Source organism: Platalea leucorodia (assembly GCF_965183815.1).
Source record: "Platalea leucorodia genome assembly, chromosome: 8".
In the NCBI taxonomy this organism is placed as follows: domain Eukaryota; kingdom Metazoa; phylum Chordata; class Aves; order Pelecaniformes; family Threskiornithidae; genus Platalea; species Platalea leucorodia.
Window position 1 is genome coordinate 7,305,599 of NC_138830.1, and position 72,089 is coordinate 7,377,687.

Below are 72,089 nucleotides of genomic sequence, written 5' to 3' on the forward strand. Positions count from 1 at the left end.
TTTTCTGAGAAAAGAGAGGAAAACGAAAAGAAAAAGTGAAAAAAAGACAAGAAAAATTAAATGCAAAGCATATAAAATAAAATTTGAACCACCAGGAAAAATAATAAGAAGCCTCCTGCAAAGATAGTGTCCTGCTGCCATTATGGCTAAACCACCACTATCAACATAAGGCCATCTTCTCTACAATGTCCCTAATTTAAAATAATACACACCTGAGAAGAACAAAGAATGGGGAAAATTCATTTGCTTATTTTATGCTTTCTGTGCAACACTCCTCTGCATTTATTATACAGCAATACACAGGTATAATTCCATAACTTCAAAATTATTTCTAACACAACTATTTCTATATTATACTGTGAATTACAGAAATATCTGGAGGGGAACTGCGAGCGGCCTGCACTTCTCAAACAGAATAAGGACTGATTCCTGCCACAAAGAGCTTATTTATACAGTTTGTTATAAACTAGCCTATAAACGGGCCCACTCTCATCAACTTACCTCATTAATCCTGGCTTGTTAATTAATTCCCCTGTTCCTCGGAGCATAGTTACCCAATGTATTGGCTTTGGGAGATGGTTTTCCTTCTAGCACCAGCCCTCATTCTTGGTTTGGGTCCCTCCCCGGCTTCAGGGGCTGCACAAGGGAGCAGGCAGCATCCAGCCTCGCAGGACCAGCAGCCCCTCACCGCAGCCAGGGCTCCCCGGCCTCGTTTTCTCCCTTATAAAAAAGAAAGCTGTATTTATTAGTGAGAAAAGGCATCTAAACACCTCAACTCTGCATACACGCATGTGCTTATGTCCGTAAGGTATCAACACAGCATCAAGACTTGCACACTTATATTTAAATATACATGGTTGTCTTTGTGGAATCAGGGTCTAAACTGAATAGCAAATTCCATACACAAACCTGAGGCCTTCATATGAAATCCAAACCCATAGAAGAATCCCATGAGTCAGGATTTTCATCATGCATTCAAAACTTAACGCAACCTCAGGCTTTAGCAAAATGGTGAGGAACAATATTGCTACTGTTTAAAAAACATCACTTTCTACTAGTGAAGCATTAGTATGAAGAAAAGTCATTAGTATGTTTGGGATGCTGTAGTCAAAACTAAGACAAAGCCTGGTAAAAGGGACTGGAGGAAAGACTAAAAAGTAAAGCAAAAAAAGAAGTTTTCCACTTGTGTGTTTGCAAAAGCCAGCAAAATATAACTAGGTATCTTTGAGCATCTTGTACAAAATAAAACACCCCAACAAAAATGCTTTTGTGCTGTAGTTTCATTGGAAAAATCTTCAGCAAACTTTGCTAACGCCAGCTCAGCTGCCAGCTGCTGCCCTCCCAGCGTGCCTGTGCTGGTGATGCAGGCAGGAGACACCCACGCCCTGGGGTGGCCAAATCCCCCCCGAAAAGCCCTCACCCAAGAAAACAAACAGCCCAGGACAGGTGTTAATTACAGTCCCTACAGCACATTTCAGGTACTACGGTGATTACCACAGTATAAAATCTAGAAACAGCCGACGCTGCAGCTGAAACACGAGCCTCGGAGGCGAGCTGATTTCACTGTCAGCATGAAGCCAAGCAAATAGCAGTGCCCAAGAGGGATGAGGTAGGTTCAAAACTCAAGCACCAAAGATAAAGCAGGGGTGAAAGTCCCTGGAGGTTGAAAAATCAAGGTGTATGCGACCTTTGGCAAAGAGAAGGCAGCCAGTCCCACCTACCTCTAGGAAGAAGGTCTGCTTCCAAGCATTTAAATTACTTTAATGATAATCCTAACACATATTCACCTACTGCTAAACTATTGTACGCCAGGCATTGAAGAAACATTTGGTTAAAACTAACCTGTAGTTTATTTCTCAGAGTTACAGAAATTTACTAAGTCATTGGTCTGGTATATCTTAAAATAAAAATAAAAAAGCAGATTGCAATTTATCAGTAAAGTTGCAGTAAAATTCAGATAGCGTATCAGACCATAGGGGCTGTTAAAAGACTTTCATCTCCAGGGCATATCAAGCCTGATTATACATTAAAAGAAGTGACTAGAAAAGTTAGAAGAAGGTAAACAATTTTTACAAAAACAGATGTTTTATCTTTTCTATCAGTCTTTGGTAAACACAAGAGCTGAATCACTAGGTGCCAAACACCAGTGCTGAGCAGGCTGCGAGCGTGCGGCAGATTGCAAGTACCGAACTATTTGCTTTTTCTGCACCATTGCCACCTAAGCTGATCAAGAAAAAGAATTAATAATTAAGGGTAATTATCTGACTGAACACTTTCTAATATGCTGAACTCAGGCCTGTGTTGTTTATGAATAGCTTATGGCTCTTCCTCTCCGGAGCGTGCTGCTTCCCCACGCGGGAAGGCGGGGGGAGGGGGATGGCAGGCGGGGGGGAGGAAGGAATGGCATATGCTAACCTTATCATTTTGACTTGTTTTGACTGGACACTTAATCTTACCTCTCGTGAATGCCACATTCTTCTTCTCCATATGCCACTTTCCCTTGGCTGCTCACCAGCCCTGAATGCCAGAGGTTACAGGAATGGAAAAAACACTTACTTCCTAATTAAAGAGTCATTTGGCAATGTGTGCTGTAATTTTACTGCCTTGGTCCTTTTCTTCCTATATACAGCTAGATTGGCAATGACTTTTGCTAAATAAAATCTCAACAAAGGAATGACAAACCTGTTAAAATAAAACTTTGATTTGTGACCTTTATACTAAAAAGATCCCCTCTCTTTCCAGCTTTGTTATTAAAAAAACATGTGCTGTGAAAGGTTAAGAGATTGGAAATAGACACCTTGAATAGAGCTCCTCAGAGAAATACCTTAGGACATGCCAGCGAGGATCAAGCAGTATTGACTGGGGTCCAGGTGGAGAGTTTCTCACAAAGCCTCAGCATCCTGGCAAACAGGTTTGTCTAAAGCATTCTGCTGACTTTTCCAGCCTGGGGCTCCAGCCACCACTGCAGAAGTGCGAGGAAGATGAAAAATTCAGGAAAACAAGTTTGAGCTAGGTTATTTCAGTCGGTGTGCCAGCTGATGGATCCTGATGTGGACGCACAGAGAGATGCGCAGCACATGACTGCACTCATACCCTTGCTTGTAGAGTGATGGCATTTTGAGAAAGCACATTGGAAAGAGTCTGACCAGCTGAATATCTGACTGGCTAAGGCTGCTGGCTTTGTACAGTATTGACCAAACATTACTGCGTTCACCAATACAGTAAGCACCAAAGTATAGCAATCCTACACATAATTTGATACAGAAGTCAGGTAGAGATGTATTGGTTTTGTGAGACCCAACAATCACACAAGGTGAACTTGCACAGCCAGGCCTGCAGTATATGCAGATCAACACATCTCTGCAGTCTAGGAAACCAACACCGATCCCTAATTTCTGACATTATTTCTCAGACCAATTGTCCGAAGAGGACTCCCGGGTATTTCAGCTATGAGCTGCTACAATTTTGCGTGCATCATTGTCAAAATTTCAACCTTCCATTTTGCACCAGTTTTTACATGACTTTGGCAGCCTAAGTGACTTTTCCACTGCCTTTTCAGATGGCCTCACTTTTCTCATCACAAACCACAAAAGCCACATGAAATACATGAGTGCACAGTTTCTGTAAGCCAGCTCTAATACAAATTATTTGTCACAGAAACAACTAGCTGCAGCTGCACATTTGTAGGCAAATCTTTCTGTGCGTTAAATAGGATAACAGGCTGGGATGTATGTACGTTTCATATCTGAATTCTTACAAAACATTTACCATCAATCGACGTGCAGTCTAGATCTCTTCTGTCACCTTCCACTGCCTTTCCACTATTTTTTCTTTCCATCTCTGTGTCCTGTAGGTAGGTGTAATCAGTTTAAAAGTGATACTTCTATGTCTTGCCCAGCAGTCTGGATTTTGCTATCTGTTAAAGGATTTGTACAATTCACAATAAACTCAATTATTATTTCAAAAGTACCTTTTATGACATATAATTATGACATATGATAAAAGGTATTATATTGCTATCCCAAGTCACAAAACACTATAACCCAGTTTTACTTCCATTTTCTTTACTTACACATATCATGTATGCCCTCTATTAAACGAAAAACATTTTCAGATAAGGGAGAAAAAAACAAGAACTGAACAAAACCCAAGTAACTTCTGCTGCTTATGCCATTGTACATTGCTTCCTTGTACAGAGAATTTCCAATATTGGACCAATAATTTCAGACCAAATTGGACTAGTGGGGTCACCAATCCTGTTTAAGAGGCACCATTTCCCAGGAGGGGGACAGCAGGTTTTATTATACTCAGTCTCTGGTTAAGCGTTGTGTAAATTATGTGATAAAAGCAGATGGTAGTACTCTTTCTAGATATGGCTGAAAAAATTGGACTTGCTTAAAATAGTCCCTGGGGCCTTTTCTTGGAGCATTCCTCTACAAGGAGAAACAATTATTTTACTTTTGGCTGCTATTGTCTCCTGCTGAGGGAATACATGTACAATAATGATGAACTCTGTGAAGGGTGAAATGAATGTTGCTGCTGTTTCAGTATATTCAGTGCTGAAGAGTTTTGGCTCCCATGGACCTGGCAGGACTCTGCCAGCTGTAATCACACACTGGCTCGAGTCTGCTTAAAAGCGATGCTTTATGCTGTCACCTGGCTGGAAGGAACCGGGGCAAAGAGCTGCTCGGCAATGAAACCCTGCACAACAGGGCATGCCCAACACATTGCTTTACACTACCTCCAGTGACATTAACAATTTATTTTCTACCCTTAATTAGTAAATTGTTCTTACCAGTGCTGAGCACAGTTATGTACCATTAGGCCCTACTAGCTCAGCTTAGCACCACTTTGCATTTGCCTGCATGATTTCCAAGCTTAGCATGTAGCAATCTTGCATCTGTCCACAATATGCATGGAATGCCTTAATAACCCAAAAGCATCCTTTCCATGGTTGAACCCAGCCCCACTGAAAAGAGTAGGAGTCTTTCTCATAGTTCTGGTGGGAGGTAGGTCTGCCCCCAGATTAGTGTATCCATCAAGGAAAGAGTTGCACAGAGATGTTCCTTGGTTTTGTGTAAGATCACAGACTAAAGCCCCAGACTTTAACCAAATGAAGCCAAAAGTTAATAATGGAAGCCCACCAACCACAAAGGAGAGGAGGACCTGGCAGCAGCTGTACTTGCAATAATAACCATGGCTCTGAGTCCAGAAGAAGGACGACTCACGTTCAACTCGGACTTACCAAACCTTCAGTTTAGTCAAGCAAGATCAAGAGACTGCTTGTAGCCACCAAAATGTCAGCGGCTAAAGGCCAGGACTTTTTCATGGATTTGCTTTTGGAACTGGACCATTGTGTCACTAACCTTACTATTTCAACAAACATTTTTCCTGATATCAGGCTTATTTCTGAGTAACTGCAGTCCATGCCATCTCCTCAACAGTGAGCAGCTTGTCTATTTCCCTGTTAGATAAAAAGCAGCCTTCTTCATATAATTGAAGATTCTTATAATATTCTACCTCAGGCTTCAACATTGTTATAATATTCTGTTTCAGACTTCTTTTCCACCAGCTCCAAGTCACTTAAAATTTTAATCATAGGTGATGTTTTCCAGGGCTTGATCATTCTTGTGCCTCTCTTCTGGACTCTCCAGTTCATTCACTTCTTTATTAAAACAAGATGCTGAAACCTGTTGTACGGTGTCTAACGGTGCTCCAGCTCTCACCTCCCCAGCACCCAGCCAAGCAGTAGGACAGCTTAGCCTCTCTGACAGCCAAGCTCCTCACTAACGCATGCCAGGATGTCAGTCACTTTCTCAAGCCGCTGACACTGTTGATTCCACTGTAAACCCTACACCCCTTTCTGCAAAACTGCTGTCTGGCAAGTTATTCCTTTTTCCTGAATTTGAAGGTATTTGGAAAGCCAGCAGCCTACAGCTTGCAAACAAGGAGTGTTTTTGCAAGAGTGGCTCGTCCTAATAAAGAAAGTCTGTCACAGATTTGAGGGAATTAGCATATTTAAGGAAATTATTATTATTACTATTATATTTGTGGATTGATGCAGGTTAAAACACCACATGAAGAAATCTGACTGGAAACGCAAGAGAGCTTTTCCCACACAGCAGTTATCCTCCACTGTCAGCAGCCTGCCACTGAGACTGTAAACGAGATCTCTGCCCTGGAAGCAAGTAAGGGTCCAGATCCTGTGCACCCAGAAAACACAAGTCCCAGTGGCGGGTGGGAGACACCCCCTAGTCAGCCAACTCTGGCACCCCCAGAGATATGAGGATCTATAAGTGGGACTGCACCAGACAGGTCCTAAACCTACCCAGCAAACCAACCATTCTGCTCAGCTATCTGGGCACCAGAAATGGAACGATTCTGCCAAAGACAGTCAAAAAGTGACTGTTTGACCTGAGGAGCACCAGTGAAGAAGCCAGAGCACAGACAGTGTTACCCTAATCATGCCATATAAGAGCCTGGCCTCATGTGGGAACACATATGTCTTAAAGGTGTAAATTAACCCTAGATCAGAGTCCCTGTGGCTCTTCCAGATGTAGATGATGAAGACACACTGGAAAACAGCACATGAAGAATTTGCCCCAGTACACAATAATCTCATCTGTGCTGCCACCACTGTTTTTTCCATGAGCCCCATCACTCCAAATCATATGCCAGGAGTGGGATAGTGCCTATCTAGTGGTATAGATGGTGATGTCTAATAAACATACATTTGTTGTGCCTGAAAATTCATAGCAAAAGTCATAATTCTGGTCCTGTAAAATGGTTCTCTGGGTGTACTTTGAACAAAAAAAAAAACCAAAACCAAAAAACAACCTTCTCTCCCCAAAGCACTGTTCTTCATTTCACGACTTTTTGAAGAATATGGCATTTCTTTGGGGCTGGGTAACTTTCCTCTTTCCCATATTTACGGTAGAGTGTGGGATTTTTTCATTATATTTTTTGTGATATTCCTCAAAGAGAGGATATCTAAATTAAGTACTTTTTCTAAGCAAATTATCATAGTGCACAGTACTAAAAAGACACATATCACAATCATTAGCTCACTATCTTGATTAGGTACAGAGTTTATAAAAAAAATGCAAAATTCAGCTATATACTTTCTAGAATTCCCAGAAAGCTGCCATCTGGCCAGAATCCCCCTTCAAACTTCATTTATATCAATACACAATGACCTCCTCATCTCAATCAAGCCTATCCTTAAATTTATACTCAAATGACTCATAATAACCCACAATTTCTATTTGCACATGGTTATATCAAATCTCTTCTTTAACTGTACAAACACCGACACTCTGCCAGTTCTCATCTTTTCCCTAGCTCTTTTGGTTTGCAGTCGACACCCCTGTGCATTGATGCTGTTCACGTCCTTTTCTTTTACAGGTGCACTGAATCCCATTAGAATTCTCCATGTAGTAGTTCATCCCTCTTTATCTGTTTTTCATGAAGCTGGGATAGCATTCTTTCATGGAGAATAAGAAAGGAAAGGAGGAGAGCACTATATACCATTTACCACATACTTTTAAAGAAGCTCCCAATATAGACATAAAATAAATACTGACAACAACATTTTTCTACTCAACTTAGAGGTGATCATATTATTTGGTAATCTGTGTGGATAACTTAGCACTTCTTTCTTAGTGCATGCATCTCACCAAAAGAATTCCTTTCAGTATGTTTGACTAATACAAGCATATATGCACAAGGCTGCTCACTTACCCAGTGTAAGCACACAGCTTCTTCATCCCAAATCTCACAATAATTTCCACTGAATGGGACCTCTGGAGATGATCTAGTCCAACTCCATGCTCGGAGCAGCTCCTCTACAGTAAAACCAGGTTTCTCAAATCAGGTAACTTGGTCCTGCCCAAGCAGAGATGAACAGTGCCAAGGGCTTCTGCAGTTGACCTGTACATTGTTCCATGTGTGATACTGCCCTCATTATATTTTAAACTGGACATGCTGTTATCCTCAAATGGATATAGCCACTACTGTATTTTTTTTTTTTTTCCATAGCAGCACCAAGGACTGAGGTATGACCCCATGGTGTTTGTAGGATTTTTAGCTCTGTGTTCTGGACTGGTGTGTTATCAGCTTGTCATAATTTTTACTGAATTATAAATAAATATGGATTCATTAGCTTCATAAAATTAACTTCATAAAAAAACAGTAAAGCTTACCTGGAAACCTGTTCTTCTTTGTTTTTCTGTTATGGCTTATCATGCTTCCCTCATAATAGAGAAGCTTCTCTAGAGCACATACATTTCCATTCCAATGCAATTAATTCTGATCAGTTATGCACCGATTTATGTGCTCCTGGGTGCTGATTAGATAGAAGACTAATCTGTTTTGAATTAAACGTTCAGATTACATTACACTATTTCATACCATTCATCACATTAGGAAATGAAAAGGGTTGCTCTACAAGAAACAGAATCATTGAATGAAACACGCACTGCTATCAAATAATTCCAGCCTATCCAAGATACTGCTAGGACAACCTACCATCTAAACAACTATTCAGTTTATTTTCTTGCCTATATTCCTTTCACTGAGATAGAAGTCATGGCAATTAATAAGGATAAAGTTAAACTAACTTGTAAAAGAGAGACAGTTCCCCAAAACCATTGAAATTAAAGATATTATGCTGTTACACTTGAAAATATCTTTGATTTCTTCATTATTCTCCTTGAAAACTGCTGTTAGCCTCAGGATTTGTTGTACTACCTGCATTAAGCATAGGGGATGCTGCAGCTCTGTGGCTGGGTGCTGTGCTGACTCCCAGGCATCAGAGATAGGACGGCAACAAACCTCAGCTAAAGGCTCAGTCCAGTCCCACTGCCCCAAACAAAACTGGAAACTGCTCTTACAATGCACCACCAGGCACCGTTGGCGTTCACCTCCCAAAGAATAACTCTACTCAGCTTTCTGAGAATGAAAAAAAAAAAAAAAAAAAAAAAATAGGGCTCAAATCTCTAATAACCTTCTTAAGCTTTTGTCATACTTGCCATGACCTAGACTCAGAGGAAAACAAACTCTTTCTGAGCTCATAGCCCTCAGTTACGGTCTCAATGATTTAATTAAAAAGGAAAAGTTTCCTTCTACAGCCAGAAGGCAGCCGAAAGTATTGGACAGTTAGCAAAAGGACGAAAACAGCTCAAGGATATTGTTAAAAACGTCTGGGTAAGAGAAAATGCAAACAATTTAACAAGTTGTGCTAGAAGGAGACCAGACCAAATACTGAATTTTAAACTAGATCCAAACCAGAAGCTACTTTCCTTGAGTTTAACCTGTGTTACAGAGGCTCTTTTTGCCATACTGACGAAGCTACAGCTAGAAGCACCACCTCCAAAATACTAACAGCATTTTCAACATCCGTGTGTGCAAAAGGTGCGTTATTCTTAGGAAAAAGAGTGCATCCTCCTGGGATCCAAACCCAGGTTTTTGGGCTCACACATCTAAAACTTAACATACTTATCAGGAGCAAACAGAACCACCTGAAGCTTGTCCGCCTCTCGCAAGGAGGTAAACAAAATTCAACCATTATATTCCAGAGCCTACCTTCTGCCTTTGTCCTACTCGCTACATGAGGGGGAAAAAATTGAGTTCACAGCTCTCCTGAAGAATACCACAGTGACAGTGAAAGAGAGGTGTCCTGAGCCAAAGTCAACTGCTGAAATACCTCTCTGAGCCACTCGCATGTTTCTTTGTCAAGCAGGGACCTCTTCTCATACAAATAGAGGAGAAAATAAAGGGCATAACTTCAACTTTGATACAGCTGAAGGAATAAATACCCTGTTTCCTCTGGAGCTGAATGAAGAGGGTTGTCTTTGTGTTAGTCTGAACTTGTAACACCAACTGTGACTGGAGTATACTCATTACCCTTCCTAAATGCTGGAAAGCATACAAGAAAATCTGTTTTTTACCTTTTAATACACAACTGATACCAACAGCCTAATTTCACCAGTGATTTCACCAAACCAATTTCCAAAAGCCTAAAGGGCTGAGATATTTATGGTTTCAGGAGAGAGACTAACCACTGGACAGATGCTCTCGCTAGAAGCCCACTTTTTTTTTTTTTTTTTTTTTTTTTTTTTTTTAAGTAAATGAACCTCTCAAATCCTTGTGTGTGCAGGTAGGTTCCAACAGTCTAAGTGCAGCAGTTAGTTACTCAGCTTCTTTAAAAATTAATAAATAAGAAAGTGTATTATTTTTCCATAGGTACAGGCTATATGCTTTGTCTCCTCATGTTTCTAAGGCTGAAGTGGGAGAAGATTGCCTTTGCTTAACCAATATATAGAGATAATTAACGAGAGACTTTTAGCAATTCTTTGTCATTCAGGATAATTAACTAGGCTGACACAGAAACAGTGTTTGCAGAGATTGTCTTTTCTTGAGTGGCTCACTTAGGGGTTTTGTTGTGTGTGCATGTTTTTGTGGGGTTTGGTCCTTTTTTTTAAAAAAAAAATAAAAAAAAAAAAAAAAAGAGATCAGTTTTATCCTGATTTAAAACATAAGAATCTCATCTGATTACCAGAAATTATCAGAAATGCTTTTTATCAGCTCTACGACACCCTGAGTCAGCTCCCTTCGCACATGAGGGTCATACCTTCCAAATAGGTTGATTTATATGTTACTGTCCCTTACAGCCTTTCACCTCTCCCTTAATCATCTCAGTCTCAACCATCTCGATAACCTCTCTTCATTCTTATTAAAGACAGAAAATGTATTAACTAATTACATCAGCCCCCTTGACTTACCTAATTATTCTCCTTCCATATTTGTAGTGAAAAGCTACCAACTCTCTAGGGTTTTCTTCCCAGCCACTTTTTTAGACCTCTTTCACTTTACTTCCTCCTATGACACTAGCGCATTGCACTGTTTCTACACAAGTTTACTTGTGTGCTTTCTTTCAATATCTTCCTTTAAGTCCCCTCTGAGACACTGTATTCAACCCCATGATAAACTCATAATTTCAAAAAAACCAGTTCCTGATATTTTCAGCCTTCAGAGCCATCCAGTGGCACAAAAGCACACAAAATGCCATGACTCAGATACAGTCTGTGGGAGCCAAACACTGAGAACTGGAAGAATTGCGTACAACTGCTGTAAAGTCAGGACAAAGTAGAGAATGGGACCATCTCCAGAAGGACTGGAGATAGCCCAGTCCTGGATGGAGTGTGTTTTTTCTCCTCAGTCACAACTATTGCTATTTGCCTCATATTCTGTACAGCTGCTAGGCACCTAAGCCACACTTACCTTCACAGGCCAATATAGGCTTGGGAGTGTTTCTGATCAATGTGGTCCTTGTCTAAGATGTTCACCAAACTGTGTTTCTTCTGTAAATCAGGACTTCCCAAGGATCAGTCTCCATGGAGATGCCTGAAACAGATTATTTTCTGCTAGCGAGAATTCAGACTTGTTAACATGTATAAGCATTACACAATGGATAGGGACTTGTCCAGAACTGAATGAGGTTTCACAATTACCTTTGGAGGATGAATTCCTCTAGCAGTCCTCACTCGTAAACCCACACACAGCTTCATCTCCCTGTGGTAGGAATACCCATTAGAGAAGGTTGACGTAGGATGGAGCTGGATATGTGGCTGACTAGTAACTGTGATGGCTTGAAAACTGGTACATTCCTGAATTCACTCATTTCTTTTTAACCCCAAATGCTATAAATGCTAGCAAAATAAATTACCTTTATTTTGACTTGTGGCAAGTATCATCTAGAAAGCAGTGGAAGCCCTCTAGCTCCAGAGCATGTTCAAGAAGGACAATGGAAGCAAAGAATGTTTCCTTCAAATAGAGATTTTACAAGGACTGTTTTTTGGTAAAACACCATTCTCCCAAGCACTATTATACTGACACACAGACTGTACAGCAGCTCTTGCTTACACTCGGTTTACACCTCTGTAACTTAAAACGTTTTTAGTGTATTCATTCCTATTTGTACCTCAATGGATGCACCAAGAAGCCTCTTGCTTGCTCATATGAATTCTGCTTTTTATGTCCTGAGAAAAATACCCAAAGTTAGATTATTTTTTAAATGTCATTTTTATTCAGTACTTGACAATGGCAACAAAAACAGAACACTGAAGAATTATACTTTTAAAGAGGAGTTTCTAATCAACAGCTATTCTTGTCCTAGTGTAATATCTCATTTTCTCAGCAGTTGATTAAAATCCATTCTGTTCCACTGGGATACACCCAATGACAAATGACACTCCCCTGATACAGAGATATACAGAGGAGATAAAAGAAAAAAAAGCATATATTCAGTACCTACGTATCTTTTATGTATACAGATATCTGTGGTGACAAATAGCCTGTTATGGTATGTGATTGACTGAAAAGAGAGAGCAGAAACTGAAAAAGAATACTGAATAACCTGATGACCATTTATTGGTCATATTTTACACTATTCCTCTAATTTTATGCACTTTCAGATTACCCACAGGAGAAAGCAAGCAAGGAAAGAAAACAACATAGTTTTAATGTGGCTCCAGCTAAGAACTAGAGCTAGTTATGGATTCCTCCAGTAATTTGGCCAATAAACGATAGGACTTGGGTTTACCACTATATAGAGGTGAATGCTGGCAGCATCTCTAGGTACTTCTCCAGCAGTACCAGGAGACCTTGACACTACAGGGGTCATCAGAACAGAGGGTGAGGACTGCATCAAAACTGGGACCAGAGCCTACACTGGGACAAGATATCTAAAGGCAGGGGAAGAGAAAGCAATTGGGTCTCAAGGTCCTGACTCCTTTGTGACACGATACTGTATCTTCCAAAGGGACAGCAAGAAGAGGCACAGGGAAGAAAGAGGCCATGAAACAAGGAAGGGTTAGTGACCAAGTGGTTTATTCCATTTATTTGCCATTGGCTCACCTCACACAGATTATGACACCAGTCACGTCCTAATACACAAAATTTTGTTTGTGATAAGTTTACAAGGTTAAACTCAACTTTATATTTATTTGTAAAGTATTGTGCCTTCTCCTGACCAGTGCAAGATGGACACTTAGCTAGGTGGACTCGTCGGCATACAACAAATCCATGCAGAGAAGCAGATGTGAGACTAGGAAGAAACAAGCTTATAAATGAGGCTGATTTTAGCAGTCAAGTGCAGAACTAAAAGTGCAGGGACAAAATGACTGCAGTCTTGAAGCAAAACTCCTTTTGACTCCAATACCTTTGTTTCTATGGCTAAAAAACAATAAAAAACCCAAAGCATTTCAAGATCCCAAGCATTTGCATATTGGCATCCAAATAACCAGTGTTGACCTTGCTTGTGCATCAACACTGATGGCTGAACCAGGACAGCAGTTATCAGGACACTGCATGGCCTAACGGCTGCATTGATATGTTGGAGGCTTATCTCTGCTCTTCTGAGCTGAAGGACACTTGTGCACAAAACCTTCAAGAAAATGCTCACAGCTGAGAGTGAAAAATCCTTGAGCTCCTTCTTGGATTTCTGTTCACTTTTCATTTGGGCAAGTTCTCATTCATTTTAAGGGAAATACAAGTCCTCAGTGAAATCACCACGAGTTTTGACATTGACTTCAAAGGATCCAAATGCCACAATTTAATGAGAACCTGCAAAGAAACTGAAAGTTTGGTATCCAAAATCCATTCTGGTACAAATCTCAAGCAATGCTGGGCTAAGGCTATGGTTTGACTTGGAATCATATCGTGTGTCTACTGGACCATTTTACAGCAAATTTTCAGCAGTTGTATTGCAAATATGTTATAGCTGCATACACGGAATCATAAGAGAGAAAATTGAAAAAAAACCCTGTTAGATAGACCTATGCTCCATGCTCCTCAAGAATTAAATAAGGATTCAGTAGCCATACAGATTATCAAGTCTTTTATGGTTTCATTTGACAGTGTCATATAAAAAAATGCACAGTCTTTTAGAATAATACTTTCAGAGCACCTTCCTGCATTAACTCTTTAAGCTCTCAGTAGAAGTTAACCAGAGTTAGTTTTGACCTAAGTACTTTTGACCTTCCTATCCATTTTCTTCATAGACTTAAGGCAACCATATAAACTTTTCTACTTAGACAGATGAATCCATAATTACCCAACTGATATTTCTTTGCAATTTTTTGTGTGAGCATCAGCTACCCCCCACTGCCAAAGATGAGATACTGGTCACATGCTGCTGATCTAATCCAAAATCACTGTTCCTGCTACCCAGCAGGTAATAATTCTTTTCATCTGCTTCATTCATTTCACCTAATCAATCATCAATTCAAGAAAGCTCCTTCAATTTTTTGTATCTATCATTTACATAGGCAAGCAATGCTTATTTAGCTTCCTTAATATTTCTTCATACATCAAGTCATCAACCTCTCTAAGTCCTTTAATCATTTTTGTTGCTCTTCTGTGAATATCTTCTAGCTTTCCCAAGTCCTTCCAGCATTGGAGTGCTCTACTGAGAATGCAGCATTTCAACAGTACTCTCACAAGAGTTTAATAGATAAAAACTCCTCCTTTTTTATCAGGCATGCAAAATCGTAATTATTTTATTTGCCAGCTAAGACAACTTTTGATTCCAAATATTAAATCTGCATTGATAGTACATAAAGAAGCTTGAAATTTACTGAATTAGCTTTACAAGGTTTTTAGTGACTATCTTCTATCATTTTGTTCTCAGTTCATTTCTAAATTTTTACTGGGGAGGTTCAGGTTTGAAAATAACTGAAAACACCAAAGCTCAACACCCTTAAGTTTGCTGCATTTCACCTCAAAAAGATGACAAAAGTAGTTTTATTTCCATGCAAACACCATAAGTCATCCTTTGCTTGCCAACTCTTGTTGCAGACTTTCACTCAGCTCATTGGGCATTGCCTTCTTGAACATAAGCTGAGTTACTACCTCCCAATGATGTCAGAAGCTGGGAGTCTGTTAACTTATTACATATATAGTTTGTGTATGGTGTTCATTGAAAAACAATGCAATATTTCCTCTTCTACTACCTTGGTAAACTTTACTAAACCCTTGATAGACCTGATTTAGATATGGAGCAAGTTACTACCATCGATTAGGCAAGAGCTTACTGTGACTACAACAAAAAACCCATGGCTACAGTCTTGTCTGATATCCCTTTGTATTGCAGGAGGTCTGCTCAGTACAGGGGGACTGTCAACTTCTCCAAAGTCAGCTGTGGAAGACTAGTTAAGCTCTTTCCCTGAGCTCAGGAAGAAGTATCATTTCAGGGCATAAACCAACTGACACCTAGAATTTGATTTTCCTGGTGCTGAGCTCCAAAGCTCTTAGCAATGCCTCCTCCCCAGTCAACAGCAAAAACTTCTTTAACTCCTTCCTTGCACCTCTCCTTTCACCAAAATGAATGGTGCAAGGATCCTCCATGGAAATGTTGCAGACTTCAGGCTATGACTAGATCCACAGCCTGAACAAAGCAGTCTTCTTCGACACAAGTTGACTTAGGCTTATCTGAAGCTGTGAAGAACATCTTTAGAGGGAAACTGTATAGCTCCCCTATCTTTTCTTGATGCTTCTGAATCTTTCTTCTTTTCAGGCATAGGGTTTTATATGGACATGCAGAGTTTTGAGGGGAAAAGTCATCCCTAAATGGGTGGCAAGGGAGGCCAGGTGCATGCATACATGTTAGCTGCTTTTCAAGCTGAGTAAATATCAGCAACCTATATAAGCCCAACTTCAGCTAGCATAAAGAGAGGTTCATGAACCAATACTTTGAACCCTAAGCTCATTTAAAGCTTTTAAAAGTTCCCTTCCACTCAATGAGTTTTCTGATTTATTACAAAAAGGTGAAAGGTCCTCCCTCCCATTACCAATTACCTGAGCCATTCAGTCCTCTCTGATGTATCTTTGCATGAATAAGTTTGTTTCCAGTCTTCCTGGTCCTTACTTCTTTAACTTAAAATATTTGTCAAACAAGAGCAATTTTCTACTTATGCAGGAACCAGCTAATTAGCATGGTAGCCTGTCATTCTGTCACAGTGCCTCGACAAACAATATAGGAGATTAAAAAGTTGCTAATTGGCTGATACTGTTAGCAGCAATTTCACAGCGCTAATATACCAAGAAAACATGAAAAATTTGCTTTGATCAGACTATGGAAAAAATGAACAAAATAAGCTTTTGCAAGATGAAGCGTGTTGTCCCACAGAAAAAATCCCATATACAGGTAGCACTTTCAATATGGGATTAAGGAACGTTACTACTATATATATATTGTAGAAATGCTCTGCCAACAGAAGAAAGTTTCTAGCAAGTCATTCTTGGATTTGGGCACCATTAATGAAAAATAGCAGAAAAAAACAACACAGAAGAGATCATGAAAACACAAATTATGAACATACTTAAGGAATATAGATACAAGAGCTTCTTATAGGAGTAGCAAGATCCAGTAGGAGTAGCAAGGTACTCTAAACGAGTCCATCATGAAAGCTGGAGACCAAAAAATTTGCCAATGATTGCCACAAATCAACTTGAAATATGACCACTCTCTCCTCAGCCACTGAAGATGAGTTGGAAAAGACTGCAGATAGGATATAGCATGCCTTTCAGTTACAATCAATTAAGCAAGAAAAGACAAGATAATAAGGGTAATTAACAACATTTGGACTAAGCTAGGATTATAAAAATTAACAGCATTAATTTTGTTACTTTCAGTTAATGTACCCTTGAATAGATTTTAAATGGACGGGTAGCAGTAAGGTCAGCGATCAGTGTTACATTTCCATACTTGTCAAACCAATGAAAAAGAAGTAAAATGTAAGTAGCAAGAAACACATTAGTGAATTGTTCTGAAAAATACCGGAGCACTCATTTTGTCTTGGGAGAAAAATGAAACAGAAAGACAAACGTTTAGAAACGTACAAACAATACTCACAGCGTGGTAAATATTGGGATACAAAAGCCTAGATGAACTTAAATTTTCTTTCTCATTGCCAAGGCCTTGCTAAATGTCTGTATATCTTAAGAAAGCCTGTAACAAGAAATGGTAAATAACGACACTTGGGAAGATGTTGTCTCCTACCATATCTTGATCAGTTCAGTGAATGAGTCAGAGCTGCTCTTTCACTTCAGCCTCTTTCAACTTGGAGTTTTCTGATTCCTACAGGGAAAACAAGAACGAAATTAAAACAACGTCCATGCAGTCTCCTTGATAACCATAGCACAGATCCTGAGATTGTGCACACTGTCTCCCAGAAACTGAAAAATCAAGAACTAGTTTTTTAGATATCCTAAAGTGCTCAGGTATGGACCTTCTATCCTCTGCAAGAGTACTTTTAATTATGAAAACACGCCATGGCAAAAAGGGCAAGTGAGCATGGATTTGGCAAGTTAGTGTGGTTGTCAAAACGGGAAATCCACCCCGTACTCATATTGCAGGGGATGACATGCGAGAGCTAATTTTTGTCAACAAAAACATCGCAAGTCAAATAAAAGACAAAGACAAAAGGATAAAAATTTCTTTTCTGGCTTTCTGCTGCAAGTTCTCTCCTTCAGGAGCCAACCACACAGTCCACATCAAAAGAAAAGACAGCAGGTGGCTGGAAGTGTGGTAGACCCAGAGTCCCACCTGCTTGGCACTGTGGTACTCACTTTGCATTTTTGGATAGTCAGCAGCAGCTAGGACTCTTTGTCAAGACAAAAGAAGAAATTAGTGAGGTGTCTGCTATCATGGCATTGCTCTTTAACACCTTCAAGTTGAGTCCAAGTCACTGCTTCCCCCCCCCCCCCCCGCAAAAAAAAAGCCCTGAATCTTCTCCTGAGAGGCTCTGGGAAGAAATGAACATTTGTGTGTTTGGAGGGATCCAAATGTTACTACCTGCTGTTCTACAATTTGTCTGTATTTTCCTGATTTAACTTAACACATTAATGATTGACACACTATTCTTACTCGGTAGAGTAACTGATGTCTAAAATGACGAGCAAGGAAAAGAATCATATTGAATGAATTTCAGCTACAGGGAAACCTACTGACTTCTCTTCAGTTACTTCCCAATTTAAAACACTAATTGAAATCAGTCTACTCCTTGCATCAACAAATGAAGGATAATTATGTTGTTCTTTCAACCTTGTGTTCAGAGATTTCATTGATCTTCATTATATTAATAAGTCAAATTATTCCTTCATTTCTGCTAGCTTTATAAGTAGAGAATTATACAGGAAAGAATGAAATAGGGTGCTGTGCATTGAATATATCCACTTTTTTTCTCTTGTTTACCATTAATGGTTATATTTCTTCTGTTGCTTAATGCCATTAGTGCTTAAATGATCTGATATTGGTTCACAGAATTATTATAGACTTAGATGTAGCTTTTTAAGATAAAAATACAGGAATGGCTGCAGAATTTTTCCAGGTTCCCAGAGGAGAAACAATTAATTCCTGTGGGCATCTTCATCTCATCAAAATATAGGTAGCTATGCTTATCTAGGCCCATACGTAGTCCATATAGGAGAAGACTCAGTGTTCAATGAATTTGCAGTAAAAAGGTTAATTAAAAAGTTAGGAATTGAGACAAAAAGGCTGGAAAGCAGAGGGAAAAAAAGAAATAACCCATAGAAATGTAATGAACATTCGTAATTCTCTTGTTGAGTAAAACATCTGAGAATTACCCAAGCATCACTTTCTTTGCTAAATCATCCTGTGTACTTGAGCTCACTACATAAACAATCTGTTTTTAAATAATAGAATATTTCAGGAAGCATTTGCTTCGTGTATTTAACTCAGTATCCTCTTGACCATTAATCGGGTCCTGGGATTCATTGCTTTTTTTCCCCCCCTCCATTTCCCACAAATTGAATTAGACTGTTTCAGTCACCCCCAGGGCACGTTTGGCAGCTGATCACCCAGATGGAGAAGTCCAACAACATCATGTTGGGGTCTCCATCGCCTCCTGGCCAGCCTAGGTTGGCTCAGCTAATAGCTATAGACTTGTCTGTTGGGCTGCAAGAAGATACCTCTACTGTTGAGCTTCTTCACAGCCTCACGTACCAAAGCCAAAAAGTAGAGCATGTGGTCTTTCTAACATGCCTATGTACAAATCTTCACAAACTGTAAGTTAAAATAATAAGGTTATTTTCCTAGGACTTTATACTTCCAGGGCAGAAGTCCATGATGAAATTACAGCCACATAACATTTCTTAAAGCTTATCTCCTATGTTGTAACTTTTGACCATGAATTAGAAATAAGATCTGCAACTTCAACATTAGACATTGTTTTAAAAATGTAACAATTAAAATGTGAAATCACTTTCAAACCTTGCAACCCAACAATCATTAAAGACAAAATCATCATAATAGCTATCAAGGGTTTAACATTTCTGTTAATGACACATATGACATTTGGTCGCACTGAGAGGGTTTGCACATTTTGGAGAATAGACTCAAGACTTCAAAGTGACACTGGCAAATTAGAAAAGCCAATACAAAAAAAACCCATGGATACTTACAAACTTCCATATACAAGAAGAAAAACATCATCTGTTAAAATATAGTATAAGAGTGAGGTATTAAGGAAATTAGAGAGAAAAGAAACTGAGGAATGATCGGATCACAAGTTGAACTTCAATCACAGAGGTCTGGCTGCTGCAGGAAATGTAAGAGTGATTTCAGGAGGCAGTGAGCATGGACACATCTGTGGTCGTCTTCTCCGTGGTGGTGAGACATCACCCAGAGTACTGTAACTGATAACCTGGTGCTGCAGGTCAAGATGCTGTGGATCAGCTGGAGTGACATCAGAGGAGAGCAACAAGAGAGACCGGAGAGCTCAAAAATATGACCTGTGAAGAAGAGTGGGAGAAACTGGAGTCACTGGAGCAGTGTAAGTAGGAGAGAAATGAAATCCCTCTTTACCTAAGCACGTGTCTCAGGAGCTTTCATACTAGAGCAGGTGTTTGCAGAGTACTGAAAAGGCACTTTCTAAACTAGCTACCAGCAAAGTTTTATTGGCAAACAGTTTTGGGCCCATGTTACCTAAATCAGTCCTTTAATCTGCCCAGATAATCTAGAGGAAGAAGCATTCAAACTTTTGTACGCCCTCATGCAGTTATTTTGGATGCAGCATGTGAGAGAAATTCTTGAGGAAATTGGCTATTTAATTTTCCTAGTAATTGAGTTTTGTTGAAAAAAAGTATCAGTATAAAAACCTTGTTCTTTTAAGCAAATAAAAAAAGTTACCTGCAAGCCTATAATATTTTAGAAGCATAAGTTCTAACAAAAAAGCAATTAGTCCAAGTGTATCCAAGTCCTACGTGAAAAAAAATCTTGCTTTATACATAATTTCATTTCTACTGTGTTCAATTCTAGTTCTTATGATGGCTAAATAATGAGAAAAAAGAGCGGGGAAAAAACTTACAGAGAACAAAACAGTTTTCTTAAGTATGCTATCCGTGTATAATAAAATGTAATATGCAGACTGCGGTAAATTTAACCTCTTATTAATATGAAGGAGAAAAATGAGAATAGTCTAAGAGTACTGTTAATGGGCATTCATTTAGCACAGATTGCAATTACAATCTACGCAGCACTTCCGAGCTGTTCTACTGAGCTATGAACAGTTTATGTCGCAATTCACAATTTGAAGAGTATAGAACAAGAATGAAAATTATGCTCCTTCTTGTTAAATGACTAACAATACCATTTCAAGACATATTAAACATTAAATAACTAATCTCGCAAAATGTTAAATTCTTCAAGTCCCATTTGATATCTTAAGGGCTTAGCAAACCGCACCATGAATGTCTCTGATCAGGCAAAGGTCTGACCAATTGATGAGACCAAATCAAACTTCTCTGCAATTAGTTGTTTATCAATGTCATTTTTTTCTAGTCAATTAACATATAATAACAAAGGTTATTTTTTTCAGTCAGTTACATCAAATATTTCTCAAAAGCTTTACTAGGTTTTAATCATGCCTTTTACAAATCACCTTTGTTTTCAGAAGCAGTAAATGATAAATCCTCATTTTCCTAGATGCCACATTAGACGGGGTCAGTCACATCACACTGAGTGATGGACATAGCCAAACCCTTTGCTTCTTAATCTGTTCCCCTATTTACTGTTTAAAGACACTTTCAAACTTCTAGTTAATCAAAGCTAACACAAACCTTTCTGCTTAGTTTCACACATAATTTGTAGAAATTGCTGAGAGTATAGGTCAGGCCACCAGCTCTGCAGTCACGGACCACTAAGATAATTGGCATTATATTGAATAACTCAGTCTCAGAGAAGGCTGCCTTTTCATCCCTACCTGAAAAAGCATAGAGACAGCAAACTCAGAGTCAAAAAACATTTACTCTCACTAATGCAAAAGAAAAAGGAGGGTGCTGCACCACAGCTTAGCTTCCACCAGTGTGCTTGACCTTGCAGGCTACAAAATAAAAAATCCTTGTAACTGTGTTCGTAAGTAAACTGATTCAGGCTGACACAGTGGTGATGGAAGAAGTGATATACATAGAACATCAAGCTGTCATTTCTATAAAATGATTTTTTTTTTTTAAACTAGCAGTACTTTAGAAAACGCCTTAAAACACAGCAATCTTTCAGACAATTTTCTTATGTTATAACATCAAAAACAAAAAGGGATGAAGGCCGTATTCAAGTACTAAAGGACAAAAAAAGGGCGTTTTGAAAATCTTCAGTACTATAATTACAAATGGGACAGTTGCTATTCATAAAAGATTGGAAACAAAGAAATATGAAATTGATAAGCTTCATGAATGCTTACTAAATTTAAACATCTCTATTTAGCTTTCAGCACTTGCAGCTTCAGTTCAGTTACATTCAAGCTGTATTCATTTTAAACAACCTTTAAACCAAAATTTGATATAAAAACATCGTTAAGTGCTGGTAATACTTGAGTCTTGCAAGCAAATAAGCATTCTTCTTCAAATAGAACCCTTTATTACTTCCATGAGAAACTCTGAAAACTACAGTTTTCTCATGCAAATAATGTTGTAGTTGCTACCTACCTATCATTAATCTCAGCGGAGCATAGACACTTCTGAATACTTCAGGCAGCACACACTGCATCGCCTAGGTAAGGGATTAGGTGCCTGTTTAGCTTTAAAAATCTGACATGTATTCTCCTAATCCACATCTGTTTTATGGGATTATAGTATTTAGCTCACAGGTAATGTTTCATTAGGCTGCTACGAAAAGTTAAAAAGAAGAGTTAAGTATTGCTATTATTTCAACTCTAGAGCAGAATTTATTTCTTTACTAGTGATTGAAAGTATCAATTATACTAACACTTAATTATTGTTAATATAACTGGGATTTATTATCTGTGGGTAGGACTTCAGCACTACTTTTAAAATTTATGCTTATGGCTGTCTGCTATGCTTTGAAAATCATCATCATCATTTTATAATTAACATGCAGGGTATTAAACAAATTTAATCTTTTAAAGCTAATATTTTATGAAAGAGCAAGAGAAAAGACTTTCTCACAAAATAGCAGTCAGAATTATTTAAATCCAAAGCCCAAGCAATCACACAGTCTATTTTAACTAAAATAAATCAGCGAGAATCAAGCAGGAGCTCTAGACTGAAGGGAGGGAAGATGAGGAAGAGCACTTGGGGCCAGATGGATGGTACAGACAGAGCTGGGCTACAGAGGGTGCAACCTTACAGCACGTATGCCACTTCCCACGTGTGAACTGGGGTATACATTCAGCCACAGCAATTGAGACAAAGGTGTAGCAGCAATAACTTCTTGAACTTTTTATGTGATAGGGAAGGGAGCGATGATGTCTTATTACGAAGCTAAAAGTTGTGTTCCCATGAGGTTAATAGAAATTAGCTGCTGGTGGGTATTCCTTACACGAAAACAAAATTGTTACAGTAGCAAAAGGAATCCTCAGTGTTAGAAGAGAAAACAAAGCAGTTAAAGTATTGTTAAACATAACCTTCAGACTAGGGGAAACTATTATTTTAATTGACTGAATGACATTTATGAGGTGTCACAGGCAAAAACAAGAAAAACAGAGATGTTTATTTTTTCTCTTTTGTCTCCCATTACTGACACACAAGTCCAAAGGCTGGAAAACTCTCAGAGCAATGTAAAGTAGCAGAGGAGCTTGTGTACAAGAAAACCAGGAAACAGATTTGGAGCCGATTATCAGCAGGAACAATTTTCTCCTGGAAGGTGTAACAATTCGGATCTAGACTTTTGGTTTTCAGCAAAGTACTAGCTCATAGAATATAAAATAGTTGTTACATAAAACATAACAGCAATGAAAGCAGCCACAGCACTACTGAGCAAAAACATAGCAAAGGCACGTATTTTATGGAGGCAGTGACTATCTTGCCCACGTCATGTTACATGCCATTTAGATATTCCTCCCAGAGCACATGCTGCTATAAAACTCTTACTGCATTGCATTTCTTCTTTTGCAGTGTAATATTCACTACTATAGTTTTATGTTTGCATGTAAGGTGTGAGAGCTTATAAGAAAATAAGATGGAGCTGGTCCAAACATTACATTGTCCTTTTGAAAGGCAGACTACAGCAGCAGCAAAGTCACTGTCTGCCTCTCCTCTCACCCACTACTGAATGATAATGATAGTAAAGGACCTTCAATAGGAGACGGTCTCAAAGAAGCATGCAAAGGACCCAAGGTGAACGGGTCCGGCTACAGAGGACGAGAAATTCCATAGAAGCATAGAATTTGACTTGATAAAGATTTTCATATATCTATCTTAGAGGCACTTGCAGACATCATGAGTGAAATTTTGTGTAGCTGCTATGTGAACCATAAATAGTTTAATCAAAAACAATTAACTCAACTTGAAAGAGGTTTTTCCAGCTTTAGTATATAAATGGACCTTCGTAGACTGTAAGCACTGTAGGAGATAAAACAAAAAACAAGGTTGTGCAGACTAAGACTGCAATAGTCAAGATATACGTTCACGTTTCAAAGAAAAAGAAAGCCATGCATTGATGTGAGTCTCCTGTTAAAATATCTTTTCTCCCTAGTAATCAGACTGAAACCACCAGTGAAAAGTTCATAATCATTGTGACTACGACAAATATTTATTATCATTTAGTCTCAAATCAGTTCAGTCTGGAAAAGATTCCATGAGAGTGCCCGTGGTAAATTGCCATGCTGGGAAAAGAGTGAAAGAATATGCTAGAATACATTAATTCACTTTGTACTGCAGTTGTTGTAAAGTAACCAACTTCTGTGTTAAATTGACTTTATTTTACCTTGTGGAGCAAGTACTGCTTTCAGCACTGCAAATTAAAAATGAATCTCTAAGAACAACCCAAACTCCTTTCAACTGGATTCACAAAACAGCTGTCAGGGGAGACGCATTGAGCTCAGGAGAATAAAACCCACAGTCCTTCACGGCAGGTATTAAAATTCCCAAAGAAATTAGGAACAGTGTCCTCCAGTACATCCAGGGGAATATCCAGAAGAATAAATGGAAACACAATAAGGAGAATAACAAAAATCTAAGCAACAGGTGCTCAGACTCAGATTTCTTAGCAGGTAAGAGTCATCCAGAATTTGTCAGGAATACATTAATCCTGCTTGGAGAAAAAAAAAAGTCATAGAATCTTAGAATGCCTTAGGATGGAAGGGACCTCTAAAGGTCATCTAGTCCAACACCCCTGCAATGGGCAGGGACACCTGCAACTAGATCAGGTTGTTCAGAGCCCCATCCAGCCTGGCCTTGAATGTTTCCAGGGATGGAGCACCTGCCACCTCTCTGGGCAACCCGTTCCAGTGGTTCGCTACCCTCATTGTAAAAAATTTCTTCCTTATATCCAGTCTGAATCTACCCTCTTTTAGTTTAAAACCATTGCCCCTTGTCCTATTCCAACAGACCCTGCTAAAACGTCTGTCCCCATCTTTCTTATAAGCCCCCTTTAAGTACTGAAAGGCCACAATAAGGTCTCCCTGCAGCCCTCTCTTCTCCAGGCTGAACAACCCCAGCTTTCAGCCTTTCCTCATAGCAGAGGTGCTCCATCCCTCCGATCATTTTTGTGGCCCTCCTCTGGACCCTCTCCAACAGGTCCATGTCCTTAAATGCCACATGCTTAGAAGAATCCTTATTATAGGGTTAACAACTGCCCCACTCACCAGGCTAATGTGGTTCCAGGAACCTGAAAACCAAATTTTCTCTTTCAGATATCAGAATCATTTAACCTAGTCATTCAATAAAAAGAGGTTTTCATTTACAGAAATTGAACACCCCAATGATCCAGAAAACAGGCACAGGAGGAAAAGTATGCTCTGTGACCCCCCTCTGTGAGGAGAGAAATACAACAAATGGTATGTTGATTTTATTCTTTAAGTGGATTTCTCCTTAACTGAATGTTGCCTACCAAGGTGGTTTTATCAGATCTGCACAAAGAGGCTGAACTGCTGAGGAGCAGGATGACTTTCCTATCCACTTAACATCACAAGACTGCACAAACACTGGCAGACAGCATTGGGGAAATCGTGTCTGTTCAGGGAACAAAATTCTGGTCTTTTAAATCATTGGCTGCACTTTAGTAAAATCACTTCAAAGTATTCATAAAGCCACAAATTCTTTTTCATGAAAGAAGCAAGACAGTCTTCTCTTTCTTGCTGTCCTCTGAAGAGACAGTAAATGCTAACATGTCTTTGAAATGCTTTCAGGGCTGGAGCCACAGGCGGAGGTCCATATTTAGTAGAGTGTTTTGCCATGAATGCGTTGAATCAATACCAGATTTCAGCTTACTTGCGGGTACACGCAGACCCAAATGTATTGCTTCATGGTCCGAGTCCTCCGTGTCTTGAAAAGTTCACACCACAGGCACCAAAGCGTCACCGCTCCTCCCGTATGGGACAATTCAGAAAAATAACTTGTAGGAGACATGAAGCTGTAGCTACTCTTCAGGCTTCTAGGACAAAGGATGCCTGGAGATCTCAGCAGCACCAAAATGAGGAAGAAGTCACCTCCAAGGTATTTTCAGCAACCGATAGCCCATTCCTGTGATTATATGGGGCTTGGAGCAAGCACCAAGCCTTCAGGAATGGTACCCACCCACTGAAATGAAACCATATCATTTTGCCTGCAGCTGGTCTGCAGGCAGCTGGTTGCAGGGCTCTCCTTTCCAAGGAATGGGTTTCTTTGGACTGGTAGTCCAACGGGTAGAACAACAAATTATGGACCACAAGTGACAACTTATTTTATATTCTTTACTAGGAACCACTATGATAGTTGAGAGTGCATCCATACATTTTATATATGCTAATAAGACCCTAGTATTAATAGCATAACCATAATTCAGAAATTATAGGAATGCTCTAACACACAAGGTAGGGGAATTCAAGAACTCCAGTGTAAAGCAGGATTAAATGTATCCAGTGCTCTGTTTCCAAGGACTGCCAGCACAATGGACATTGGTTTAGCGCCCTTGTTCAGAAACTTATTGCCACACAAGTATCTAAGAATTACCACATGTTCAAACATACAATTTTAAAGCCAAATTAGAAATGGTTTTGACCAGGAAGAAGAGAACAGAGGTACGTCAGATGCAGATTCCTAAAAAAAGTCTCTGTTTTCATTTCTTGTTCTGTTTTCTAATTATTTTTATTAAAATAGAAGTTTCTGTTGGTTGTATACTTACAAGCTAGCTGAAAAATTTTATTCAAATTTTATCAGAAAGAAATCAGCCAGTAAACAGCCTAGAAAAGTAATTTTAATAGAATATGAAAGCAATTAAAAACAATCCTTTAGCATTAATATGTTTATGCCAATTTACTTGTAGCTAGTATTTGTTGCTCCAGTCACAGCATCTAATAACATAGGAAGCACTAAGATGAGCAAAGGTAGTACATATATTCTCATTTTTAAGTTTTATCAACCCATTTTGCCTCTTCCCTGTTTCTCCTACCAATGATTTTTGTATTTCTTAATTTAATATATTTTAAAGATTTATTAGTCCATAATGAAAAAAACCCAACACCCACCACCTACTGGCAAACCAACAGATTTAAAGACGTGAAAAAAGGCCCTAAAATGTCCAGAGGGGCTCTCTGGTCAGTGTTTCTGTTCCTCTTTATCACAAGCTAGCAAGGAACAAAACCCTGTCATTGCGATTTTTCACACATTCTGTGTGCGTATACTTCGCAGCTGAAGTCTGATCCACTGGCCCAGAGCAATCCTGGGTGTTACTGATACAGAGCAAGTAGTAATACACAGAATAGAAGACAAACTCATAGGAAACAACAAACTACGCCCACAGACAGGCATCCCACAGGTTTTGCTTGCTCTACAAATCTCCCCGAAGGTGTGCTGGAGCAGGGCGCTTCCTCCCACCGCGGCCGTGAAAGATGCTCTGCTGCATTCGCAGCTGCTCCCTGCCAGTGCTCACCTGGAGCACTGCACCTCTCCCTTCCTTCCCAGAAAAAAGGTCAAAGCCATTGTGAAAATGTGCAAATACTACGCGAAGCATTGCCAAGTGTATTCCAAATAAACTCAGGTGAAATCCCCCACTTTGCTATGCTGTGTATCACACGAAAAGCTCAAGCAGAAGTCGCTGTGCATTTGAGGTTTATATTCTGCTGCTAAAGAGAAAAAAAAAAAAAATAGAAAGGAAAATCCTTGATACTTCCTAGCTCTGTGTCTGCTTCACAGACAGGACAGGGAGAAGTGGCAGGGAACCAACAGGTAGCGTCTCCCCACAAAAACCCAGCAAATGCTCCCTGCAAAAAGGCAGCACGTTATCTGGATTCTCCCTACCTGCAGTTTTCAGCTTCTGCAGATTAGAGTTGGTATGGAACTAATCTGAGCGCATAAACATGTGGCTGGAAAAGAGAGCCTCTAAGTACAGAAACTGAATCCATTGGGGCTTTTTGTTAATTTTGGAGGCAGGGAAGGATGGAGAAAGGTGGACATAGGCATTTGGTTCTTACTTTTTAGCATGGGTTGGAAACAGGTGCCTCCCATCAGAGAGGATAGCTGGGGCCTGGGAAATGTTTAGTAATGTCTAATGGTTAGTAAATGTTTGCCTGAGGGTAAACTAAAATAATATCAATAAAGAATGACAAGGTAAAGCAACAAGCTCAACATAGGAATGAGAGGCTTTTGGTGAACTAGAAAGTGTACATATTGCACTAGAGTATATGCAGCATGATGTCTAAATTATTTTTAAACAGCAAATAACCAAGCGTTCTTAAGTGAAAAGCAGCTAAATGACTAAGAAACAAATTCCTAGCCCGCACTGTGTTGACTCAACTCCTCTGAGCAGGACCTGGCTTTCAGGGAAGGCAGACTCCAGACTCGTGCTAACCGCCTCTGAAAAACTCAACCTAATGAGTCACATTTTAATATCTTCAGGCTGCAGCATATTAAAAAAAAGTCAGAAACTATCTTTAAAACTGCTTGCCTGGAATTTCAAAGAGCACTTTAGAACAATTTCCTAAATAAGATTTTCAAAATTTGCCAAGGATTATTGTGAATTAATTCAGCAGAAGAAGTTGTGCTTCCCATCTCTTTCCCTGGCAGTACATTGCACCAATACCCCTGCTTAGAAACCATTTTCCTCCCTTCCAGAGCACAGGATCAAGTTTGAGGTAGGTCATTTACATAAATCCATAATGCATCCACCAAGCTCTTAGTTCTCAAGGGTATTATAATGCTAATAGAGAAATGACAAAGCAGTAGTTTTATCTTCCTAGACCCAACACCTCTATACTTGACATCCATAGCCCTGAACGATAGATACAGCTGCAGGCTTTCCATTGTAGTATTTTCATAATCATTGCTTCTGGGCATTTATGGTCTAAAGCTGTCTGCTAAGGACTGTAAAAATGTTCTACTAAAGCAAGATAGTCTTAAAATGTTGAAGATGGCCCTATTTTATGAATGGATACTTAAACTGATACTTAGTAAGCCACAGACAGCACTTGCAGAACAGCTCATTTGTGTTCATAAGCACCGTAGCGTCAAAACTGTTGGGTAGAGCACCCCAGATTTCAGCTTATAAACCAGAATTTGCAGGAATAACACACAGCATATGCCAGTCCTGTTGGGTCTACCATCCAGTCAGTGGCAGATAAACAACAGCTAAGGCTCAAGACCAGGACCTATACACGTAATCTCTCTTCATGAAAAAGTACTACAACCTGTATTTTTTTTGTTCTGTCTGCCACAGAACAGAATTCAGAGGGGCAACGTCTGAGCCTGACCCACCGGCAGGTGACTGTGCAGAGGAACAGCCCTCCAGACTTTCTTGTATCCTGACCCTCTTTTGGCCAACAAAACTATGGTTCTCCCAGTACTCTATATCATTTTTCTAGGATAAAGGGTGGTTGAGGCAATTTCTTCCCCTTCATAATTTGTGTCTCTTTAAAGTACAGAAAAGTCAAAATAAAGCCAGTGGGCTTTCTCCTAGGAAGGAATGTGAAAGGGGTCTGGACCCCTATCATTTCAAAACCTTCTTGAAAGGTTTCATCCAGGGAGTAATAAGCAGAGAGGTAAATTCCTTAGTCATAGAGATCCAATGGCATAACACAAAGGTGTAAGAATAGCACCAAGATCTACAAATACGCTGCCACAAAATTCCTGCTAGCAGAGAAGTAATAATTTTTCGTAACATTTTGAGTCTTCTCCCCGTGCCATGAAACTTTAGATATAGACAAAAAGTTTGGATTTTAATTCTGGAAATACAGGGATTTATAGCATAACTATCTTACCTTCAAATGCTATATGAAGAAGCTAGGAATCAAAGTCCAAGCAAGAGCATCCATGGGTCTGATGTACAGTAATGAAAAGAAGCTTTGAAGATGGAATTAAGGAATGGACTGACACCCGCAACATAATCTATGTGCATCTAAAATACACTGTATACTTTTTTCCTTAATTTTTTTTCCATTCCAGAGTAGGAGAATATGAAGAAAACCCAGGCAGTCTAATTCAAGCTACCAAGGACCCAGAACTGCCACTAACTGCCTTCCAGATATGTCCACCTCTCCCCATCAGCTGTAAGACAACCTTAGACTCCTTACTTCACTCCTTCAAATTGTGCTTCAAAGTTTGCTCCATTTTTTGACATTTGCAGGAACCTTTTTTTCCCCTTTTTTTAAGAGCTGTTATTGTAAATGACTTTACATGGCACCATACGTCCTTTGAAACTTTTAGCAATAATTGATCAATTTTCCAATGTTTGGGGGGTGGGGGGTTAATGTGTTTTGTGTTAGCAGAGCTGGGCACACAATACATCTGAAAGCAGTTAATCCAATTGTCTTTCACCCAAAGGTTAGATATTCCCGAAACAACATTTTAGAAAATGTAGTCTAAATGAGGAGTGACCTGCATACACAATAGCCATCCTCATCCAAGCATCCATATAGATCACATTTCCCTTTACGGGAGAACATGTAGGATACAAGAGTCTTGTTGTAGGACTCAGAAAAAGCACAGAATCTCAGGCTTTTGGTTATAGCTACCTCAAATGCTGTTAAAGGAGCTGATCTCTCCAAACTAAGATATTTTAAACACCAGAGTCCAGCACAACAGTTTCCTCAATTATTTGTGCCATAGCCTACGGCCATTTCCACCATTGGGAAACTGCTAGGAAACGTAGGAGCAGGACAACATTTTGCACACCAGGAATGCGCCACCTTTTATGGCTGAAACATCAAGTCTAATTTGCCACTGGCGACTCGCATAAACGAAGTAATCTCATATCGAGGAAATAATATTGCTGCAGAACAAAATAAAACTATAGTTTGACCCAATTTCAGATTCCCTTGACAAATTTTAGAGGATAAAAACAAAAGTTGATATTTACAAAGTAACTTCTTTTAAGCTAAAAAATAATGCATAATGTTAACATGAAACATTTAAATTAAAATGGAATTAAGTGGAAGAATTGGAACTATGCAAAAAAACCTCAGCTCCTGTTAGTATAACATTGAAACATTGTCCCTCTAGGTGATCTTAAATGAATAAAGCCAGTAATGCTGCCCACGAATCACCTAATAAAACATGTCAGCTACAGACCAGGTACAGAGGGGACGTAAAAGCAGTCAAATTCTGAAATCTTAATTGCGTACTGGCTTTATATTTATTAAAGTTAGTTGTTGGAAACAGAAGTAACATTTCATCAAATAAATCACTTTAAGACCTTTTGCTGCATCTGTTAGACTTTTCCCTATGTGGTCTATGCTGTGCCCCCAGAAGGCAGAGTCCCATCACCCAGGTACTCGAGCTGCCAAAAAGTGGGGAAGGAAGGAGAGAGAAAGGGGGAAAATGGCATCATAGAAAGTTTAATTTAGGTGAATGTTGCTTTTCTTTATAAAAGGCCCAACTAAAGTAGTATGCAGCTATTTAGGCACAGGTGACAAAGTAAGGTCACTTTCCTTTATAAGCATTGAAGAATGGATAATATGAAATGCCTCTTCCTTTCCCCAGGAGCTCTGGTCCTTTCCATATTTAAATGGGGGGGGGAAGAAACCTTCTGTTCCCAGTGGGCTCTCCCCTATTTCCATAACAGAAAGCTTCAAAACTGTGAGGTGCCCTTCAGAGGTTTGCAAACCCATCTCATTTCCAAAAACTATTCATAGAAAATGCAACTCAAGAAGTTTCCAACCACAGCTGACCTGTGTAAAAAACCTGAGCAGCTGAACACCAGGGATCTCCTGAAAATCCCTGAAGTGTCCTTCTGGTTCAGAAAACCTCACCAGCTTACAGCCAGGTGCTAGTAAGTAAGGACGCACCTCCCAGCTCAGACCATACTATCCTGTAGACTAATAAACCTAACGCTTATTTTTTCAATGCATGCTGAAAAATATCTAGGAAGTGACAAAAACAGCATCTACATATTTCCTTCAAACCATACTGGGTGATACTATTCAAAGTTTTACAAAACACACATATATATGCGTACACATGCGCTTTTTGTGCATGGATATCTTCATTGCAGTTACCAGCAGGTGTTCTGCTTTCCCCCACCTGTACCGAGAACATTGCTGCTTGCATTTAAATGTAGATTTACAGGTAAATGGAAATACCAGGCAAGGATTTGCCAATAGAAAACTAGAATATGATAGCTACTTAAAGAGATTAACTTTCTTATTATTGTGTCACTGCACACTGTAATTCAAACAGCTGGTAGCCTCATTTCTGTAACTACGGAAAATTAAACTGGGAGAGAAAGCTCCTTTTTGTGCTGTTGTTTTCATGGCTACAAGACTTGGTTATGTGCCTTTTGTGCCTGTGGTCCCGTACAGGAGGCTCAGCATTTAAAGGGCAAGAACAGTTGTTTCTCCTATAAAATTTGTTTTTCTTTAATTTGCTAGAAAAGTAGTCCTGTAAAACTCTTCAGATAATCTAAACTAATTTGCAACAGCGGTGTTAACCTCACCTTTCCCTTACACAACAAAGGCAGGCAATAAATGTAGCAAAATTAAGTTTTCTTTGGTTTAATAGGTTTTTCACTCTAGGCTGCTAATTTTTACAACAACAGATTTATATTTTATAAAAACATATGTAAAACACAGCTGTATATGTTATGAAAAGCAAGAATAACTCATTTTGCTGACAGTTGTGACCCAATCTGGGCCAGACCTCACACTTCTCTAGAAATTTGTACAGCATTAATTTCAGCTTCAGTAATATCATTGCTGGCTTAAAGTTGTTTTCGTATGAACACTTGGAGCAAAACTGTCTTGGAGCACAAAGAAAATGAAAACTTTTTTTTCCTGCATTATAAAATCATCTTTAAGTTCCTTTTAACTCTACCACGAAAGCAGCTACCATGGGTTAAATTAGCCCATCTTTACTGAGGGACAGGCAGCAACCTTTTTCAGAGAAAACTATTTCCATGTGGGTACCTCAGGGGTGTTTAAAAATCTGTGCAGAGTATCTTTTACTCATGTTCAAATTAACTATACGAATTGGAGAAACTCAGCATGTATCATTAGCTTTGGAATTAGTTACTTTCCTTTCAAAGCATGAGTAATTTGTGTGCCTTCCTATTCCATACGGGATCTATGAGCCTTTTATTGAAGTAAAAGCTAGAGAAAGGTAATTACTGAAGAAAAACCTAGGAGAACTTAAACAGATAATAGGTTATGTAACAATCTTAGGCTTATCATTTCTAAGGAAGATTTTTTTCCCATCAGCCTCAGCAAAATGCTAAGGGTTTGCCTTAACTGGTGGGCTAGATTGAAACTCTGACTCATGGGACAGGGACCAAGATGTGACTCAAGCAAAGAGAAGCCCCAGGAGAGGAAGAAAGAAAAAAAAAAAAAAAAGAAAAAAGAAAAAAGAAAAAAAAATCTAGAAAACATGACCAACAAAGGAAGACTGAGAAAACTGGGGATGTCTGGTTTGCAGGTGCCTAAGGAGAGGGATGACAGCATTCTGCCAGTGTATTAAAGGTAACTAAAACGGTCAGGAATAAACTCTTCTCCATGGTCCCTGGGGAGAAAACTACAAGTGATGAGCTGAAATCACAGTCAGAGGGAATAAGGTTAGACACTAAGAAAAATTTCCTAATGGTAAGGACAGTTAGGTACAGGAACAGGTTGCCCATGGAGGTGATGGACTCTCTATGAGCAGAAAACCTTATAATAGGTAACACAAACACCTGTTGAGAACAGTTTTAATGCAATGGTGTTAATGCAGCGGGATGAACTGAATGACTATCCACGCCTATTTTCTACGTATAAATCAAGGCTGCCCTATTCACCAAACCAAGTTCTCATTTCCAAGACCACTATAACCACTGTACTCTCTTTTTGGAAATTTGACAATGGCCTCACCTATGAACAGTATCTCCCCCCAAGTACAAATGACCCTTCTCCCCTTGAGGAGAGCTGCAGGAAGGCGACCAGCCAGCAGCACCCGGTGGCTTCCTTGTCTTACTGCAAAAGTGAGTTCCCATCTGGTAGTGAGATTCTTACCTGTAGTCCCAATGTTGTCTGTGTCAGCCCCATCTTCGAGCATTTCTAAGCTCAGTACAGAAGTTTTCCTCTTGTTGACAGTGTGGTGATTTGGATTCAAATCTGTCAGAGTAGAAAATACAAATTAATTTATTTGTACCCATTTGACTCAGAGCTGCAACTCTATACTTGCGCTGGCGCAACAGGCTAACACAAATATTAGATCTACAAAATAATGACCTGATACTGAAACCAACTCGATAGAAATACTTAGGACTGGTCAATTCCCTTACAATGAATGACTGAAAACCATTTATTATTGCAAAAGAGAAATCTAGAGAAACAGTTTGTATTTCTGGTTCAGCCCTGATCACTGATGTAAGATTAACAAGTTCTTGGACCATCTGTGCACGTGTCAGCTCTCATTTCTCTCAGATTGTCAATACTAGAACTTTTCTGCAGCAGGGACAATTTCTTAATATGATCTGTCCAATACCTGAGCCCAATGGATATGTCAGATACCTAGTTCAAAATACTTAATATTAATGATTGTTTTCAGTTGAGAGAAAACACTGCTTGACACAGCTACCAAGCAGTCACATTTTATTGAGTCCAAAAAAAATGTATATTCTTCTCAGTTTTACTGAAGTGCATTCAGAAATTAAAAGCTTAACATAGAAGCTGCATAAAACGTTGTCCAGTGCAGTAAGGTAAACAGAGCAGTTGGTTACTTTACTGTTCTTTGGTGGCCCATAGGTTTTTGAACTTATACATGTGAAAAGCTGAGTAAGCAGAACAAAAAAAAATAGTTAGTGAAATGCAGAAGGAAGTGTGGTCAACAGCTCACTAAAGCAGTATTATTCACCTGTACTTTGACTATTTGGTTCAGTTAAATTCATGATCCATAAAATAGACAGCAATAAAATCAATTTTTTTTGTTTCTGTGTTGAATTAAAGTATTATTAATCATGCTTGAGAAAGCATTGCTCTTACTTAGACACTGCTGTAGTTTTTTTTAATCAGGAAGCTGAGCAATTGCAGATATTATTTCCCCTTGATAAGTTTCAACCCAAATCTTTCTTAATGCCCTAGTACCTTAAAGACACCCATGAGCACAAAATACCAAGCCCTAGCATAAAGACACAGAACTCAAACTACTACACATTCAAAAATGACACAATGCTTTAGTCAAAGTCCTTTGGGTTTCAGCCTAAAGTAGAGCCACAGCTGATGAAAGCAATCTCTTACAGGGACTCCATACCATTCCTGTCCCCTCGCAGTTGGGGGACACAAGCACATCGTGTCTGGGGCAACCCCTACGCTGCTTGCCAGGCAGCACGAGCATGTGGTGCATGGGTAGGACAGGCAGCAGGCTGGAGATCTGGGCCCTGATATCTCCCTGTCATCTCCTGCTTTCATGGTCACTGTTCTTCAATCACACCATTTTGAGGTTCTCTCTGCAGTGAGGCTTTGCATTTTCTTCTTTTCCATGATATTCTGCTGACATTTCCATTGCTGTTTCTCTTATTGCTATTTCTCTTATTCTTTCCCCTTCTCCAGAGAAAAGTTAGACATTTCCAATGGTAAACTTCATCCTTGCCCTTGAGCGTGCTTCTAGAGCAGCATAGCTAGAGAGACCGCGCAGTGGCCAACCCACAAACTAAAGCTGAAAGGATGGGGAGGGAATACAGCACACGTACCTGTGTCACCTTACTCGTGCTTTTGTTGCACTGTTTGTAAGTGACGTTTCTTTCAAAAACGGCTCTGTCACAAGTGAAAGAAATCTACTCTCAACATGCATTAAGAGCAAAAAAATCCAAACCCCTATGATCTTCATGGCTTCAATGCTCATTTAGGAAGCGCCAGTCACTCTGCAGTCTGGGTGCTGAATACTATTCAAAAGCAAGTCTTCAATAAAGGTGCTGTTGTTCCCAATAAGTATCCTTTATACCTATAATTTTAGGCTCACGCCTTTAAATATAAAAAGCTAGATGTCCTGTTGTTACATTAATATATTGCCCTCATTTCTGCATTAACTCAAGTGATTCTCTTAGCTGACTTCACCCTTTCGGTGATAACACCCCCATGGTGTCTAAATGGAAAGTAACTACTCATACACGAGTGAAGGGGGACTGATGAATTGCAAATGAGGATGACTTATGCAGCAACAGCGTGGAGAGCCAGTACATGTAAGTGGTTTTGAGCTACAGGTGTCTGACAAGTGTTCTTTTGCATTTCCCCCTATAGCTTCAAAGTCAAAATTCATCCATTTTGTCCTTTAGTAAAATTTAAATGACTGCCCCATACCTAGCAGTTTGATAACTGAGACTGTTCTCATTTTCAGGCTAGAAAGGGTTTCTGAAGTAAACACCTGGAAAAAATAAAAATCAGTCCTCACCCAGCCCTTTAAGCAGAAGAGAACTTTGCTACAGTTTTGCCATGTACAAGAGCCGTTTGCCGCTGACAAGGTTTGCTCTCACTGCTCTTCCCTGCTGGAGCTGTTTGCTCTTGATGTGTTTGTTATTGATGCAACTTGCCATCAGCCTCCACTTCTATCTTGGGATTCGCACCAGCCTCGTACACAAAACTCCTTGCTCCCAGCACTATTGACTGTCAGATAAATGCACTTTTCTCGTTAATAGGGTATCAGGCTGGCATTATGTTTTTGAAGACTGAAGAAACGTGCTGTGTGAGAGGGAACTTTGTAACCCATCTGCTATCAGTTGGTGGCTGCAGCATTGCAAGGTTGAGGAGCAAGGAGGTGAAATATTATGCAAGGTGGCTTTTATACAAGTACAGACAGCATTATCCTCACCAAAAAAAAAAAAAAAAAAAAAAACCAGCCCTGCATGATGTTGGTGATACTGCTGCTTTATCACTTGTTTCTAATAAAACCCTGCAGTCCTTAGAAAATTCGTCTCCAGCTGTGTTCCAGGTAGCTGTGTGCAACTCATGCAGCTCTGATAGTCTAAGCAATAGATATGGCTGTAAATGGCTACTTCTCATCACAATTTTAGTATCATTTTTACAGAAATAGTAACGTAATTAAATTTTGAGGATACCTGTTCAAAAAGACAACTGTTTCAGAATACTACTACTGTCAAAATATATTAATAATATTGTCCCTTAAATTTCAGCTACATTTAGAAAATTGAAGGATTCTGTCGATGCAAAAAAAACTTTGCATTAAATTATAAAACTTTAGTGGAACAGATGGTTCCATAAGTATTATACTAGTCAAATGCTGGAAACAGTCTATTAGTTTTAATACCTACGCAGACCATACAGAAAACTACAGTCAGAGTTGTAATACAGGCAAAAATATCATTAAAATGAATAGCTTCTGCAAGAATAGGAAATTACTCAGTAACTTCAGAATCCCAATAGGACGAATGACCTATAAGTGTCATCTGCTGATGGATACAAGCAATTGAGTCAATGTCAAATAAGCAAAGTGACATAATTTAGCTCTAGCATTCCTAGTATATCATAGCAGTAAGTAAAACATAAACATAAGACTATCATATCTCAAGAGCAAAAGAAATTAAGTTAATGAATCCTTAAAAAACACACTTGGGACCATTTTTTAAAAGATTTCTAATCATTAAATCCCCTGTGCCTAAATGCAAATGAAACAGCATAGCCATAAAAATGGATAAACTTCAAACAATTAATTCAGATAACCATTTCAAAATTAATCTAAAGCTTACCCCAATGTCTTGAACCAGTAAAACAAAAATTCAGTCTGGAAATTCTCTGTGACTCAGACTAATTCTGAGATTTCCAATAATTAGGTTCCTTCTGGTGGAAGGCTATTTCAGTCATTTCAGCTAAGCTTCCAGTTCTTGCCTGACCGATATCCCAGATTAATCAAATATTTATCATAAATTTCAGAATGTACCTCCTCTTACTAAAATATTTTTGGGTGTTAATACAGTTTGCCAAGTTTAGCATGCAAGCCATCACGTTGTGGATACTGTGTTAGGATTACATTTTAAATGGCATTTTGACCAGAGTGATTCAGCCAAAGAGTTCCTGAGCACCTCCCCGGGACTCCGCAGGCTCAGACGCGCATATGGATCTGGGCTCATATCGCTGTCTGTTTGGCTGCTCATCACAACAGGAGCCCACTTCAGGTGTTCCGCCCATCCAGTACATCCTTACACGGGGCTTCCTAAGTGCTAACAGAAGGTAAGTGGACACTTAAATGTTTTGCAAGATGACATTTTATTAGAAGAGAGCTGTAAGAGCTGCAGAACGATTTCATTTCTTTTTTTCCTTGAATACCAAGAGAAATGTTAAATAAACGAGGAACCCTGTGGTCAGTAGAGTAGCAGTCTGACTGCTGTCTGGTCCTTCCCTAACAGATGAACCCATCAAGTGGGAAGCTATTTTAATGAAGCAAGAAGATATTTTTATGGTAATTTATGTATTTAAGAGGCAATGCCTCTGATGAAGTGTGTTCCAACAGGTTTTGAAAATTATGAAGTCGGAATGCCTTTTTTTCTAGACAAACACTTCAAGAAGATGCATTTTATGTTTCACAGATTAGCTGCTGCCGTTTCTCATCCAGTTTAGCTCCAGCATATGTTAAGGTATTCCCTATTGTGTTTTTACAGCCACAAACAGTAAACTACCCAAAGCTCTAAGGAACAGAGTGAACAGCATGTGTGTTGTGTTTCATCACAGAAATCACAGAGAACATAAATTAGTGAAGTCATCTGTGTCATTTATCCACCTAATTGGGCTTCTCAAAAGGATCAATTTTCTCTTTCCCCCTTTTAAGTTCACAGTACACCTTCTGATTTTGGATACAGACACATCATCACTTAAAGCAGCATAATAAAAAACATAAATCGTATGGTGCAATAAAATGTCAGAAATGTAACCTTTGTGGAAACCATATAGTTAATGACCTATCCTGTCAAGCTTAGATGCCAACATTTATATTTCCATTTCCAAATTAATATTTTGATATGCAAACTAAAATACATACTTGCGAGTCTCTTTGGATCCTTCTCTAGGTTCATTCTGGCACTTGGAATCCATTCTAAGACATTTGCAGTATTATGCAGGCTGGCTCAGGTTCACAAAAAGCAAGTCAAGGCTACTCTTGGAAACACTTGCCTGAGCATCTGTCAAAGGAAAGAAAAAGCATTTCACACGTTCCGTCAAAACTGTAAACTGGTCAGTTCAGCCTTTCATAGACCTGCTCAAGCTTCTTCAGCAGCTAAGCGCCATCAGTGTATGTTTACCTTATTCTTATATCATCAGAAACTGGAAGCCTAAATATTATTTTCAGTGATATCCCTGACAGATTTCCACTGAGTTTGATAGGATTGAGATCAGGCCTGTTTCACACATCACTGTTTAGTCTCCTTTTCTCTTGGCAGCTAAACCAATATAACAGCACTCCTTCTGCTCCTCCGGTCCTGGCTCACACTAAGGTCCAGTTCCCCTGGAAAACCCTGTTCCTGTCTGACAGCTCCATATATCCATTCCCCATGGTCTTAGGAAGACAATAGGAAATCTATCCTTATGGACAGAGGAAGAGATCATTCTTTTATGTATTTATACTTTTCAGGGCTAAGACTAAGGAATTTATGCTTAAGTTAAGGCAAATCTGAGCAAGTTTCAGGAACAGAGGACTTGAACGCATACTCGGATTTATTTTTATTGAATTATTTTTCTTCAAGTTAACATTTCTGTAAGCTACAAGTCTCAATCTTTAACACTCTGCTTCTAGCATGCAAGTTCTGCAGGTGTCTTTTCAGAACCACAGCATCAGTTCTTTACATAAATCAAGCCATTCAAAGATGCATCTATGAAGGCTGGAAGAGTAAAAGCCCTGTAATCAACTGTAAAAATGACCCATTCAAAGTTTTCAGATTTCACACTGTACAAAATGTTTGAGCTCAGCCTCTAAGTTACTATGGAATAATTCTTCAGCAGTTACCAGTGATCATTCTAAGGAAATTCAACAATAATTTATGATAAATTGCCAGATTGAAGGGCTTGGTCACATTTAAGGTGATGGCTCTTTTGGTTTTGACCAGGCAGAAATCCAGCAGATAACATCTCAGCCACACAACACTGGAGTCCCATTTACAGAAGAAGGCAATAGGGAACGCACAAGGTTTCATCAATAAGGAAAGCTTGAGTGCACACCCCATTTTTGAAAATAACCACTATAACTAATTTTGTATGGAAAATATCTAGTTTAAAATCTGTGGAATAAAGGTTTAGTAATGACAAGAGAGTAGTAAACAACAACGTAGGAGTCACAACACGCAGGTCACTTGGGAGAACCACAGGAGAGCTTTGAAAGTGGGAAAAGAGACCTGATATCTTCTACAAATATCAGCAGAAGGAGTCATAAGTCAGCGGCCGGTATTTGCCATTTAGGCTGACAGATAAACATCAGGAACCAGGATGTCAAATAAAGAATCAAATGAAGACGCCAAATGAGAAGACAAAAAAACAGCACAGCAGATGGAGATAAATAACATGACTGTTTGCTGGAGAGAGAGTGCCTGAGAGTTACAGCTTATTCACTGAGAAATGACAGCAGCCGCCTACATAGCCACCGCAGGCTGCCTGTGCCCATGGCAGCACCTGCCAGCTGAAGGGGAACAGGGCCACGTGCCGACATCCCCACACAGGGGTGAGGACCATCCCTGGTGCCTGCTGACCACGCAGCTCTGGTACACATCTATTCCTCTACGTCAAGGCAGAGCTCGAGGTTGGCGCTTTGGCTTGACCTGATTCACAAACTAAACCTGGAAACCCAGGGAACATTCAGCCAGGGTGCCAGGAAGCTGAGACCTGTGCCAAGCACAAACTAAACTGTTTTGGAGCATAGTTGTGCTGTATAAAGGAGCAGATGATGAGTGGCTGATGGAGAAACACAAAGTGCAGAGGAGGCACTAGAGAAAAGTGTTTAACAGAGTCCTTGTGCTTTCCAAGTTTCTCAGAAGTGAAATATTGTTTGCTGTTTTGCCATCAAAGAAAAAAGTTTTCTATTTTTATTCAGCTGATGTGACAGAAAAGCTCTGCTGATTTTGACAGGACCAGAGAATCCTCACAGCACACTGCTAGCACCAAACTTTTAATGGTTACAGGAAAGTCCCTGACTAAAGCAACGAGAACAAAAGCAGCATCTGTCTCTGGATAAATTGCTGTCTGGAATTTCCCACCAGGAAACTTGATTGCATTTAACAGAGAAAAACTAAGTGACAGAGAAAGAGCTAAACTAAAGTCCTTGCCAGAAAACACTATATTGAAAACAGGACACGAGGAAAGGTGTGCACCAAAATACGATGCTCCCACTCCTCTTAGCTGCATCTGCACTCTGGTGTAGCAGAGTTGATCCCAGCAGCAGGCTGGGAGGCAAAGCCAGCCCCAAGGGGAGCTCTGCCTGCAGGCTCGGGAGATTTACTCCTCAGAACAGCAGAGATGGCTGCGCCACACATCATGTTAAGCTGATTAATTGGACCAGAGCAGTTCGAAGGCCAGGAGGAAGCTGGTTGATATTTATCTCAGAAATACCTGCTTCCCAGGTATCTCCATGAGTGCTGAGGCACTTTGGCTGAAGAAAGATGAGAAGGCTGGGATGACAGGTGGTTCATAGCACAAGCTACACTATAAAAGCTCAACACAGTTCAGAAGAAAAAGAAGCAGATTTTCTACGAACAGCTACCCGCATCTACCTGCAACTGACACTCTGCTATGATCTCCTGTTACTAACTAGCCAGCAGAAGACAGTAGTAGTATATTTCTCTTATTCCATTTCCCTTACGCTATCCTTTACCTCACTGACTTTTCAGGTGTAACTCAGCTAAGAACATCTCTCCTCCCTTAGGATGGCATATTTATAGATGCCCCCTCCATCTTCAACCAGTTTATTTTACCATTTACAACTGTATGATTTAACACAGTGAAACATTTCAGGACACAGTCTCAGCACAGTAATTTTACTGCACAGCGTATTGCAGAGTCACAGAGGGGCTGAGGTTGAGGAAGCACCTCTGGAGACCATCCAGTCCAACCCCTGATGGACCTGAGGCAGCCGGAGCAGGTTGCTCAAGGCCATATCCAGCTAGGCTTTGACTATGTCCAAGGACAGAGATTGCACAACCTCACCAAGCAACCTGCCCAAGTGTTTGACCACCCTCACCATAAAATAGCATTTTCCTATGTTTAAATGGAATTTCCTGTATTTCTATTCATGCCTGTTGCCTCTTATCTTTTCATTGGGCACCACTGAGAAGAGCCTCACTCCATCCTCTCTCCTCCCGCCCATCAGGTATTTATGCACATGGGTAAGATTCCCCTAAGCCTCCTCTTCTCCCAGCTAAACAGTTCCAGAAACAAAACACAGAAACAGAAATAAGGCATTCTCAACTTGCAAAGAAGTACTACTTGATTTTTCTGCCTTATTACAGTTTTATTATATAGTTCTCCTTTCTTTGAATAAAATTTGATTTTAACAAGATCACTGTGCCATATGCATAACTAATCACATAAGGGCCTGTATACTTATTTAAGCTCCACTGGTTTTGCAACGTGCCCTCAATAAAGCTTAATAGGCCACATACCCCAACTCCGACAAGCCCGACTGATTATTTAGAGTTGAGTGGTTTCTTTGTTCTCTCTTAGTAAGAGATGTCACAGTCATCACAGCCTGATTGGTACTTTCCATTGAACAGGAGAGAAATTTGCACTTGTTATGTAGCCATTTATAAAGATTTCTTAAAGGATGGAGAATTGGAAATGAAATATAAAGAACAGTAAATTAAAACTATGAGATAATCCAGCAATGAAAACAGACACTGAAGAGGATTTCTTTACAGAAGTTCTTAAAAACATATTTCTGCGGTAACTATGAAGTCATTTGAAGATGGTGAGAAGAAGGGATCTGGAAATACGGTTGCACAAATTTCTTTTTGTCGATACTTAAGTAACCATTAGCCTGTCCAGACGACATAGGATCCTACTCTTCCCTAATTCAAACTAACGTAAATAATGAATAATGCCAAAGGATGCAGCACTTACTCCAGTCACGCTAGTATGAAGAAGAGAGACACAGCCCTGGCCACCCCATGCTGCTGCCTCTGCAGGACTTGTGCCACAGCTGCAATCATTGCACAGCCATCAGGGCTGCTTTTTGTAAATGTCTTTCAACTACATAAGGTTTGGAGGGTCTTTCCCTTTCACTGGCTTCTATGTCAAAAATCCCTGCCTCTTTACTGATTTTGTTTGTGGGATTGTCTTTGTTGTTCCAAGGGAAAACAAATATTAAGATATACATTGAGAAAGTGTTGAAACCTGCACAACAGCAGCAGTGCTTAGTATCCAAAACAACTGAATAACAACAGCAAATATTGAAGTATTGAAGCCTCTCTTAGTACCATTTTTAGACAGAAAAATACATTTCCTGCCTAGCATTACCTTTTTCTAGCTGTAAACATTCACTGTGAAACTCTTATCCACGTTGGTGTCTTGCATGACTCTGCTGAAATTATCTATGTCAAGAAACACAGCAATGTGTTTGTGGTTCATGGTAACTGATGTGTAAGCAGGATGTGATCCTGCTCCTCCTCAGCATCGTCCCTCAGTCCCCAGGACAGATCAGCCCCCACATCCCCTCTGGATTTGGTTCAAGTACAGTCCAGGTAGGTTCTCTGCTTGCTGTCAATACAGCTGAGGAAAAGCATCTCCTGAACTCAGCAGGGACACAGGATGGCATAAAGTCCACCCAAATCCCACCCAGAAGAAGCAAATTCACCCAGAGAGATAACACTGAACAAGCCAGAGGAGAGAGAGCAGCACTGAATATTTCATTAAACAGAAAGCTAGCACTATGTGCTTTATTGCTTCAAAAATCTGAAACTCCAGGCATTTACGACTAGTGGAAAGTGATTTGCAAAAGCTTTGTTAAATGAAAACCTGTAGAATTTAAATTACTAAAACTAGGTTTTAAAATTGTGATACAGTCTACCAGCTAAGGATTAATCCATGACTCTTGAAACAAAATGCTAACAAAAATTAAAAACAGTCACAGAAATCAAAAACAGCCTCAGAAATGCAAGAGACGATACTGTCCCTGAAAAGTAGTATTTTTCCCCTGCGTATTCAGGTAGTCATCTCACAGATGTACCGTATGAGAACTGTATCAGATCCAGCCAAAGAGGATGTAATCATAACTATTTTTACATGGCATAAGTCTCCTCTTTGATATTTTTAAGAACGCTGATAAAGTACTTCAAAGAGATACATGCAGTCATGCTTATCCTCCCTTCTCAACGCAGTATGTATTCTGAGAGCTGCAGAAGGACAGAAAATTCAGCGTATTTTTAGCTGTCATTTATATTTCTATCTCTGCATGGGATTAAGGAAGTTTCTCCTTCTTCTGAGAAAAATGAAAGTACCAAGAATAAAACTGCAAAATCAACAACCAACATCTGCTCAACTAATATTACTGAAAGAATCCATTTCCCAGAGGGATTAACAACTACATAAGCATGGATCAATATTGATATAGCCAAATTATCCAGATGCATGCAGAGAATCATTTGCTGCTCCTGAAGATAAATTTTAAAACTTAATAAATGTAATTCCTCATTACTGAATGAAGATATTTGGTATGGATGTGCATCCTTCTAACCTCAATAAAGAAAGGAATGTGAATGCTGCTACTCTAGCTGAGCTTGAAAATTTTTAGTTTTGAAGATATTATGAAAAATTTATCAAATAATTTTGAAACTTGCTTTAATGTTTCCAAACATATCAGCAATCTCCATAGACTAGGAAACCAAAAATCAGATTTACAAAAATTTAGTATCACAGGTGAAAACCCAGATTCTCTCAATCCTGTAAGAAGCCCATCCAAAACATGTAAATTGTAATGGGTCAATTTTTGTCACAATTAGGCCCCACTCAACTAGAGGGAAGTCAATGATCCATGAATCAAGGTACAATTAGGTATCATTTATGTCAAGTGGCCTTAGTTTAAGGATTATCCTAACAATTTTTTACTCACAAACTACTTAAGTAATGTTGTGGAAGTTATGGACTGTTGACTGCACTTTTGTTTACCTAGGGATGGTGCTACTTTACATTTTGAAGAGCAAATTAATTATAGAGGAACAAAAACAAGTTTGTACCTAAATTAACTAAATTTTGTTACCTAGAATTTTTTGCTCCAATTTAATTATAGCTAAATTGTATCATCACTAAATTAAAGCTAAGCCCAATTAGTTCTCCAATTCTTGCTTCAAGAATAAATACTATTTGCCTTCCAGGAGCACTAAAGTATAGAAACTGCTTGAAATTATATCTTTTAAAAAGTGTTTGCTACCTACTTCTAATTAAAACTATTCATCACTGGAATATCATTTGGGGTTTTGTTGGGGGGTTTTTGTTATTGTTCTGACAAACATTCCAGACTAAGCCTAATATACTTAATTTTTAGCAAGTAAATGTCTTGCTTTCCTGGGATGAACCCTGAATGCCTCCCAGACCAGGAGCACTCAGCACCTTAACGCTCTGGAAGCAAAGCCTCTTGCAGCTCCCCAGGGTGTGCACCCAAGCAAACTTGCTTTAACTACCCAGCACTTGTCCCCATGGGACATGCCTCCCTGCGCAGCTTTTACACCTCTCTTCTTTTGCCATTTGTCACTACTGCCCATGCACTAGTTAATGAAGACCTCATGAATGGCTTGCTGGCATTCCTACCTACAGAGATTATAAGCGTTGCAAAGAAAAGGCCAGGAGCATACACATCCTCTGTCATCAGCTGCCCTGCACTCTTCCCAGGCAGATTCATGCCCAAATTTTCAGCAATACTGGGGCATTTCTCTATACAAATTGCAATGCCCAGCATCAAAGCCGGCATCTCAATTTCCAGAGTCAGTTGTGCTCTTAAGTGTGGCAGTTAAGTGTTTTTAATTTAAATGGCTTTAAATTTAATATTTAATTTAATTAAATTTTGCATTTTAATTTTCATGCAATTTAAATGGTGAAGTCTGGATTGCACAAAGTGCTTCAGCAGCCATTTTCTGAGATAAAAAACGAGGTTTAAAACCAAGATTAAGGCTATTGAAAGAGTTAGGCACTGTGATACTTTGTGGAAAACACTTTACATACACCTTAAATAATATGGGTCATCTTCCTTCATCAAGGAAACAGAGGCAGGTAGGAGAAAAACACTGAACTTAAAATACATATTCTAAGCAGTTTTGGAACAGCATTTGAGAAAAACGCCTTTTATTATGAAAGGAGACAAACCTTGATATGATTATACCACAGAGCACTTTTAAAAAGAAATTCAGTTTCTGCATGCTGGGCCTGATCTGGCAATTCCCTTTTTGTCAGCAAAAGCTAGAAATGTTTCAAAACGCCACAGAATCAGGCACTCAGAAAAGTGTCTCTATTAGCACCCATGCTAACTTGTTCTAAAAGGCTCTTTCCATCTAAAACTGTAGAACTTGCTGCCTTGAAAACAACACGTATCTCTGCTAATGGTTGAGTTATGAAAAGGAATTTAAAAGCAGAAATGTCAAAGAAAGGAAGATTTCTAAAAACCTTGAGCTTTTACCTTCCTCAAAGCCTGGAGCTGCACAAATTGCTGATGAAGTTATACTCTGGAAAGCCTAGATAATGTGGGAAGCATTTCTACTCATGTTTTTTCTATCACTTATCTGTTAGGGTTTGTTTCTTTTCCTTTTTTTTTTTCTTCCCCCCCCCCCCCCTTAAATCAGACTTGCCTGCTTCTTTCTTGGGAATTCATTCCCCAGTGAACAGATAAGAGGAGAGCTACGTTTTAAGCAGAAGAAGGCACAAAGATAGTATCTCAGGCATCTGGGATGGGTCAGCAAAGATGCAGCAGGATATCTGAACAAGAGCACTTAGGTTCAGACTCAGGCTCAGCCGCAGCCCATGGCCCCTCTCCTGCTCCATATTCCCTCCCGGGAGGCAGCCCCCGTCCCGTGGCAGGAGGGATGTACCCGCAGGCAGCAGGTGCCCAGCTGAGTGATGGCAAATAGCACTTGCAATTGAGGAGTTATGTCAAAGAAAGCTTCTTTAGCTGAGTCTGTCCTGGAAGGACCTCCATCCCCATTCGAACTTGAAACAACAGATTTCATTTACTGATCCCAAAGCTCTGCTTTGCCTAAGGACTGAAAATATTGGGAATTTTATGACAACTTGAGACTTTCGTCTTTAAGCCTCCTACTAAATCCAACAAACTAAAACCAGCATTTACATTGGCTCTGTTTTCTGGAGTCTCCAGAGTTTTTAAGCATATCATTTTTGACAAGACATATTTAGATATGCACAGAAGAAAAACACAGCTTCAGCTTTTAATCCATTGCTGAAGCACCTCCAGTCACTCTTCCACTCTTAATGCCCAGGAAGAAACTACCGCTTGCAAAGGAAACTGCTTCTTGCTGAGCCTTTGGCTTCCCCATCAGTGCGTACGGTACCACCACCAACACCTTCCAGTGCTGTTCTCACCTCGGTATTTATTGGAAAAGTTTTCATGGAAGTGCAAAAACCAGAAACACTTTTAAGTCTGCTGCCAGAGGTGCAAACTATAAAAAAAAAAGTGTGTTATTACTGTAGTACCTAAAAAAAACCCAATAAGCTAATATAAAGGGAAATATTTGGGATTGCTACTTTTACTAGGCTATTACCTCTTTATAACAACGTAGACAGACCCGATCCATCACAGCTTATAACAATATATATATTTCATACCAAGCCAGCCAGAAAGAACAAGAACTGCCAAGGAGAGAAATCAAACTCCACCAAGTTGGACTTCCCCATTTCCACTTCTCCTCTGCTCCAAAGGCCCAACATCTGCAACGTTTCCACAAGGAATTAAGGTGACCAGCAAGAAATACGGCTTCAGCTGTGGAATACAACATGCATATATATCATTTGCATGCATGCTATAACAGTCTTGATGACCCAACCCAGTGGGCTAAAATTCCAGTAAACATAAAATTGCGCAGGCACCATCCAACCAACACCTTGTGCACGTGCTGGCTGCGTACCACTACTGCGACATACTGTCTGCAGTGAGAGCTGGCTCCTCTTTCAAGGGCAGGAAAGCCCTCCACAGTAACTCCGAATTAAAAACAAACAATATTATTCAAGAAATTATAGTCCATTTGGAAGATGCAACCATTAATTACTTCTGTGGTTTTCTAGGTTTAGGTTTTTAAACACAGTACCAAAATGCTTTAAGATCCTCCTGATTAAATAATTCAGAATGTTTGTACTATATAACATGTTTGAAGGGGAGAGAAAACTATGCTAAACACTTTGAATTCATAAGCAAGCACCTCATTAACATGCCCTGATATCAAATATTTATTACCTTCTCCACTGTAATGATCTCATTTAAGACAAGTGTGAGAAAACCCCATCTCCTATTAAAGTTGGCAATGTTTTATTTACGTGCTCTTTAATATTCACTTTAGGTCACACCAAAATATAAACACACAATTAATATTTCATTAATGAGAAAGTAAAATCTATTTCTCTGGCTTGTGCAGGCTTATTTCATTTGGAGAAAGACAAAGTAGGGATCATGTGCTGTGATGCTGCGGCACACACTGCTCTGAAAGGAGAACAATCAATATTCAGTTATTGAAAATCTCTTTTTCCTTCCCAGATTTGCTCAGAGAAGTGCAGCCTTGCTGTTTCTACAGGAGTTGCAATCTGCTGCTTTTTCCAGGAAAAGAAGTAGCAGATTATAAGGGCCCAGTAACAGATTAAATGCAACCTCAGGATGCTTCTCTGCTTGCTGTATAGCATGCGGTTAGGAGAAGGATTCTCAGGGCATGGGAAGGAGCTGGAGAGATGCCACATTATCCACATTAATGATTTAACCACTGTAAGCAACCTACATGTAAAACATTGATGGTCTCGTACCTGTGCTGCAGATATCAGCTCTTAAAAGCAATTCAACCCCCGGATCAACACCAGGCTTTGCAGTGATGCCTTGAGCAAGGTTCAGGTTGGCGAGCACGGCAGAGCACCAAGCTCTGTGCCATCAGCTTTCTTGGTGACCGCATCTGCGTAACCCCAGAAAGCTCATCAGCCCTTGTCCCTCCCTGGGTCCAGGGGTCAGACAGAGCTCCTCTCTCCCTCTGCCACATCAGCAGCAGTTTCAGCATGACCCAGGCGTTATTTTCTCCCCCAGTTAAGTGTACTTTGGGTACGTTTCTCCGAGACCACTACCCTATCCACAGCTCTCTTCCAGATCAAACATTGGATCCATTTTTTTCCACATGGATAGATGTGTGCAGTTTTGTGGCAGGGACACAAGCTGCAGTGTTTATCAGGTAGCAGGCAGCATTTCATAAGCTGGGCAGTAGAGTAGACAATGTTTGTTTGTGTAAGTGACATTGCTCACACGTACAACATTTCAGCATTTTGCCTACACTTATTTTTCCTTTCAGCAACAATGATAGCTGTAACCTCTTACTATGTACCTCAGTAAGACAAACACTCACCACTGCTTATTTACCCAGAATTGCTGAAAAGTACATTCATGAATAGGAAATCTCATGTAAATACAAACTCTCCACACCTCTCTTCTGAGGGATGGATTACCAGAGGCAACGCTGCTGCGTTCAGCGGAGGCTGGGATCAGGCAGCATCTTTCCCTTGATTTTACCAGTCTTCGGATATACATATCAGAGTTAATAAAAACGTCTTAGCTTCTAGGTTCTAATCCAACACCCTCTAGAGCAAGCTGTGATACTCAAATTGACTTCAACAAGCTTCTGTTGAGCATTAGACCTCAGCTCTCATCCTCGGTTTGCACATTAATTAACTGCCAAGCACACTCACCAGGAGCCTCGCTCAACGGGACTTACCTGACAAAGAGTAGCGCAAACCCTTGTGATCCCCCCTATAACCAGGGCTGCTGGTACTCATGGCATAGCAAAAGAGCATCTTGGGTGAAAGCTCACCTTTCTCAGCTTTGCCTGCTCAAGTGCTCTGTCTCTTTTGGCTAGGTCTTTCAGGTCCACCCTCAAAGGGCTGCCCCTCTCCATCGTGCGTGGTGCACCAAGGCTGCCAAGCACTGCTCTTCGTAGAGACGGTGTGGGCTTGGGATGCTGCTGTCTTCTAATGATTTTCCACAGCTTTGATATTATGAAACTTGTGGAACTACTTTTTCCTCCCCTTGTGTGACTCTCAGGCTCAAGGTATATTTTTGGATAAAATATACCAATGAAGCATTAGACAGAGTATATACTCCTTAGCTAGAACAAAGCAAGTTTGAGGGGTGCCAAGATGCTCTCAGGCTAGTGACACATTTCTGTGGTCAGGCAACAGGTAGAATGAGGAACCTGGCTTATACACAAAATGCGGGGTGTCCACTGAGGATACACAAGGGTAACTACCCTAGACTCTTCTCCCTGGTACGTAAATTAAACACAATACACTGTAATCACAAATTTCATTTGATTTGATTTGCTAAACTACACCTAGAGGTTAGAAGACTGAGTACACCTTGGCACGTGAGGAAGAATACTACTATAACAACATCAATACAGAAGATTGCGAATTGCTTATCCTTCTGGCAGGATTTGTATGGCTAGGCAATCTAGAGATCAAAGCCAAAAATCATTACTTCATGTATGTATAGACAAATAGGAATAGAATAAATTCTATTAATAATATTAATAAATTCAATTAATAAATACAAATAAATTCACAGAGATTTCTTTTCAGAGCTGTTAGGTGCTAGGTAGTATGCTTTATCATTAACTCTTACTGCTAAAAATAAAGATTTCAAACAGTATTAAGAGTTGACAAAATTATCAGCTATTCTAGACAGTGCGAGACACCCTTGGGTCAGATTGACTTACAGGGTGGTACAGTAGTCTTGTAATGAATCAACAGAAAGTTCACATACACACAAGGTTACCCACCTTCTTCCCTCACAAAACGTATTTGTCAGGACTGATAATCTCAGCCTGGTATTGCTGAGCGCAGAACAGCTACTGTTCAGCAGAAGCACAGCTGAAATCCTGATAGAAAATACCACCCAGTCCATTTCTGAAGTAGACTGAACAACGAGGGCATACGTATCTGACAGAGGATTGAACCTGAAATGCATGCCAACACTCGAAACGAATCATTTGCTGCCAGACATGGTCATACACATTTGCAAATGCAGCTGGCAATTTGCCCACCTCATTTTGGGAGCCTAGCTCTTGTTATTGCCAAAGGGGGGGGAAAAAAACCACACACACACACACCACTGTTTAGGTTGAACTAGCAGTGTCCATAGCTCTGAATCAACAAGATTAGAAAAATCTAATTCAGGAAAAGTTTAGGACAGATCTACCTACAAGTCTCACTGTGCAAAATAGATACAGTTGAAGAAAGTTGAAACTTCTCCAGGCAGATGAACGATTACCATCACCTCATGGAGACGAGGGGAAATATTAGTCATCCTCAGTGTACTTTATACTAAATATGAGGAAGAAAATGCTTTGAATGTATACTAAGTTTGTAAGGATTTGACATTGCATAATGAATAATGCATCAGTGCTTGGCTTTGGGAAATCCTGACTCCTGGACCCGAATTCATAAAGAGGCACATGGATAAAAATCTTTTACTTCTGACTTGACAGATGAAAAATTTAACAGACGTCTTCAGAGCTCCTTAGTTGTTAAGTGGACACTTTTTAGTTGGTGAAACTTCAGAAGTTCAGGTGACCAACACTTGTGACCTACTGAACTGATAGATGAAGTTTCAAAATTGCATCACTATATCACCTGAAGATTACTTTGTGGTGTTCTGTCTTTTTGGCATGTCCATCCAGCCGGGAATGTTGGATTTCTTGTATTATACACTGGATATCCCCCTAGCAGCTAGGCACAACAAAAGCATAGAAAGTACTTATCCTGCTACACTTATCTAACTGTAAACAATTTTTCAGAACGATTAATATATTTTGGATTTTTCTCATGTCTCTCACAGATGTCTGTCTACCTAACTAACACAACAACGGTGTGAGTTAAAACGTTGATGACCTCTTCTGACCTATTTAGAGGCGTTACAGACATACGATATGTGACCCTACTGCTGCTATTATGTGGAACCTCATTAAATGTAGGCATGGATGTGTGGGACCACAACTCTGTTTTCCTTCCTACATTAGCCAACTCTGGTTAAGGGGTCAAGCACGTCCATCACATCAAGTTCATGAATTATCACATCTTGACATCAACGGCAATTCAGACAACAGTAACTGCTCTCACAAAAAACCTAAACAACATGAATTTATTTCATCTTCCATTCCTGTAACGTAAATCTGTCCTCTTGATCCAACAAGAGCACAACTTGCTAGTAATACGTATCAAAGACCTGCAACAACTCCATTAACATCCATCAGCCAAAGAAACAATCAGAATCTAGGCCATTAGTCATTTGGTCTAGATACAGGTAAAGGGGGGAAAAAAAGAAAAAGTTAAAAAAAAAAAAAAAAGAATATAGAAAGTTTTGACAGGATAAAAGACTCCTGCTTTGGAAATAAATGTATCTGCTTGTATTGGGTCTGCGTGGCAAGGTTTTGGTAGTGGAGGGCTACAGGGATGGCTTCTGTGAGAAGCTGCTAGAAGCTTCCCTTGTGTCCAACAGTGCCAATGGCAGCTGGCCCCAAGATGGAGCCACCGCTGGCCAAGGCCAAACCCATCAGCAATGGTGGTTGCACCTCTGGGATAACACAGTTGGGGGGGGGGGGGGGGGAGGGGGGGGGCGGAACCTGTGCAACTGCAGCCAGGGAAGGGAGGAGTGAGACTGTGCAAAAGGAGCAACCCTGCAGACACCAAGGGCAGGGAAGAAGGAGGGGGAGGAGGTGCTCCAGGTGCCAGAGCAGAGGTGCCCCTGCAGCCCCTGGGGAAGCCCATGGTGAGGCAGGCTGTGCCCCTGCAGCCCATGGAGGTCCATGGTGCAGCAGATCTCCACCTGCAGCCCCTGGAGGACCCCACACCGGAGCAGGGGGATGCCCGAAGGAGGCTGTGACACTGTGGGAAGCCCACACTGGAGCAGGCTCCTGGCAGGACCTGTGGCCCCGTGGAGAGAGGAGCCCAGGCTGGAGCAGGTTTGCTGGCAGGACTGGTGACCCCATGGGGGACCCACGCTGGAAAAGTCTGTTCCTGAAGGACTGCGCCCGTGGGAGGGACCCACGCTGGAGCAGTTCGTGAAGCACTGCAGCCCGTGGGAAGGGCTCACGATGGAGAAGCTCGTGCAGGGCTGTCTGCTGTGGGAGGGACCCCACGCTGGAGCAGGGGCAGAGTGTGAGGAGTCCTCCCCTGAGGAGGAAGGAGCGGCAGAGACAGCGTGTGATGAACTGACCCCAACCCCCATTCCCCGTCCCCCTGCACCGCTTGTGGGGGGAGGTAGAGAAATCGGGAGTGAAGTTAAGCCTGAGAAGAAGGGAGGGGTGGGGGGAAGGTGTTTTAAGATTTGGTTTTATTTCTCATTATCTTACTCTGATTTGATTGGTAATAAATTAAGCTAATTTCCCCAAATTGAGTCTGTTTTGCCCATGACAGTAATTGGTGAGTGATCTCTCCCTGCCCTTATCTCGACCCATGAGCCTTTCGTTATATTTTCTCTCCCCTGTCCAGCTGAGGAGGGCAGTGATAGAGCGGCTTTCGTGGGCACCTGGCAAACAGCCAGGGTCAATGCACCATATAGCTTCACCTTGATATTTATTTCTGATAAGTGTCCCAGCTTTGCCTCAGTATGTATCTGGCAGCAGGACCATTATCCTGTGACAAGGTCCTATTTTACAGGCATTATCTTAGCAGAGACGATACGATCAATTTAAAAACACCAAGATGCACAATTTGCCTCAATGAACATGACAAACACGTGAGATCACCACCACCACCCCCATTCCAAGGAAGGCTGTACAACATAAGAATTTCAATGTACAAGTTTTACAAAATGGAATGTAATTAGCTACAGTATTTTCTTTATGGGGTTATTACATACAAACAAGTATTGCCATAATTCTTTTGATAAGACTTTTTTCTCTCAGGTTCCTCAAATAAAACCAGTGGCTTTACACCCATTATATTAGCATAATGTTTTTTAATCACAAATGTGCATGATCACCGAGTTTCTATTTGCTGAAAGAGCATTTAGCACAGGTCTGCGTCAGTTTCTAGCAAGCAGGGGAAGATGATGCATTTAGTGAAGCAAATTCCAGATGCAGTTAAACATGCATTTTTATGCATGAACCATTCTAACAAGGCACATGCTTTGGTGACCAGGCATGTTTTTAAGCTCAGGAAAAAACATTTAGAAACCAATGAAAAATTCATTGTCCTTCAGGGTAAATTTGACTATGGAACAATCTTCCAGAGGAGAGTTGGCAACTCAAAACTTTAAGGTCCTAAGGAAATGCTGGGAAGCATCTGAGAAAGTTGTAAGCAAGGTATTTAAGTTTATTAATATCCTCTTTTATTCATAACACCTAGCCATTGCCCCAAATGCAGGAAAAATACCCTTTTGACCTTAAAGAAAAAAAAAAAAGAAGAAAAAAAAAGGGTGGGAGCTAGAGACTCCATAAAGTACTCTAGACACTCAGATATTGCCACAGATTTTGTATGAAAATTTCATAAACAGGACGTAGTATAAAATCCTTAAACTAATTAGAGACAGTCTGCCCCACAGTTCATCTCCATCTCAACACCCATTACGCTGCCTCTTTCATTTTCTCATAATTCTCCTTATAAGCTTGCAAGGTCTTTCTTCAAAAGCCAAAGGAAATTTTTTCACTTTGAGCTAAATATTTTTCCAAGAAGGTGTGAACTAAAATCAAAACCTGCCAGGTAATCAGGTTGCACATTGCCATACCTACTGATACCGTTTAAATGACCTAACTGTATTCCTCAAATTAATTTCTCTAGTCTGCATGCAAATTCATTTGACGTCACTAGAAACATTACCATTAGCTGCAACAAGTTTTGAGTCCAGAACACTCATAGAATTCCTATGCCTTTAATTGTGGAGTTATTCTGAAGACAAAATCACCTTTTCTGGCAACGGCAAACAGCCCACTCTTAAGAAGGTTGAAGTGTCTCAACTCAGTAAGTGTGTCAAACGAAGAACACCTATTCACCTGCATCCACAACACCAAATGCATCTACATCAACCCCTTGCCATAAAAGAAATAAATTTGACTTTAGGAGCTTTCTCCCCTAGAAGTTCAGCTTAGAAAATAAATGGGAGGGTTTCACCTCACCCCTTAGCCTGTGGCAGGAGTCCCTTCTGATAACATTTTATTCCATTGGTATTTTGACAAATTAATGGAGCAGTGAAAAGATACAATATTTTTCAATACTTCTGGCAGTATATTGTTGCTGGTAGTCAGCTTGTTACCTCTTATTGTGTCAGTGTGATTTCCGAGATTGACATTGAGGATTGGCTCTCATCTTGGGGCTAAAAGATGGTGGGCTATGCTGGGAGTTACCATCCAGAAAGACTTCAAGTTCAAAGTAGATCTTCAGCCCAGGTGAAGAAGTGCCCTCACCTCTTCTACGGCAGCCCCAGGAGATGCGATTTCCTTTGAGAGACAGCAGGGGAGATGCACCAACCCCCAGATTTTATTCTAAAGGACACTGCAAACACAATCACAAACTGGAAGACAAAGACCAGGAAAAACAACCTATTTTGTTCACTTTTAGCTCATGCAAGAACTGTCTTATTCTCACTACCCTCTTCCCGAACTCAGGGTCCCCAAAGGCTGCTGCAGCATGCTGCAGCTCCCAGCTCTGACGCCCCACAGGAACGCACGCAGCCAGCGACCCCGCCAGCCCTTGCCACCACTTCACATCCCATCTCGAAGAGTCACCCACATGGTGACAGCTCCACTCATCCTGCACACCCAGAGCCCAGGGCCCTCCTGCAGACACGGGCAGCTGATAGCCGCCCCCGCCTGATAACCATCTTATTGATGAAAGAGCTAGGCAAAAAGAAAAAGAAAAGAAAAAAGGCAATGGGAGAAATAAAAAGGTAATGACAAAATTGTCCCACCTTTTCCCAAAACTGTCAAGCAGCTTAAGGGTAAAGCTAAAAACAGAAATGAGGTCTCCAAATTCAGTGGCCCATTTCTAGATTTCTCAAGTCAAAGCACTTAAACAATAAGCCAAGTCCAGCCCACTATTCACAGCCCTAAAACAGAGGTAGTAATCACGAGGTTTTACAAACTCACATTAGGGATGTCTTATTGACTTGTAATATTCTTATTTTTTTAGTGGTCTCATTTTTCAAATTTTGCTCTATTTCCAAGCCTTAAAACTAGTTATTTCAAAAAAAAAAAAAATTAACTCTAAGGTATTCTCCCCAATTCTTAGATAGTTTAGATAGACTTGGTTAACTTGAGCTACTGGGAGAGAAAACATCTGCTCCAAGATTAAAAATTAAGTCACAAAAATTGGCAGAGACTTCTGCCTATAAACAACTGCTCGTTTCTGAATGGCCATCTCATAGTATCATACTTTAAGGGTGCTTTAAAATCCCATATTCCCTCCTTTCGCTTCCCACTGAAGTTAAACTGTAGTTTGTAAAAAGAACAAATAAAATCTAGCATATTACTACATTAATTTAAGGAAAGTGTCAATTTCTTCCCTTCTTGATTTAGACAAGTATAACTCCATCAACTTAGTTATTATTCCTGTTAATCACAAATGCTAGATGAAGCAGAATCAAGCCCTAGGGGTTCTTAGTGAATCTTTTTTTAATGAGTTTTGCTAATATAACTCAGTTGAATAAGTTTCAGTAAAGCCACACAGAGTCCAGGCAGCTTCCAGACAAACTTTTCTTATACTTCTTACATGAAACTCCCCTTGGATGGATCCAGCCAAATTGGTAGCTACTGAGACTGGACATATTCGTACTCCCAAGGGAAAATTTACAACCACTGTACATTGGCCCTGGTTTTCTCCAGCAGTATTTGCTGTAGGCAATGCTACAGAGGTGAATACTTCAGAGATTTAATAGATAGAGGTGAAGCTGCTGAACATTAAACCTGGGACAAAGGAATAGAGATTCAAGGGGTAAAAGAATGATAAAGGACTATTTTTGTCTTGGAAGAGGTCACTGTGAAAGCTGAATTAAAACGAGCAGCCACAGTACAGAACAGCCCTGGGATACTTCAAGAAAGGGTTATTCAATGCAGTGTCAAATTACACATACAGTTGCTGGGAAGCAAGGTCATACCTTCTATGAGACTTCTTTGAGAAAACTGATTCATTGTTTTAATGTAAATACTGACATTAAGAGAGAGAGAGAGAAAAATGCTTAGAGTTCATAACGCAGCCTTTGGGTAGCTCTTCTGAAGTCAATCTCTTTCAAGCCAGAACCTTACCTCCTCCGCCAAAAAACTATTGTGAGAACCACACAAGGGCAGACTCCAAGTTAAAAAACCCCATCTGCACTGATTTTCCTTAAGGCACATTAGCAAAGAGTGACACATATGACAGCAAAGAGAATTTAGATTGCTAATAGTTCAAGCTCATAAAGCATTTTGCACAGAAGACCACTGCAGAGCTGTTACCCAAAGCATACAGGAGGCTCCTGTGTATAAAGCATTATCAAACAAAGGACACTGCCTGCAATTCAAATTGAACAGTAAAAAACCCTGAATTCCTATTTTATTGGCTTAGAAACCTTACCGAGATCTGCACAGCAACATATTTCAATCTTTTAACAAGGGACCAGAATCTGTGGGTCTTCTACTGAGCAATATTTACTCATATAAGAGGCACAGTCACATTCAAATTTAATCAGAGTAAGAGCAAATCAAGCAACAAGCCAAATAGGAAAGTCTGCAGCTTCTGGTGGAAATAGTACATAATGCCCATTTTTGACTGCAGTAGCAACGTAAAGAGTTATTTCAAGTTAATTTCATTTGCTCTTCTGAGACTGCAAACCAGAAAAACACTCATAATTTTTGTACTTTGTAATCATTTTGCTGTTCTTCAAAAATAACAACAGTAATCCTTAGCTAACATAATTAGTTATTGTTCAGAAAAAGCAACTAGATAAACATTTCTTTGTAAATATTTAAATCAAAAAAACAATTATATAAAACATTTTAGAATAGTTGCTTTCGATGTCGAGCCTTTTTCAAAAATTCTTTTGAAAAACCCTGTTTGCTCACATATATTCAATATAATATTTCTGTTTATCATGTTAGCATAACATCTCCAAATTAAACCAGTAACATTGTCAAGCTTTTCATAAACAGAAGGTGGGTAACTGCACAGATACATGTGGAGAAAGGGAGACACTATGCATGTGCAAACACTCGTTTGAGCAGCATTACTGGTACGGTAAGGCTTCCTTCCATAGAGCATCCCTTGGGTAAGGAAGCTAGGAGGCATCAGGCCAGCTCAACATTTTTAATTTTTACTAAACGCGGAATTTAACAGCAAACCACCATGGAGAAGCACCCAACCAGACTCTTTCTTCAGGGAGGAGTTTAGTTCTCAAACCTGAACATTTTGCTACAAGTGAAATAAAACCAGCTCTTCCTTTTCTAAGGTCTTTCCCTGATCTAACACCTTTATCAGGTTCCTTTTTGTCAACTTCTCACTTTATTTCTCAAACTTTTTGCTGGATTATTTGTTGCTGGAGGTGTGGAGATCAGGCATCCTAGTACTAACTCCTGGATTCGAAGACCACATCTGGAAAGCATTTAATTACATATGGGGTAAAGACGAGTCTTTCCACACCCTTTCTATCCTGAAGGGACCTTCCCATTTTGCAGTACCTTAGAGACAGACCTGGAAGAAGCCACGTGAAGAATGCTACCACATGTAGTTATTTCTGCTTTCAAGAAGCCTCAGTTTTTCCTCAGTGTTTTAAACCCAGTGTGTAACCTCCACCCTGTGCTCCCTCCTCTGCTGTCCAGTTCTTGTAACTCTGTATTTGCAGTGTAATCGCTGAGAATTTAAACCCATCAGGTAAGACACAGTGAATCCTACCTTCAAGAGCTGCACTTCTGGGAGAGGGGCTTGTCCGTGCTCAGAGAATACAAACAAACATCACCAAATTAGCGAAGATTCAGATATCCTCTGACAAGAATAGTCTGAAACTCGCATCCCAACCCTGCACAAAATAAATTAAAACAAACAAACAAACAAACAAACTACAAGCAGTAACAATTCTGTCATTCCAAGACCAGATTGAAAATATTCAGATCTTTGGACTTGTTTTTGTTTTTAACATTATGCATCAGAAGTACTGCGACATTCTTGCAGAGGCTGCAGACAAATTTTGCAGACAGCAGGCTGTTCTCACACCAGGGAGCCCGGGGACCAGGCCACCTCGGAGCCTCGTCACTGGGCACCCCACAGGGCTCCAGAAATAACAAAGCATTGGACAGGTCTTATTTACTACAAGTTTATTCTGGTTTTCACTTACTTTGGTTTCCACTTTTTTTTTTTTCCTTTTTTAAGTTTGTTAGCTAATTAGCACCTCATGCAGTCTTATGGTTTAGAAATTTCAAAGCTGGATTTAATTAAGCTAAATTGTAAAGTGCTTTAAGTTGCATTTTTTTACTTTTTTTTTTTTTTTGAGGGGAGTACTTCTCTACAAGTAAGCCCATTGCACGTTTCTGCCTGTTTCTTGCAGTATTTGTCATAAAATAGGAGCTGAGCAAAATGAGGCAGAAGTTTTGTTCGCTTTTATGCACTATTTCGCAATGGGCAGCCCTGAAAAATTAAATAAATAAATAAATAAATAAATAAAGATGTAGACCTACACCCCAGGCTTCCAAATATGTTGCCCTCTGATTGGCTGAATTTTCATCTTCATGGAGAGCCAGGCCTGTCACTAGGTTGTGGATTTGAGAAACTCAGATTTGCCTGGAAAAAAACCTCACCTGCTTGTCAGGAGCTCTTCACACAGAACAGGAGAGCCAGAGCTCTCTGGATGGCCACAGGCACAAATCCATATGAGTCTAGGGTGAAAGCAAGGAGATTTCAGATGTAAGCCCAAGAAGTCCTGGAAAGATTAATCAAATCACACTGTTCCTTTTGGTTTTGACAAGTGAGCATTTTAAAAAAGACCATCCCATCAAAAATTTTCAATCCCAATCTACACCCGACACACTAAAATCTTCAGCCAATTAAGGGTCAATCAACGCTTGGTCTTAAGTCACATTTTGCCAAAGTCTACAAAATTTAGCATCTTCTAACATAAATAGAAGTTTTTCGTATTATATATTTTGGTGCGTAATCACAGAACGTGGGTTCAAAAGTTCAACATCTATTGACGAGAGAGTAAATTTTACCTTTATGCATGCAGCTACGCTATATCAGCCATGATTTAAGTGCAGGCACTTGCACGGGAAATCAAACTGTCTCAGACTCTGAGAAGGTGATTAATTGACATTTCTTCCATTGCTGAAATATCACTTTGCACAGGGCCCTTGGATTCCTTTTGCACTGAGTCTCCTTTTTCCTTGGAAACAGCTCCAACATTCCCATTTGGAGCAGAGATGCACATTGCTAACATGCATTCTCACAAGCTTATAACCTCTTCTAAAGACACATCCATCGAAATAACAGTCCTCATTTTCACTGGCAAGAAGACACTAGCTACAAAATTGTGCTTCAAAAGCACTTAAAACTTTGTCCATATGTTTATAACCTTGTTTTTGCAAATTCTCTTTAAAGAAGAAAAAGTACAAAAGAAAGGGATCCGGAAGTTAACAGCTGTTTCAGCTAGAAAGGTATTTCACACATTGAGAACCTGCTTACACAAAGCTATTATTGTGTTTATATAGACAAAAATCTGGTTTCCTAATTAGCACTAGGAGGCATGTAAAGCAGGCTAGATGCTGCCTGGCCAGTATTCAGAAGACTGCAAGTTTACAGTATTTGTTTGGGGTTTTTTTCCCCTGAGGAAAAGCTCTTGAAGAAATGAATCCTCCTACATTAAAATAATGACTTGACACATGGTTCGTCAAAATGCCTCACAATGAAATGCTTCTTTTACTGTTCTGCTTAATTAAATCCAACTATGAAATATATAATTCCCCAAAACTTCCATTAAGTATTAATTAGCTAGTGGACAAAATGCAAAATCCCCCACTCAAAGCAATAAAGAATACTCACTAATCCAATGGGATTCAGTAAAATAAGACCCACTGAAACTTTAAAGTCAATATTAACATGAAGTATAGCTACAGCATATTTCTGTTGACATAAATTCTGTTGCTAATAATTTTCTCATTAAAAAAAACAAAACACAGATCATCACTTCCACAGGAACATCTGGATGTTGGAAGTATTTAAAAAAGGGTGGAGGTAGGCTGAAAGTTGTGTTCTAGTAGGCTGGATTCACAGATAATAGAGACATGCAGGAATTACAACAGTTGAAAAAGTGTCACACACTTTTCTTATTTTTCTACTCTGGGAGAATTTACTTTGCTATTCATTTTCTACTCCCCTCTGCTAAAACCCTTTTTTGCCACGCTACAAATGAATTATCAACAGCTACGTTCCTGGTTTAAGACAATCTGCAGTCTCTTTCAGCCAACCTGTATCAATTTTCCCTCATGATAATTTCCTTATCTTAGATGATGAGGTCTTTGATACAAGGGACAGTTTTCTTATAGCAGCACAGTATATGGAATAACTTTGCCATGTCTTGTGACTATGGTTCCTCAATGTTATCTATATTTAAGAATAAAAATTCTTAATATTTTCACCATTTTCTTAATCAAGAATAGGATTTCACTCCTGCTCTTCAGCCTTACCCTCTCTGTATCCATTTTTCGTGCATGAACTCTCAGTTTCAGGAAGGCCCTTCAATGGATTCAGATACAAGTCCCTCTGAACTGTCCTGTCCCACCACCTTGTAGCTATTTGCCCAGCTTCTAGTGCATGCACAGAAGGGCATCCTCTAGAAGATCTTCGCAGCACAACGTTCTCACACCAACATTTTGTAAATAGCACCTCTACTAGTAGGGCTGGACTGCAGTGAGACCAAAGTCCAAGGAGAAATGTGAAAAAAAATCTACGATCTAGGACGCTAACAATAAACCATTAAAAACAAACAAACAAACAAACCTGTTTTAAATCCTGTGTTACAGCAGTCAAGGCTCTGTCAGGTGTCTCCATTGCTTCCCGCAGCATGAGTTGTGCCACTCCTAGGATCCCATATATATCCAGAAAAGGATCTATGAGAAAAGAACTTCAGCATGAAGTCAAGAGATGAAAAATAGGTTCATAAACTCTGATAGACTGAGTTAAAGGAGTTTATCAACAGTGCAGGGGTAAAAATGGGTGTAGTTCAAGCTATTAAATGATTGTAGTGGGCACTACTTAATGCTGACATTCAGCACAGCACCGACTGAGCTAAGATATCACTGTGCTCTGGATGAATTATTAGCTATAATGCCCAATGCCGACTGCCATAAACACAAGAAACTGAGACATATCCTTGTCCAGCTCACCCTGGAACGCATTTAAATTTTGAAATTCATCACATAGGCACAGCGTCTTAGCCCTCAGACTCTAAAAGCTGAAATGATATGCAAGGCACAGGTATATGAATCAACTTATAAGCATAGTATTCTCCAAGAATATAGTACAACCTGCATATTTTAAAGTCAACTTTTTTAAAAAACAATGGCATATACATAACCCTTTTGTGCAGATAATTTTCTCTCTCACTCTTCGGTAGTTCCTGATGATTTGCTCTGCATATTCGCTGTCCTTCCTAGGTTGTCCCCCTTCACCTTCTCTGTAGATGCTGAACTCTTCAGTTCCACATTCAACAGCACTCTGGGGCACCAGGGTTACTCACTGAAACACCCTATGTGGCAGCACCATCAGTTTAGTCTGAAATTCTGGATCTGTTTGACTCTAAACCAAGTCATCATCAATGAGACCAAAAAGTCTTCTTAGACCTCCATAATGGTCACAACATTTTGCAGCTTTCTGCAAAGCCACAAGACAGTTATTAATTCATATCAAATTTCCATAGCAATGTTCTGTTTTCATCACTACAGTGGACTACCTGCATGAGAGAGAAACCAGATCAGAAGTGCTGAAGCAAATCAGATGTACATGGAGAGAAAAGTGCTCATTGTCCATCTACATACCAGATACCAGGTATACAGAATCTGGAAAATTAAGACATTAAAACACACTGTCACACTCATCAGCATCTTCCATGACCAGAGACAGAATATAACAAAATTTAGGTGGAGGAAATGTTTATTAGCTGAAAGTAATAGCGGAAGTGCATGGACTCTCTTTGTTTTCATGTTGAGGAGATTTAGTAAAATAAGGAGGTGCAGCTTTACACCAAATATATCAACTGTGAAAATACTGGATTCCCTAGTGTCATTTCATAACCTAAAATACCTTCAGATTAGGACTTGTACATTGTACTCACTGGAACAAATATTCAACCTTTGAGATGTTTCTTGCAGGGTTATTAAGTGGATTATCATAAGCAACATTACAGTGCTAAACTGAATTATAGCATATGAAAGAAGGTGACATAATTATAAAATGAATTCAGAAATTTTACTTTTTTTAAAAAACTTACTCTAAAAAAAAAAAAAAAACAACAAACATTCAATGATCAAAATTACCACCTAGCCCACCCCTACAGTACCTACGGAAGAGAGACCAAAAACAGGGAAAAAAAAAAAAAAAAAGGCAGCATCCTATCCTCAGGGGAAAACACAGCTGAGCTTGCTATGCCCCATACTGAGAGTAAGGCTTCGCCAGTGAAGTATTCCTCACTCAGTGCCACTGCTCACCTTGGGTAGATCTACTTATGCAATAATATCTTGCAAGAGAGGTCCTCCACTCTCCAACTGCTAGACTGCAACAAGCACACATATGTTTTCTCCCTCAAGTTCAGAGTTTGACTTTCAAAGGGCAAAAGCAGCTTTGTTTTGAATAATGGCTCAATAAAAACCCATTTCTGTCTAAGCCCTGTCACCTAGCTGCACAGTAGGCTGAGCCTCCCGGCGTGCGGATGCAGGGGCTGCACGGGTAAAGCAGCAGCTCCATCGGTGTGTGGCACGGCGAGAGGCGGACTCGGGGCACCGACAGGCACAGTTGGTGGGAAGCAGAGAACTGCACCGCTTGCTGTCACGAACACCGTCTCCTTACATTTCATTATGTCCAATTTTCTTTCCTGCAGTTTGTAACTTGACATTTTAAATTTCACCAGGCTCAGAGGTGGCACGTGCCTTGACAGGCTGCATGTCATTTGTTTTCCTTCCCCTTAAGAAAGACAACACTCTAATTAAGGCACAGATTAGATTTTAAATACTGAACTATTGCTTTCTTCAGGGAACTTTGTGTAGTGTTGTTATTTTTATTTTCACGTGCATATTCTGACAAGAAGATGGCTGTGACTTAGTTTCTTGTTTTTAACAGATATTACCTGTCTTAAGATATTTCTGAATGACATAATCACATCCATGCATTGCATGCTGTCACTACAGGTTACTCGGGCAGCAAAAGGCCTCAGCAGACATGTCTATCGTTTCTATGGTCTCCTCTGGAGCCCATGGACAAGAGCTTTCTGTCCAGCGTATAAATATACAACTGCTGTATTGGACGCAGAACTCTGGGCATCTGTCCTGGTGTCAGGTTGTGGGGTTTTATTCCACAAGAGAAAACTCATTCTTCTGTAGCGAATGACACTATAATGACAATAAATGCAGGAGCCATCTGGAACCGGGAGATGCTTTTCTCAAGAGGATTTTTAAACTACTTTGGAACAGCACTTGTTGTTACGGTCTTAAGTTTTGCATTACCTGCCTTCTAAAATATGAACAGGAACCAATGAGTTTAAAGAATCTTGCTAAAAAAAAAAAATAAAAAAAAAAATCAAAGGAATTGTCATCACAAGGGGCAAACCCTGTAAGTCCTGGTCCCTTTAAGTCCTGTAAGAAAAGAAGCCAATATCTAGCTTTGAGAACAAAAGGATTTCAAGCTCTAGGACAGAGTCCCTCCATGGCATGGGCACAGGTAGAAACACTTATCACCTTAAATGCACGTCTCACCTGGATGACCTTACCATCCTTTACAAGAAGCAATTAAATTTCAGGATGTTACTTTCAGCATACCTGAGGACACCATGACACAAGTCAACACAGAGGCCATGGAATAAAGCAATAGAGAAGTTTTGCTAGGCTATTCCGAGATCATTACAGACCCACCTTTCAAGCAGAGTACCCAGAGACAGGCTGTTAGTGCAGCCGACATAACAAGTGTCTGGCCGCAGCTTCTTGTGGATCCACAGGGAGTGGGGGCTGAGCAAAACCGATTGGGAGCACACGGGACAAGAATAATATTCTTGTATTAAGGAATTAAGGATGTTATGATTCATCCGGCTTCCTTTTAGTGGGAGTTGAACCAGGTCCTTAGTAAAGAAAAGATAGTGTATGAATATAGAATAACACAAGAGCCAAGCACGAGACAGGCTCCAATGGGTGCATCTTACAGTGGATTTCTAGCACCTTGCATCTAAGGAGCTATAAAACATCTCTGTCCTCTCACAGATTGAACTGCCTTATACACTTTGCAATTTGGAATACAAGTTGTCCTATGGCTCTATACCTAAATGCCAAAATACCTACGCATTTCTGCTCAAGACCTCCAATCTACTCCAGCTTCTAACACGTAAACATTTTCAAAGCTATTTTACCAGTAATTTTTCAACAACTCACCTATAGCATTAAATCTTTTCTTAAGATTAATTTCACAGTCTTTCTGTTAAGATTTTGAGTGAACTATTAATCATAAGACTAAGAGACTCTTAACCAATTGATGGTTTTATGGTTATAGCTGTTATTAATCAAGTATTGTTTTGCTGCACTCTTTATAACACACCATCTTATATTTTTACAAATAATTCACACCTAGCTTGTCACATTCCCCATTGTTTTTGTATTTAATGCAAAACAGAAAGATTCACATGCCAAATAATTAACAATTTTTTAAATACAAGTGCACATTTTTAAAGGGAAAGATGTTTAAAGGTATTAGATGGACATTTAACAACAAAAGGGCAGAAATTTGAAACAGAGTATATTTTTTTTTCCCCCCTTGCTAATAGTTTCCATGGCATTTCTGTTTGTCTTGCATGGCATTGCAGCACAAAGATGGAAATATTGAAAGATATTAAGCACAACCAAAAGATTTCTCGTGAACCTCAGCCTATCTCAAGGCACGGTATCTTTCCATGGTCCCTTGTGACAGCACCAGCAATGTGCAACCTGGGAGCCACAACAAAGCCTTGAGAAAACAGACCCCAGGAGCCAAGACCAAGGGGCTGAGAAAGCAGCACCCAGGCTGAACTCTGATCCAAGGTCCTCAGCTCATATGCATTCCCCAGGATATTCTTAAAAGCACCTTCTGCTTTTCCTCATCCATGAAGTTCCATGAAGTTACTTTTCCATAACCAGCGCTAACTGCTCTGTCTGGTATCCATCCCTTCTCAGATGGCCTCAGTGCATCCTTTGAACACCAACTTTTATAGCTGCTGTGTCAATAGAGAAAAAAAAAAAAAAAAGAATGCTGCATTTGCAGAGAGAATATCTTTTCTGGGGATGTGAAAAACACCTATGCATATTAAAGAACTTATTAGTGGTTACTAAATTGCAAGGCAAAATAAACTTCTGTTTTCAACCAGCTTTCCCTTCCCCCTCTCCCATTTGGCAGGTGAGATGTGTTCCTGACAAGTCACATGCACTATCCCTCAAGGAGACGGCGTTAAGTATGTCAGAAAGTTATGGAGCTGTATTTACTGTGATCACTGATAAGTGAATTAAAACTCTTTTAAAAGTGATGGAAATGGCCTATTTATAGTTGAGAGCATATTTACAAGCCTCAGAGAAAAATTGCAATTACGTTTTCAGTTTAAAAATGTCATTGTCTCCCCTGACCTTTTGTTGCTTTCTCATGCCCTTCAAAGCAAAATGAATTCACAAGAAGTGCCAGATAGAAAACTTCAGTAGTTATGTTGTCAATTTGCAGAGCAGAGGCTCTGGCAGCACAAGCCTCTCCACTGGAGCTGTCAACAGAGGGACCTTCTCTGTGAATGGTGCTTTAACTTCTAACCATCGTCACAACTGACGCAATGCTGAAGGATTTGGTAAATACGCCAGGGTATCATGTGAGGTCAGGCTGGGATTTGCAAGCTGCACGAGCCTGCCTGAGCCAGCTGTGATGGAGATAAGGCGCGGGGGCCATACAGCTGCATGGCCACTCCACCCCACAACCTAGTGTATGCACCCTTCATCTGGATGTGCTGTGGGGCGAGTTCGTCATTTTTGGACTGGCATTTATCCACCATGAAAATCTACCCTTACTTGCAGTAAGAGCCTGCCCTGCAAGCAGTATACTACAATTGTAACCATGCTCACAGCTTTCCCAGTGACACTGATGCAAAAACCATGTGCTTCTCTATTCCCCCTTCTCATTTCCACAATCTAAGCAAAGGTCAGCAGATTTGTAGTCAATCACTGCATGCACGGGAACACTGGTGCTGCCTCCCACAGCTCTCCAAAGACCACACGGAGGAAAGGCAGAGCAGAGGCAAGGACCGGCCACCCCTCCCCGCCTCTTGAGCAGGCGATCATGGGGGACATGCTCAGACCCACAAGGGACTAAAGACCTCAAGAGATTCCAGTTAAAGTTGCTCATGCTACCTCAACCAAAGTGTAGTTCAGCTTTTGGCATAAAAGTTCAGTATGTCCCTCCCTTCTCCTCCTTTCCTACCCTGTCCTTCTTTTCCCCTCCTGCTTGCTTATTTATTTTATTTGCAACATTTTCAGCAAAACTGTCATTCAGGAAGCACGGTTGGATGCATGCTTCCCCGGCTCCCTGGGAAGCCCCCAAAGCAGCTGTGTGCCTATGAGGCGTAATCAAGGCCAGTTTGATTATGATATTTTCAATAAATCACTAGACTTCTCACAATATGTTTTTAGATGACTTACTGTTTGTTATTAGCTAATTCACTTCCTAAAAAAACTTTAAGTGTTGCACAGTTAAAAATCAGCAGCAGTTCAGAAATCGCTGGCATGGGTAGGGCTTTGCTCCCTGTGGGCAGAAATTAAGGGACTGCTAATGCAAGCTAACATCTGGTTTAGCCTCTCTGTAATCCAGTTCAGCTCTGCCTTACGTCCTGGAGCAAGTGTCTGTAGATTAGCTAGACAAGCATTTACACACATTAGCTAACTCAGGTTAATGAGCAATCAATTCACTTAAATTAAAACAAGGACCCAACCTCTCCAGCCTAGATACGGCCATTACTGGGGTCTGCTCCACAGCCGTTCTGCCCCTTGCCATCTTATTTACACTCAAAAATTATGAGCATAAAATATCCTCAAATAAAATAAATGCAAAGCAACAGGCAATAGTCTTATGGGGACAAATTTACATCAAGATAATCCCAGAGTAACTCATTCTACTTCAGCCAAATTAAACTGTACTTATCCTACAGTAAAGCAAGAATTCAAATGACTTTTTACTGTTTCAAGTCCATCCCCCAAGCCCATTGCACTGGAATCACCACAGTGGTGCTCTCCAGAGCACCTGGCTGTTCACAGGCTTCAGTTAATTGTATGCAGATTTCTTTTAAACAGTGCCTTTCAAAAGTTTCTTTATGATGAAGCACTCCATTAAAAGGCTTAAACCGTGTTATTAGCATGAATGCCTGCTCACTCTCAGTGCTAGTCCTCCGCCTGAGCCTGCAGCTGATCTGTGCGCAAGATTGGCAGCACAGCACAGGACCAACCTCGCTGTCATTCCCACACTTTGCAGGATCCGGCTGCACAGAAAACACTGCAAACGTCCCCCACACACACACACCCCTGATAAAAACTATGAGAGTTAGGCCATATATGTTTTCCTGCTCTGTTACAAAAAGTGGCTCAGCTTCCAGATCAGCACTTTTAATACAGCTCAAATTAGTTTAGCTATAGCTCAAAAAACACTTCGCTGTTTCAGGCTGTTAGCCACAATGTCTTATATAACGAAGCATGTTTACTGTCATTTTGGAAAAGCCATTCTTCCTTTATGAATTTGGCAATGAAGGATTCAAAAGATACCAGTGTGGGATTGTTATCACGCACAAGCCAAAGCTGTCAGGCTTCATTACTTCCAAGACAAAAATTACAGAATAATGTATTAAATGCTTGAATAGAAACACGTAGCGCACCACCGCTATCCCGTGGTAATGGGATGACACCAGCCGCCGGTGCCTTGTACTGCACAGCCTCCCCCGCGCTGCGGTAGAGGAGCCTGCAGCTGATAAATGCGGCAGCCCCAAGCCAAGGGCGCTCGTGTCTTGCAGCAGCCCCCAGAAACGCTGCCAGCCGTGGGAGGGGGCTGCATCTTCCTGCACAGTGGGAAACCAGCAAGCTGGTTCTGAGGCCAATATAAGGTCTTCAGTCCTGTCAATAAATAAATATATGCATTTAAAAAAAAAAAAAAAAAAACACCAAACAAAAAAAAAACAACCCACTTTTTTGCTCTAGAGAGGGGAGAGGGGAGAAAACCCCGCTTTCAAAGATTTTATTGGGATGCTGCAGCCCAAAATTTACCTTTCAGGGACAATATTACCCAACAGTGATCCTCATTGCAGTTTTGTACCTATCTCATTCTTAGAGGTTTTGGATGGGTTTTTTTTTTTTTTGGGGGGGGGGGGGGGGAGGGGGGAGGAGGTGGGGTGGGACAGGGACCAGTCCTCCCCTCTCTCTGTTATAGGCAAGTTGTTGGACTTTGATGAGCAGGTGGTACATCCATGAAGCAGCTATACTCTGTGATTTCAAGATATCTCCCCTCCTGCTGCAGCCCAGGCCTCTCTATACAACACACTACAATTCACAGAGACAAACATCCCTAAACATCCCTCCGAGACCCTCACCAGCCTCTTGAGCCCCTCAGTTTCCTCAGGTTAATCAGTGCCCTCTCAGGTGGGATCCACACCAGAGCCCAGTACTGCTCCTTTCCACCCGCTCCCAGCCTTGCTGTTCTTCATCCTCTCCTTCCCCCACTGCATCTCCTCTCTCCCTTTTATCCTCCCACACTATCTCCTCAGATCTTTCACCATTTGAAGAGAAGACTGTTGGCAGAGTGGCTCAGGCACCAGCCCAGCCCTCTCCAAGACTATAACATCCCTCTTGAGGGGCTAAAGGATGGATTTGGGTCCCGATTTTTACACCTGGGTAATAGATACCTATTTATATCCTGACCTAGCATTGTGTTTTCCAGTTTCCTCTAAACAGCTTATTTTCCAGAAATAAGCAGTGAGGGTGAAGTTTACCCTCAGGCAGAACACTTGCATGAGACCCATTCACTTAAGCTCAACTTAAGCCTTACTTTGATGGTTTAACAGGAATTTACATGGTACGCAGGACTTGTTCAAGTTCCCTACACAGGGAAGATTTCACCCTCTTTGCACTTCAAAGTCTCAGCTTTCCCATCCAGCTTTTCAGAGTGTGCATCCCATTGTGCTCTTAACACTTTTCATCCTTTTCAAATTACACCGTGGTATCTTGCAGAGCTATAATAGCGTCAGCCCATGACCAGCAGGGATCAGTGAGCCAACTGGAAACACGGGGTAGCTCCAAGCACCAACATCAAGCAAACGTCCTACACCGCTCTCAGCAGCATCGCAGGGTATCGTGCAAACAGCCTCCAGACATGAGTTCCCACTACAGAGCTGCACCTTCAAAATATGAGTCATTTTGAAGAAAGAAAGAGAGGAAAACTTTTCAAGATTGACTTCTTGCTCTTGCTGCTGGCAAAAGAAGCGGTTGCATGTACTGCTCAGTTCATGCAAACAAAAGCTTTTACCACATCCTCTGTCTTCCCACATTGCAAGGCAAGATAATTGAAAAAGGCCTTTTGGCACTAGCACCTAGACTAGAACTGCTGTTTCTAGGAGAAGGGCTTTAAGTTAGCTGAGAGTAGAAGCACATGGCCCTAACACGGCCCCAAAGAGAAGATCAGGCACCTCCCGAAGCACAGAAGTGCACAGAATGCTAAAACAAACAAATCCAAGCTCTTATAATTAAGGTATTTAAATCCACAACAGACCAACTGTCAAGGAGTTTGTACTTTCTCTTTCATGTCTCTTAATTAAAAAATTTGTCAGAAACTTAGGGCTGGTGTTCAGAAGTGCCCAGCACTCCCTATTTCCTGTGGTGAATCTTAATGACCAGGTTTTCAAAAGGGACCAACATGCTTTCTTTAAAGAAATAAAGGTTTGTTTTGTGCATAGTTCTATAAAGTGCACATGGGTCTCACCACACCGACAGACTTCACAACACCCATCTTAGACCACGAACTCCACGAGCAAGCTTTGGTGCTTATAAAAGCCAACAAATGCAGCAGGGAACTCTGAAAAATGTCTGCGGGAAACGCTGCAGATAGATCCTGTCCCTGCTGAGGACTGAGGCATCGTATTTTGGCATGGATGCTCCAGTTCTGTCCCCTGTTCTGAGGTTTGAAAAAGAAAAAAAAGCCAGCTCTCTTTTTAGAAAGAGAAAGGCCTGTAGATGCTCATGAATTAGTCCAGCAGTTACAGTGATAGACCTGGATTCAAGTCTCTCCTTTGCCTAAATGGAATTTGCTGATTATCACACTTCAAAAGACTCCACATGCCCTGAATCTCATGCCTGGGTCACAGGGATGCTTTTGGACCATTCTGCTGCAGTTATTCCATTAATCTCAAATCTTCCTTGGATGAGAATTACACCTTAGTGGTTGGGGCAGGCTTTTTATCTCTACGCTCCCAAAACTTGCCCTATTTTATGTTAAGCGAATAGCATTTTATACTGAGAGACAAGTGAATCATGGACAAGGATCTAGATGTTCCCAAAGACACCCAACAATAGGGTCTTTCTCAAAACTTCAACCTCAGCAAAGAATGTTTTTTTTTCTTTCAAACAAAGTAGAAAAGTTTGTACAGAAGAGCCTACAGCCTAACCTGATGTGAGAACATGTAAATTTGGGAAAAGAGCTGAACCCAAATCTCCTGCTAAGCCACTGAACTGTTTCAGAGGGTTGCATGGACCTCACCAAGTAGCTTGTTTTTAGGAGCCCATGAGCAGCTCTCTATATTAACAGGGGTTTGATTTGGTTCAGAGG